The sequence below is a fragment of the Oculina patagonica genome, chromosome 10, assembly GCF_052425735.1.
Source record: "Oculina patagonica isolate OP01 chromosome 10, crgOcupat, whole genome shotgun sequence".
In the NCBI taxonomy this organism is placed as follows: Eukaryota; Metazoa; Cnidaria; class Anthozoa; order Scleractinia; family Oculinidae; genus Oculina; species Oculina patagonica.
The window spans coordinates 16,614,516-16,675,981 of record NC_135767.1 but is presented as its reverse complement, the minus strand read 5'-3'; the positions used below and the strand labels follow the sequence as shown (position 1 = coordinate 16,675,981).

Sequence of the window (61,466 nt, the reverse complement as noted above, 5' to 3'; positions counted from 1 at the left end):
TAGATGACGCTGCCCTTCAATATTCTGTGTGGTGTTTCTGATTGGCTGTCGCTCTGTTTAGAATTTTGACGCGCAAGTTACAGCCAATCAAAGACAGTATACTGAGTATACGGATCTCTCCTTGACTGAGAGTTACTCTCACTCTTTATTTCTTCAGGGTCGTAACCAGGTATATTTTTTCATCGCTGATCATCCCAAATTTTAGCTCTAAATTTTGATTCCTGATTCCCAAAATGTGGCAACATTTGATCCCTGATTCCATTCTAATCCCATCTGTTTGGCCGATCCGGATCCCATGACATGTTTTGACTTGTGATCTGGGATCCCGGGTCCATGATCCCGATCCCGCGGCTGTGATCCCTGATCCCATATACCTGGTTACAACCCTGATTTCTTGGTAGTTGTGTTCTGTCCCGCGGAGTAATTTTTTATGTAATTCCTTATGTGAATACTGCAGTAAAGCGTGGAATTTTTATTAGCTCGAATCGTGCTTGGAGGAAAATTAAACGCGCGTAGAGACGACTTTTTTCCTTATCACAGTCACCAACATTCTAAAATCAAATATTATGGGACTTGATACAATAAGAATTTTCAAATTATCATGGACATTCAGATTCTGTATTCTTGTTTTGCAATTTATGTAGCCTGTTAGTCTCATTGTCCCCCCCCCCCTGAATAAAGCCCCCTTGGAATGAAAGACAGTAAAAAGGCTTGCATTTTATGTTATATATGGTGAACGTTAGAAATAAAAGTAATGTTAGCGACTAGACATCGGTATTTTATGCGCGTCACCAGCACAGATAAACCTGGGAAACCTGGGAACAAGATTGCTCACTTCGAGCAAAAAGAAGGTCGTCCTGCGGTTTTCAAAACACCTCAGTTAGACATCGTATAACTAAAGTTAAATGTCCCGCTTGGCTGCTCAGTTCTCCGATTACAAAAAGATCAACCATTGGAATTCAGATTGTGGGCAGTTTTAATGACTTGAAATGGTAACCGGCTGACTTGAAACTAACTCAGTGTTTCTTTTATTTTACCTGACTCATTTCTGATATTCTTTTAGGCGGAGAATTGTGAAAATGGCGAGGCCGAACACGGTTTGTCGTGGACAGTGAAAGTGCTAGACGCGAGCAAAGATGGCGAAGTGGTGAAATTCACCATTCAAACAAACATTGTAAGTAGATCTCCTATTACTTTGATTATTTTAATATACATACTAATATCTTTGAGCAATGCTGCAGTGTCACCTAAAATTACAACCTCTTTTTAGATGTTTTAAGGATATACATTTGTCTGTGTTTTGCCGAAGCTCCCATGAGCTCTAGCTATATCTGCAAAAGTTCAGGGGGGAGTTTCGATCGAGAAAATGAAATCCGCTGGCGATTCCCTTTTTTCAAACTCCGTTCGGCCCTTTAAGGTCAGGCACTCTTCACACAGGGGTATAAATGGGTACTGGTGAATATTTTTGGGAAACCAAACAAAAAAATGTGGGGTTAAGTATAATTGCGATCAATGTTCCTGTAACCCCCGGCGTGCCCAATCGATGAAATTCGATAATCGATAAAATCGATTGTAATCGATAATAATCGATAGCAATTAATCGATTGATATCGGAAATCGATGAAAATCGATGACCCAAAGAGTTGTGAGTATCGATTTTCATCGATTTTTATCGATTATATTGATTGTCATTGCAATCGTTTGATAATGATTTCAGATATGTTTGCGCTACGCATTGAGTCTTACCTATTGCATTTTTTTCTCAAGGGAAAAAGACTCGCCTGTCTTTACTGAAAATGGGCACTCGTGGTAGCCCTTCACATAATAGCCTGTATTATTATTACGTTCATTTCGTTCTTTTGCTTGACTCGCAGAACTTCGACTAGACAAACTTAGTAAAAGGATGCGTAACGTATCGCCTTACAAATGTTGCAAGAAATGATAAATGGTTCATTTATTATAACCGATAATAATCGATAAAATCGATACAATTAGGAGGATGTGAATTGTGAGTATCGATTTTCATCGATTAATGAAACTAATCGATATTAATCGATTGATTTTTATCGATTATATTGATTATATCGATTGGTTTCCGATGATCGATTTTCATCGATTGGGCACGCCGGGTGTAACCCCTGGCAGACCTCTCAACCTCAAAGAATTGGAAATCTAGAGATCGAGGTAAAAAAATGGGGAGATTTCAGTTAAACCCGGGAGATTCATCAACTTATGGACACAAATGACTAAAACCAGGTCTTAATCAAGTGAAAGTGTTTGATTTCTGTTTATGAATCACTTAAAATGCAATGTGTAGTTCCAGAATTTCCAGAGGGGTGGGGGAGGGGTTTAGGAAAAACCCTTCTGTGGGGGAGGTATGGATAATTTATGTAACAATGTGACTTAAGCAACATAAAAATTAAATTTATTGTTATGGCTTGCATCGTCTATTATATGCATGGCCATGGAGTGTGTGTCTAGTGAACAAACTAATGAAATACCTTTACTAACACACAGAATTGGCACAAGACAATTGGCTTAACAAACCAAATATGACACTAAAAAAGGAATTGTATCCTTAGAGCTTGTGACTCTGTTTACCGTGAGATTTTTTTTTTCTCATCGTGAGTTTTATGGCAAAATCCTGAGACTTGACAGGTCTGCCCCTGGTAAGCTGTGTTATCTTCAAGAAAAACTTTTAACCCTTAACTTTATTTTTGATGTTAGGGTAATGAAAGCGAAGAAGAAAAAGGAGTGATAGTTCTCCGTCAATATGAAGATTTAGAATGGCTGTATCACTGTTTAATAGCACACAATAATGTGGATGGAGTTGTTGTAAGTTGTTTTGTAAATTGTACTTTATTTTGTTTTGTTGTTTTGATTTTGACACTTTGCAGATTTTTGCAAGAGGTGTAAATGCCAAATTATTAATGTGCAAAAAAAAAATAATGGAGTGCCCACCTTAGGAGGGGGCTGTTTTGATTTTTTATCTTCACACTAACTAAAGAATTGATAATAGAAGTTACATAGGCAGCAATGAGGATGACACAGGCACTGGAGCAGGGGGGGGGGGGCAGTTGGGCTGTGCCCCTAAACAAAAACTTGGGAGGGCTCAGCCCCCCACATTTCAGTGCCAAAAAGTATTTCTAGCACAACATTAAATTGGTTTCTCAAGACAATAATAAGATAATAATAATAATAATAATTATTATTATTAATTATTATTAATAATTATTAATAATAATAATTATTATTATAATATAATAATAATAATAATATAATAATATAATAACAACAATTAATATTGTTTTATCAAGATCGTGCTTGACGGGATAATAATTATGGTGTAGGACTATCGACAGAACTCACTTCCAAAACACTACTAGGAGAGGTCCACAATCTGTTGAGATTGTTATTTTGACGAAAATCTGTGGCATCGGCGACTTCTGAGCGTACATTTTCTGCCCGCCTATGTCTAAAGAATAACCCCAAAAAGCACTATAAAGCAGGATCTGATCTGCCTACTTAGTTACATGTATGCGTTGTTACAAAACAATTAGGGACACACCGGACACTGTTAAAGACATTTTGGAGAAATTTTAGTAGGGGATGTGCCTCTCAAGAGGAGCTTGTATAATAGCCCCCTCCCCCTCCCCCCAATGTTTCAAAATGCTCTGCTACTTTTTTAACAAATATAAATTTTGGAACATCTGCACATAATGATATTAAAAACATAAACATTCGATCTCTGGCTAAAGTAAATTCCATATTTCTCAGATACCACCACTACCTCCAAAGCCTGTTACTACAGTTAGTGCTGCTGAGGCCAAGTCTAAAAAACAGTTAGGTGAGTAATCAAGGGAAGATACAATGTGACGACATGAAAAAATATTTGACCTCAGTTTGAGCAATTTACAAATTACCGGTATCCATTCTCTCATTTACTACTAGGAAAAGAGGCCAAGAATATGGTGGCGGATGAATTTTCAAGAGATTGCCGTAACATGGAGAAGTAAGTTCTGGTAAAAATCATCATGGCAATAAGAAAGAAAGGATTAATTTTATAACAAGTTATAAGTATATTTTAGTTTTGGTTAAAATGATTAAGTTAGAGGCAAACAGGGGGCAAATAAACATGCATACTTATTACTATGTAGTTGATTCGATGATATTATTAGTATGCCTACATTGTAACCTTAAACCTGTTAATGACCACCAAAAGGTTTGCATCCTGTAGCAGGGCCTGAAAAAAATGCCTTCTAGAAATGGGAAGTTTTCCTTGGCAAGTAGGTAACCTTTTGTGGTCACTCCCCTGATAAGCAAGGGCCCAGGCAAGGTATCTGCCAACTACATTAAATTTTATAATTACAGAAAAGTAAAGTGAAGTAACCTAAACAAGCATGCAACAGCTCTTGGCATGCAAAATTTGAGAGTTGCTTACAAGTCTGAAGGGCAAGCTGAAATTCATTATTTTTCATTCAAGCCCTAATGAAGTTGTTTTTGTTTTTCTTTTTGAATAGAATAGAATTGGAAATGTAATGTTATGTTATGTTATGTGAATCTCATAAAAGAGACTGATCTTTTCAAATTATAAGCGTGTTGTCTCATTATATGATCTTCCAGGTTTCTTCAACTTGTTGTTGCTCACCCTGCCTTCTCAAAGGATGAAGAGTTGCAAAAATTCCTCAAAGAGGAAAATGTAAGTAATTGAAGATGAGATGTTTCTCTAGCATTATGTCAGACTGCATTACAAGGGGTTAGTTTACAGTCAACTCTCTCTTAACGGACACCTCTGTAAGACGGACACCTCCATAAGACGGACACCTGGTCATGGTCCCTGCCGTTTTTCAGTCATTTTCCTTTAAGAAAACTCTCTGTAAGACGGACATCTCTCTAAGACGGACAACGGACACTTTGAAACCTCCAACGGACACGCACAAAAAGTTATTTTTTAGTGAACAATACTTTAAAAATTGTTATCGACATATAGCATAGTACGTCAGCGCCTTTAGAATACCAAACTTACCAAAAACAATCCGCTAAAACGCATTACTTCCCTGCTTAGGCGTATGGGCACCAAAGATTTAGTTTTCTACTTACAGTATTACTGTTTGTGATTAACAAACAAGTCGAATTTCTGATATTATTTTTGTTCCACTTTATATGTTTTGCTAACGTAAGCGACTCAAAACAGACGTGTATTCGTTGTGCATAGCCGTTTACCTTTATCGTCTCAAAATTTCTGGTGTTAGGTTACTTCGACTCTCTATAAGGCGGACACCTCTCTAAGACGGACAGTTGGGGCCGGTCCCGACGGTGTCCGTCTTAGAGAGAGTTGACTGTAAATCAACTAGTTGGCTTAGGCCAAGAGATGCACTGTGTCAAGTGTAAAGTGAACCCAAAAATACCATGCAAACATCTTACACATTGATGTTATAGTAACTGAAAGCCTCTTAAACAGAGTGGCTCACCAGCTTCATCTGTGTTGAGAGAAGCATTGTAAGAGTTAAGTGTCTTGCCCAAGGACACAACACAGTGAACAATTACATAGATGCATTCCAACTACCGTAAAGATCCATGTATAAGCTGCACCTTTTTCCTCTAAATTCAAGTCAAAAATCGGGGGTGCGGCTCATCTACGGAAACATTGCGGGTTGGAGTTCTAAAAGGCCTAATTAATATTCATAAAAGAAACTTCTCAAGACGTCACTAAACAAATATATAACAACCTGAAAACTTTGTTGTTGTTCACTGTTTTTTGGTTCCTCTGCAAAGTCGTTTGCAAGACGAGTATTACAGTCATAACAAGTGTTCAGGAGTGTTTAGAAGTGATAATCTCGAAAAAATGATATCAAGAGAGCATTCAAGTTTAAGATATTGTGAACTCAAACTAAAAAAGAGGTATGACAAGTGAAATTTCGCTTTCGTAAGACTTAATTTGTAGTAAACATTGCAACAACCACCGTCGCAGTGTTTTGAAACCTTGCTTGTTTGCCCTTGTTTGTGTTCCAGTAGAACTTCACTTGAATTTCAAACTTTATTGTCTGTATATTTTTTCCCCAAAATTTGAGCATCCAAATCGGGGGTGCGGCTTATCTACGGGTGCGGCTTATACACGGAACTTTAGGGTACTTTACATCCAGGGCCGGGTTGTTCGGAAGACGATTAACGCTAACCCAGGATTAAAAGATGATCAAGATTTTAATTTCTCTTGTTTTAAAGGGTTTCCCAAAGCTAATATTTTGTTAAGTTTGAGATTGGTCCATGTCAAAACTGTGGGACAGAAAATATTAACAGAAAACCTCAACGGAATTATGTAAAATTGAAATCAAATTTCATGCTAATCCTGGATTAGCTTAATCGTGCTTTGAACAACCGGGCCCAGCACTTTATAAGCCCAGGAACTGGTGGTCAAGTGACTGTGCACATCATTCACGTCTTGTGTATGTGATGGAGCCTAAAATAACTCCATGGTGCTCTTGCTTTGATTGGACCTCAACTTAGTGGCCATCAAAAAAGTTTACAGCTGTCCACAACAATATTAAATCCTGAATGTGCTTAATGGCTCGTGATCACTAAATTTATCTTGGGTTTCAAGTAACTATGCTGTGTGTCTTAGGACAGTACAGTTAACTCTCTCTAAGACAGACACCATCAGGACTGGCTCTGACTGTCTGTCTTAGAGAAGTGGCCATCTTATAGGGAGTTTAGTTATAATAAAATAACCTAAAAAGGGCAGGGATGGGACCAATGCCAGGTGTCCATCTTATAGAGGTGTCCATTGAGAGAATTGACTGTACAGAGCATTGCAGCTCTGGATGTTTCTTTTGTTGATTTTTAAAAACTTTTTATTTTAATTTTTTTTAGCCACCGGTAAGGACCAAAGTTAAAAAAGGAATGATGGAGAGTTTATCCCGAGCAGTGGGTGACTTTAGACATCATAACCACAAGGTAGATATGATCAGCTTATTTTACTTAATGAAAGGGCCTCGGGAAAATATTTCGCTTCAGAGTAAAGTTGGTTTTTTTGCTCGCTAAAAATGGGGAGTGCAAAGGGAGGGGGACCATGTCCCTGGGTAATAAATCTGTTATTGACCTGGGCTCAGTTGTTCAAAGGTGGTTAATGCTATAAGTTAGAGAAATACTACTCTGAGCATAGTGTAGTATGTTTTGTTGGCATTTTGTTTAGCCATTTATCCAGGGGATAGTGTTATAAATCCTCTCTTCAAACAACTGGCCCCTGAATGATTGGAGTACTTGTGTAGTAATTCAGGTTACTAGAAATTTGGATGTCAGTTCACGAGTATTTAAAAAAAAATTGAACATAGTTGCACTGAAACTGAAATGATATTTAAAATAATAACATTTGAGGCAATTTTAGCTTCGATAAAATGGCAGGATTTTTTTGTTATCAGAAGGATTTACCCAATTCTAGCAGTTGTTGTTGACAGAACACAGCAAAACTGAGCATGCCACAATAACATTGCTAAATAACAAACTAAGTCAGTTTGCAATTATATTTTGTTGATCATTTCAATTTCCTTGCTGTTCTTATAGGATCTTGATGAAGAATTCCAAAAGAAGAGGGATTTTGTAGAGCAGTACACACCACTTACTAAGGAAACCTATTTGGTAAGAGATGCAAACTAACAAATAGTTTCATTTATTCTGTCATTTACTCCTTCACGGGGAATATAGAACCCACTAAAATGACCTGGCTTCCAATGTGCGGCTTTAAAGCTCAGTTGGTAGAGCATCACATGGGTATCACAGGTTCAAACCCCGTTGAAGCTCTAAATTTTTTTCAGGCTTCTTTATCCCAGTTGCTTCATTTGGTGTGTTCAGGGTGAGGATCCTGTCAGTGCTTGAAATGTTTTACTCCTACATCACATCTTTTGGTGTTTTCTGTAGCAATGTAAAATGAAAAGCAAGCTGTTAAAAACGGGGCTTGTGATGAGAAGAAGCTAAATCTAAATACCCTTGTGGTACTGTAATTTACCGTACCCAAATTCGCAAGTAGCCAATCAGAAGCGCGATCTACTGTCCTGATATCCTACGATATCAAGTCACTGACCTGATATGCCCCCATATCACGGTCACTTTGAAGTAAAGTAGTGTTACTGTGTGATGAATTGAAAAGACGTTTTACCAATAGAACAGAACTTCGTAATTTAAATTTAGCGGTGTTAAGCGGTCGTAAAAAGAGAAAAACTTTCCCGCCAAAACTAAACTTGAGCGCGCTCGCCAATTGCGCGATGTTTGCCGAAGAGTACTGAGACATTCAGAGTGAAAAAATTGGAGTCGGAATTTCCAAGTTTTTCGCTAAATTTTAATTTTGAAATGTAGAGAATGAAACTCTAAACAAACGAGTGGAAAAGGCAGAAGAGGAACTTGGTAAAAGTGTCGAAGACCAAGTCATCACAATTTACAGTACGTACCTTGCAAGCATGGCTTCAACAGAGCGAGAAATATAACCGGATTTTTTGCTGAATTTGGGTACGGTAAATACCTAATCGTACCTTTTTGGTACGCTTCGGCTGCATATCAGGCTCGTTTGGTCTCGCCATGGGTATTTTGGCTCGACTGCGTCTCGCCAAAATACGAACCATGGCTCGACCAAACTCGCCTGATATGCAGCCGAAGCGTACCAAAAAGGTACGATTAGGTATAAATACTGTGGAAGGCTCATTATGAAAAAGATTTTTTCTTTTGATATTTTGGGGTGGGGAGGGGGGTGCAGGTTGAGTTATCATGTAATTTCATGGTATCTTATTATTATTTAATATTTTAGTTTATAGTATTGCAATTTATTCTAAATTGTAGAACTGTTCCCTACAGCTTGATTTCAGAATTTTCTTACAAATTTTTTACTTTTCTTACAGAACTTCACAAAAATGGTTCACAGCCAACAGCGTAAGTGATATGACTCTTGAATATGACTCAAGTTTTGGGGATGTACTTCATTTAACATAGACTGTGCACACGGACAGATTTCTGGCTGTTGTTTTACAGCAGCATAAAACAACATTGGGACATCTGTTTGCAGGCTACTTAAACAAGAGACCTATGTGTATTCTTGTGCACACCAGTGTTGAAACCTTAAGTTAGTGTTGAAACCTTATAGGGCCTCTATTGATAGCAGTAATTTTGTAATTTATAATTACTGAAAGAGCAACCCTGTTTAAATAAAGGCACTCTTCTTCTTCTTGTGCCTGCTGTGAAGGCTGTTACAGGTCCTCAAACTTCTTATTTGTGCCTTCAAAGTATGCAGACTTGTTTAAGTCAACACCTTTTGTGTGCTGATTTTTCTTTTTGTGGCAGGTTAAAAAAAATGTTTTGCTAAGTCTATCTTCTACGGAGAACATGCTTTGAGTAAAATAATGTAATTTAAGGGTCTGTAAATTGCTACATTGCAGGATTTTTTTAAATTTTTTTTTGTCTCAGTTTACTTTTTTACTATTTAGTTAGCAGATGACTTGCATTAAGCAAGTGAGAATGAAAAGTTACTTGCCTGGCAAGAGAATATACTTGTCCTGGACGATCGGATGGCTATTTTTTGAGGCCTAAAATAAGTTTTCAAATTAGGATTCACCTCTCTCTTGCACACTGTATCAAGTCAATGAGCAACAGAATATCAGGAACTTCTTTGGGGAGCAGGGAAGGCACAGTGTTAGGAGCACGTACCTCCCACCAGTGTGGTGCATGGTTTTAATCCTGGACCCGGCGTCATGCGGGTTGAGATTCTTGTTGGTTCTTGTCCTTGCTCTGACAGTTTTTCTCTAGGTTCTCCATTTTTCCTCCCACCACAAATACCAGCACTTCTAAATTCTAATTTGATTGGGAAAACATGGCCCCAACAATCTTCTAGCTAAAAAACATGTATATTAAATAAAGGTACCAGTAATTTATTTTTTGGGAGTTTTTTTTTTTGGGGGGGGGGGGTGGGGGGGGGGAGGAGGTACTGTTTCTGTGTGTGTTTCCATGGTGATGGTGTCTTGTATTGCAGGTGCTGCATTAGCAGTAAATGATTTCAGTTCTACCCTCATGACAGCTGCTACTAATGATGATAACAGCACCAAGGCATTGAAAGGGTTTGTCAGCATTAAACTTCTCCCTACAATATCAATACATAATCAAGTAGATGTGTTGTAAGAATATAGAAAGCAATCAAGAAGTTTTGTTTCGACGGTTTCGGTTCGGTGTCACATCATCAGTGTTGAAACCTTGGACCACTAGATGAAGAGTCCAACTTGGTGATGAAGCCTCAGTGCCTCCTACTCATTGGAGTGAACTATTTTCCCCTCTATTTTATTTAATTCTTTCTTCCTTGTCTTTCAGGAATTTTGTAACTTTTTCTAGTGCACTAAATGGTGTCAAGGTAAAAAGCTGTGGCATTTATAACATATTTTTATTTTAATAATACATTTTGTTAATTGTTTATTACTTATGTTGTTTAATTGCTTACTAAAGTTGCTGTGTTGTATTTCAGGAATCACTTGATGTAATGTCCACAAATGATGACAACACCTTAGGATTTACGTTAGAACTTTACTCTAGATACATGGAAGCAGCAAAGGTGTGTGAAATGCCTGTAAACTTAAAAAAAATGCCTTCCATAAGTATCATAAAATTACATAAAAAAGCCCTGAAGTTATTTTTGTCACAAAAGCCTTTCTGGTGAGGTTTGAGTTCTTTTCCAATGTGAGGTGTATGTATAAAAATAATAAGGTCAGCCTCGAGCCAAAGTGGCGCATACTGCCGGAGCTTATCCCGGTTTCCTTAGCATTAAGCAGCTAGGAGTATTTCTACTCCCCCCTGGATGGGATGCTAGTCCATCGCAGGGAACCCCCCAGCATTATTTCACCGGTACCCATTTAAACACCTGGGTGGAGAGAGGCACTATGAGAGTAAAGTGTCTTGCCCAAGAACACAACACAGTGACCCCCGCTAGGGCTCGAACCCGGAACGCTCGCTCCGGAGTCCGGCGCGCTAACCATTAGGCCACCGCGCCTCCCTGTGAGGTGTATGTATGAGATTATTATTATATGGAAAGGAATGTGGGTTTCAAACATCGCTGGGCTTAAATTTTAAAGAGATTTTACATCTTAAACACACTAGCGGGATGTAAGAATGCAATTCGGTAAATGGTTTTTAACTGACTAAACATAACTACAAGAACACACAATACAACGTCTATACAGTCTTCAAAACAGCATACTGTATATCAGTAGTGTAGCAGCTCTCGTAAGCTTGTAATTCTACTGGTCCTCTAGTGTAGCAGTTGCTATAATTGTTTCTGGGGCTAGGGGCATTGTTCCTGTTGTTTTTTCTATTGTTCTCTCGAAGGATAGCGAGCCATTCATGTAATGCACCTATCAATGTTAAGCCCGAGGGGGGGGGGGGGTCGGGCAAGGGGTGGGGATTTTGACATTTTCTATAAAAAAAAAAGTCAAATTCCCCACCCCCGGGACAAAATAATTGGTCAAAATCCCCACCCGGGAGCAATGAAAGGTTGTCAGATGTCCTTCAAACCTTGTTGCAGGGGATCATATACGATCAAAATCCCTACCCTGGGGCAATCACGTACGATCAAAATCCCTACCCTGGGGACCGAACGATCAAAATCCCGTGGTTAGCGCGACCCCCCCCCCCCCCCCCCCTCGGGCTTAACATTGATAGGTGCATGAGACCTTGTGAGAGCTGCTGCAAGAGGCGACCTGTATAAGGCAAAATAAGCCCTACAAAAGACCCGGCGTATCCAATCGAACAAAATCGAACCAAAAACCAATCGAACCCAATCGAACACCAATCGTTCGATTGGGTTCGATAATCGAACAAAATCGAACATTTATTTTGCTGTGAGTTCGATTTTTGAACCAATCGAACCAATAGAACACAATCGAACACAGTCGAACACAATCGAACACAATCGAACGCAATCGAACTCAATCCGATTCGATTTTGTTCGGAATACGTCTCTTTATAAGTAAATCAGGCAAGACTCATCAGGAGGCCGGTGCACCGCACAAAATGTCCGCAATATAAACAAACAGGAGTTCGGTAATCGAACGTTCGACCGAGTACGAATGTCGACTGTTAGGTAATCGAACGTTCTATTTTGTTCGATTGTCGACTGTTCGGTAATCGAACGTTCAATTTCGTTCGATTGACCAAATTTTATTGTGAGTTCGATTATGTTCGATTACCGAACCCAATCGAACGATTGTTGTTTGATTGGGTTCGATTACCGAACGTTCGATTGGATACGCCGGGAAAAGAGGGCCTTTAATCAGAGCGATTGGCTCTCAGTACAACCCATACTTATGATTAGGGGTATTTTTTAGGACGTTTTCTGCCGGGCGGAGCTGCATTTTTGCCGGTTTTAGGGTCCATTGTAGGGGACTGGGGGCTTATATTCTATTTCCGCCCGGTGGAGCTTAGTTTATGTTGGTTTTAGGGCTCATTTTGGGGGTCTGGGGGCTTATATTCTTTTCTGCCGGGTGGAGCTTAGTTTATGTTGGTTTTAGGGCTCATTTTGGGGGTCTGGGGGCTTATATTCTTTCCTGCCGGGTGGAGCTTAGTTTATGTTGGTTTTAGGGCTCATTTTGGGGGTCTGGGGGCTTATATTCTTTCCTGCCGGGTGGAGCTTAGTTTTTGCCGGTTTTAGGGTCCATTGTGGGGGACTGGGGGCTTATATTCTATTTCCGCCCGGTGGAGCTTAGTTTTTGCTGGTTTTAGGGCTCATTTTGGGGGTCTGGGGGCTTATTCTTATTCTGAAGGTTCTGTACCCAGAAAGATGACAAACTCTGCTTGACAGCGCACTGTTCCAAACCATTTACAATGGTATCTGTTCTCACTATCTTTTTATAGGAGATGCTCTTCCGTCGAACATGTAAGCTGGTGGAGTTTGAGAACGCTACAAAAGCATTGGAAAAAGCTAAACCCAAGAACCAAGAAGCGGTAAGCTTTTAGTGAATCAATATTTTCACGAAGGCAAGCATGTTGCATATTTAACACTGATCAGTTGGCCCCCGTTTCAATACTTTATTGAACGTGGAAGAACCCTTAGCTACACTCAGTCGGGGGAACAAGTGCCAGTTGATGGCGACATCACTTCTCCGAGAAGTGACTGAGCCCGCGGTTCTCGTCCCAGAAGTTGCTAAGCAACATGGCGTATTTGTACGCGCGATTGCTTTTGGAGTACTCGTGAACGCTCGTGCTAGTTTTTGATTGGATGAAATAATTCGGGAATTCTTCTAAAAAGAGACCGAAAGAAGTTCGAATTAGCGGGGTGGGAGGAGGGGGTCTTGTTATCAAGGGTTCGTGTTATCGCTTTTCAACTGGTAGTTTTCACATACTGCACAACAAAAAAGGATCGATCGGTATCATCATAGAAATTCATTTCATATAATCATAGTAATTCATTTTACATTTATCAACAATTGTCTGCACCAGTATTTTTAGATTACTGTTGTTGCACAAGCCAAGCAAAAAGCCTCTAGTCCCTGGTGTTCTATATTCGGAGAGGCGTATACCATAAAGTAATAACGATAATATTTCCTAAGCTTATTTCGTTCAAAAGGTGTTGCGGTGGGTTTACTATAAAGTGAGCTTATATTCGGAGAGGCTTCTTATCGTGAGAAATCTTTCGTTTTAGAAATGGTCGAGCTTGGATTTGGAAGGGACTTAGGTACACGTAAGAATAGCGCGTGGTAAATCTTTTTAAACGTAACTGTGTGAAATGCAAAACATGTTCTACAGTGATCAAATGAGCACTGAAAATTAAAACAGTCTTGATTTACTACCTTTTTCAGCTTCAAAAAGCGAAAGAAGATGCAGAAGAAGCTTACAATAAAATTTCAGAAGTTGCAAAGAAAGAGGTGAGCGGTTACAATCTATTTATCTTTTGTGTCCTGTGACGTATAATTGAGGTTTCGTAAAGTCTCTACAGGAAGTTGTGTTACAGTGCTCCCCAGTCTCTTTTGCAGTTTTTGCTCGAGACGTCACGCAACGCTTTTCTTCAACGCGACCACAATGATCCTAAGTACGGCCAGGCGTAACACAACACACGAGTTCAGTAGGCGAGAGTGTAAAACGAACTCTTCCTTCTTATTGTTTCGCCTCCTAGTTTTGCCTTTGTCTCCCCCCCTCCCCCCTCCCGATTACGCACAGTGACGTTTACCACGTGCAAATTTGGCAACAGACAGTGCGATATTTAATTTCGCCTTGTGCAGTTCTCTGCATACAAATGTTTTATATTTACGTAAGCAATTCCTTGTTTAGTCATAGACAATCTTTTCTCTGTTTGCCCTCAAATACAGCCTTATTAAATGCTACGAACACTTTTTCGTCGTTCTTTTTGATAGATTATTCGTTACAACGAGCAAAGGGTGTTGAGCCTGCAGTCAAGTCTTATCCAGTACGCTGAGTCGCGGTTAAAGAACGGAAGAGATACGTACGCCATATTAGCCAAACTATTGAATGACTTCAAAAAATCTTCTTGAATAAAATAAATAGTAGGCCCGAATGATGTGGCCAGCTATACTTTTTTTAATATTCCTTTTATAATGAAATGTTAATTTTGGGATAATGCGATTGGTACGAAAATTCATTCTAAGTTGGAGCTCGTTTATCTAAAGGCATTAAATGAATGTGAAAATGAAATTTGAGGAGATTGACATCTCGTGTATTGAGAGTGCCTTCTCCGCAACAATCATTTAGTAGTGTTGAGTAATAGTAATTTTAAGGAATTTTGCATAAACGCAAGAAATATTAGAATATTGCAATATAAAAACCTTGAATTAATCAAGGTTAAATTACAATTGAAACAAATAGTCTTTTATTCAAATTCAAAAATGTCCATGTACTGTGTGATAAAGTAAAATTTCCACGTAATGCTTTGTTGTACTGACTGCATGCAATCTTAAAAGAGACTATGTCACGGGGATTTGACCAGATTTTTGAACAGCGAAAATTTTTATTTGTGTCGCAGGAAACCAAAAATAATAGTCCATTTTTATTAAAAAATGCTATATTATGGCACTGAAACTGTTAACGAGCATGTTTGGCTTCAGATGGCTAGGATGGAAATGGATTGCAACTTGAAAAATTAAGGCTTACTTTTTCAAGTTGTTTTTGCGCGTCTTCAAAGAATCGATATTTTAAGCGGGGGCTTTCTATCCGCAAATTTAGGTTATATCTTACTTAAGGTGTTCAAAGATTATGTTTTTATGGCTTAAGTTGCCTATCACTAATTTCAAAACAGTTTAGACCAAAAATCTGTAAAATCCCCGCGACATAGCTCCTTTAATCAAGGTTAAAGTGCAATTAAAACAAATAGTATTTTATTCAAATTAAAAAAAGGCCATCTAATGTATGATATAGTGAAATGTTTCCGTGATGCTTTGTTGTACTGATTGCATACAAACTTTAATTAAGTTAGATTATCCGTTAGAATCTTCCCCTGAGAAAATACGTTTGCACAAATTAGAAATGAATTTCATTTATACTACCTTTTCCTCACAAGTCCAGTTAGCAAAATGACTGTATGCAATGTTTTGTCAAATTGAATGTTGACTATAATTACAGTTCATTGATTCAAAATGTTTGAGGATATTGTACCTTTCATTTTGAAAGAAAATTAAACCATTTATTGACAACTTGTTTGTGTGCATCTTGTTTAATTTAAAGATGAATTCCAGTCCGTACTGCGCAATCTCGGCTGCAATGTTTATGTGAGCCCACACGAAGGGAATGTTTACAAGCAAAACTAAAAATTCCGCGACAAACTTACCTTTTTCTTCATTGTTAACGCCAGATATCCTTGCAGAACAAATAATAACGAGTAGAAGAACCTTGATGCTATTTCAAACCGACGTTTTAGCTCATCGGAACTTCTTGAACGAAACGAACTGTAATGGCGGACTATAAAACGTCATGTATGCTGTCACCGAAGTGTAACGTTTCAACGAATTCAAAACAAAAACGTAAACAAACCCCGAGTCTGCGCAGTACGGACTGGAAATCATCTTTAATAACCCATGAGTTGGCTCACAATGATTACAAATCTGTGTAGGTTTTCCAATAAATAAAGTGGCTTTAAAGTTATTTGCTATGTGTTTCCATGGCAACACTTACACGGTAAAAGTGTTCCTTTAATATACAGTAGAACCCCTATCTATTAAGCGGCCACCCTCGGAGAAATGGCAACTGGCCGATTAATAGGGGTTCGTTAACATAAGGCCTTTTAGAAAGGTGACGTTATTTCAACACTGAATAGCGCGAAAACGAATCACGGAATCACATAACACAACAATAATCCCGTGTTTAAATGATGTTATCAGCCATCAAGCCAAAAATTGTATATTACAACCTTGCTGGCCGCTAAATAGGGGCAAAAGCTCATCGGGACGGCAAAAAGGTGGCCGCGGCCGCTTAATAGGGGTGGCCGTTTAAAAGGAGTTTTATTTCCAGTATTAAACCGACAACAGTTTCGGAACTTAAATAACTGGCCGCGTAATAGGGGTGGCCGCTTTGACTGTATTCTCGTCAAATTGACAAAATAACATTTCTACATTTCTACATCAAAAAAATTATCTGATTTTACTAGCTCGTTTAACGAACTTCGCCTTGAGTTAAAGGATTCAAAGCCACCTTAAATGTTTCTGATGCAAAACTGCACTCGGTCACATCACCTGCCTCGTCCCCAGGCGTCCTCGTCCTTGGTCGTGCACGGTTCGCTTGGTGTTGTGGGACTGACGTGCACGGTTCGCTTGGCGTTCTGGGCAACATCCGGCCAATCGGCGCCTGGGGACGAGGCAGACTTTGTATGATTGACAAGGTCATGTGACTAAACACATTACCTAAACATTTAATACGTGAGTAGCTTGACTCGGTTCCCGAAACAGAGTATGCTAAACCTCCGACCAGGCGTTCTTTTTTCACGGCAGAGAGACGGGTAAAAAAAGAGAACGCCTGATCGCAGGTTAGAGCATACTAGCTTCTGTAACTTGCCTGAATATAACTGAAAACCTGGCTACAACTTGTTTTATTATATTTCGGCTGGCCAAATACTTCTGGGCTTTTTTCAGGTTTATTTAAAAGTGGAAATGTCCAAATGTTACAAGGTTTTTAAAAGGAAGTAATAAAAGAGATTGCACAATAGGTGACGTTCATACATATTTAAGTTACATTCATGCAGGCGGAGAGTTTACAAAGTTTAAACAACATGACAGCACATGTGATGAAAGTCCATCTCATCTGCAAGGGTTATAGAAACTTTATAAAGTACAGTTTAAAAAATTATCTGATTTTACTAGCTCGTTTAACGAACTTCGCCGTGCTATCCTCAGAAATGCGCAAATTTTGGATAAAATTGAGAAAAACATTCTAATTTTCGACAGGGCAGGTGTTACATGACATACATTGCGTCAACATTCTAAACATGGTTGGCAGTGTTTGACAAAAGTGTTAACATAGTGCGTTGACTTTGGATTAAGTTCAGGGAAGTCTGCTAATAAATGAATGCAAATTATAAAGTTCAGTCTATGTTTACTTATATAAAGGCATAATCGATAAGGTAAAGGTCGGAACAAAATTCGTTTTTCAGAAAATTACCTAGCTAAGTTTTACTTATTATTTTTTGTTCGTTAGGGACGGACCATTTTATTCTTGGAGGGGGGGGGGGGGGGGATGAAAGTTTAATCTGCTAACTTTTTTTTAGTTTATGCACCTCTGCAAACCTTTTTTTTGCGAAATTCCACCTATGTTTTGTGATACATATCGTGTTTGCAAACAATATATTTTGTCTTTCTAGGCCCTGCAAACAATTTGTTCAATATTTTTCATACACTCCGTGGTCCGTCCCTAAGAGATGAAGTTTTGGAAGAGACTATCTACATATCAGGCTATATAGGATCAGTAGAAAGGTTTCCTAATGGTGTTTTGGAAAGTTTAAATAATTATGTAAACCCGGTAGAACCAGTTTTTTTTCAGTGTGATAACCTGAACTGACAGGTAGCTGACATCAGAGAAATTAACATAACATTCATTTTAAACAAGACAAGTTGGATACATTCGTGAAGAGGAACACCTTTCAAAATAAATGACCCTTTCCAGCTCAGAGAAATTTTGAGCAAACTTGGTAAAAGCTAAAAAACCGTCTTACAAGCTTCTTTTCAACGGGAAATTGGTTTAGCTAAAGATGAGTGAGTATTAAAAGTCTTAATTTATTCTTTCACTGTTGATTGTAATCACCAGCCGTCCAGAGAGCATGAATCAACTTATACGACGGTAACCTTGTATTTCAACGACTGTAATTTTTCGTATGAAGGCAGAGGCCTCTAATAAAATACAATCTTTGCAAAATTTATAACAAAACTGCACTCAATTATTAGCTACTTTTATTTGGTTGGTAAAAATATCCGTAAAATTATTTAATGTGATTTTATTCATCATCACTGTCCTCAACCTTTTAGCCACAAACTGTTTCATTTTTTTTATTTTTAGCTTGGCATGTAGCTCGTTCTCCAAGGCACAGTTTATTTATCGCTGCTCTTGCCTTCATCATTTTATGCACTAATGTCGGTGAGTATCACTTATAAAGAATTGTTCTGTGAGGATATGGCGGCCTTGAAATCAGGTGTTCAAATAAAATAACAAAAAGCTGGCGAAACCGTTCTTATCAATTTACATTATTGGCAACATCCAGCATGATCTATAGCGGAACTTTAGTACATTACGAGCCTCTATATAACGAAGTCCTTGGTAAAAAAAAATACGGAAAAAATATTTGGAAACGAACCCCGATATAGACGACATTATTTTGCCAGTTCCTTAACCTTTCGTTATATCGAGCCTCTCCAGTGCAATGATTAGCAGGTTGCTGACGCCATTTCGCTTTGGAGCCATACATCAGGGCATTTACCGAACATCCCAGGATTAAACAAAAAAGTTTTTTTTAACAAATTTGTCCTGTTATTATTGGTCTAAGATACAGCGATTAGATCTTGGATACGATAACTCGAATACTTTGAGAATACACAAAAAGTTGTGATGGAAATATACAAATTATCTCGGATAACAAGATATCTGGCAGACTGGTAGTGAATTTGTGGAGATTCATAAATCATCACAGCTACTAGAAGTAGTGTGTGTTGTCAATAAAGTGTTAGAATAAAAAGTGTTATAAAAGAATAAAAAGACACAAACAAACAAAATAAATCGACACAGTTTAGTCAGTTTTTTACATAGCCAGAAATAGCTAAGTGAGAATATAAATATTCAAATTTTAACTCTTAAGTAATCGTCATCTCTTGAATCACAGTCTCGGTCCTAGGGTTGTCCTTCTTTCTTAACTCGGTTGCGCAAGCAAGAGCCTGAGCACTAATCAACGAAATAATCGGTGTTACTAAAGACAAAATCAAATGTTAAGTGAACAGAAAGGATAGATCATTTCCTCTGTAGCTTTTACAGTGTAAGCTGATCCGTCAAAATGAAAAAAACAACAACAAATGATTGAAGAAATAAGCTAAAAGCAAGGCTTGTTAAAAATAATTCATTCCATATTAGAATAGGGAAGCATATTATCTGATGTTGGGTCATCCATTCTTACCAAGAAGTCAAGTTACATTTACCGTAATGATTCGATTTAGCGCCCTCGTTCCAATAAGCGCCCCCTTCCGAATAAACGCCCCCCTTCGAATGTGTTTTTGTAAATAACCCATTCTAATTAGCGTCCCCGTTCTTATAAGCACCCGTTTTCTAATAAGTGCCCCTATTGTGAAAAACTGCCCATACTGAAGTCATTGACGTTAACTAGATAAACTCCTGACCGTTCACCGTACAATTCATGTATATATTTACTGCTAAAATGAACAATTATTTTAAAAGTAACTGAACTTTAAACAATTTCTAACTGTTACAGTTTCTGTTATTGTTAGATACATTTGGTTTTTTCTCAAGAAATTAAATAAGCGCCCTGTCCCGAATAAGCGCCCTGTCTCGAATAAGCGCCCTCCCTTGAGGTGTCAAAAGTAAATAAGCGCCCCGGGCGCTAAATCGAATCATTACGGTAAAGGAGCTATGTGAAGGGGATTTCGTTAATTTTTGGTCTTTATTTTTGGTCTTTACCCATAAAAAAAACATTATCTATGTACATATAAAAAAAGATATAACCTTAATTTGCGGAGAAAAAACAAGTTTCGGCTATAAATATCGGTTTTTTTTTAAGACGCGCAGAAACAACTTGAAAAGTTAAACCTTAATTTTTCAAATTGCAATCCATTTCCACCCTAGCCATCCGCAACCAAACACGCTTGTTAGCAGTATGAGCGCTCTAATATAGCAATTTGTAACACTGAAAAGTGGACCATTATTTGGAGGTTTCCTACGACACAAATCTAAATTTTGGCTGTTCAAAAACTGGCAATATCCAAAATTTGGTCATGAAATTTTATATCGCTATATTTGGAGTTCTATGCTTGTGTTATACGGAGTAAGTCACCACTGCATCAATTAAAAAAACTTTCAATTTGTTGCCGTGTCTATTTTTCAGTTTCCTCTGAAGATTGTGAAAAACCAGACGGAGAGAACATCTTCCAGAAATCGAATTGCACGGGTTACCAGATTGCAGTGCACTCTGTTTGGACTGAGATTCAGTGTCTGGATAATTGTTTTCGTCATCCTCATTGCGACAAGTACATTTTCGATGGACAAGGAGACCAGAACTGCAAGCTAGTGGCCAAGCTAGTGAATGGTGGAAAAAACCCCGCAAACTTACAAATGATAACTGGCGCATGCGCACCGCAGAATATAACAGTAAGTGTATTACATACACAGTCTTTTTTCAGAGCCCGCTATTCTTTTGCTCAGCACTAATATCGCGGTCTCTTCTGGCCAAGTTCGATATTTTGGTCATGCGCAGATGGCTCATTATCGAATGTCAGCCAATCACCTATAAGCGGGATAAACTCGGAGCATGCGCACAACGACTGGAAGTCCGTAAATAGCGAAATTTCAAATTGTTATTGGCCAGAGTAAGCGTTCTTGCTTTGGTAGCTGAGCAAACAAAATCGGGCTGTGGCGACAAACTTTCAATAAAGGCTACATTTCTGATAAGCGGACAATCCCTAAACGTCCCGATGTTCTCTGTGAGAACTAGAGTCTTTATTGAATTGCTTCATTAAACCTTAAGGTGCTTCTTAGAATGAGCGGTTAAATGCATGTATTCTTACAAAACATTTTTCCAGACCGCTCCCTAAAAATTGTTTAGTCGTTTACTTACTCCAGAAATTTCTATTTGCATTTAACAATTCAGTTTATACCTACAATGCAATAAATGTTCATGATACAAGTTTTTGCTAATTTTGTAAAACAAAAACAAGGCAATCAACGATCGAGTGGTAATTTTACCTTTTTAGATGACGACTTCATCTAAAAAAGCATTGACAAATTAAAGTATAAAATGTTTAAAATATATCTGTAGCAGTTATTAGATTAGCATAAGATATTTTTCATCTCATTTCTCACAGCTTCCTCGTTACCTCATCTATAATAAATAGCCTTTCTTTACATACATTTTTCGTGTGAAAAATCCCATTGCCGCACACCTCTCATTTGCTGGCATAGACATTTTTCGTCTCTGTCCGCCTTACCCCTAAACTTCTTGCTTTCAAAATTTGAAAATGACTTATGAAGCTTGTATATCGTTATTAATACATAAGAGTTTTCGGCATTAATCTAGGACCTCTTTCTCGGTGGAAGTTGAAAGCGCGAGACGAGAAATGGTGTGATTTCACATGCTGTAGTAGAATTTTCCACTGTGGGCTTGCAAAGTACTCGATTTGTATTTTGTTTTTTTTTTCCGTTAACCTGGGGTATTGCTTGAATTTCAGGTTTTGCGAGAGTTTGTTCTAGGAACTAATAGCTGCTCTGAAGATTAGAACAATGGCAAAGCTGAAATGGAGAAATTTAAAAATCCAGGGTCGACGTCCCAGCAAGTTGCGATCTATACACTAGCCCAGACTCCTACCCAGTCGCTTCTCTTATTCGCGACTTGGTAACTTTTATCAGACTTATCAGATCCTTCTGCACTGAGCCAGAAATTCGGACCTCTGGGCTAATCTGAAAGCCCGGCACAAAGGCGATCGAATATGATTGGCTGTTGATAACTTGTTCCTTTCAACACCATCTGCGGCGCACGCGCACAATAAAACCGGAACCAGGATCTCTTGGTTCTGGTTTGGATTAGACCAGAGTTGTCGAGTTTCCAGACCACTGGTCAAAGGGAACGCAGGACCTGGGAACGAGATTGTAGATCTCTCAATCTCAACTTCGTCCCCACGATCAATTCCGCTTTCAAGATGGTGGCTGGACGCGGAGAAGCCGCCATTTTGAAAACTCGTGGTCGAAAAGACCCTGGGGACGAGGTTGTGTTTGACGACTGGGTACGAGTAACGACTGGGTTCAAGTCTGGATCACGAGTCTGGAGAGTTGTTGACAACCTGTAAATAGCAAATAACGACCTCTGTTGCCAAGACAACAACCTCAAGCAGTGGTGTTCTACAATGGACAAAAGAGACATTAAGTTCTGTGTACCACGTTTTTTTCTTTAATGAATTAATAATTAACTTGTATTGCACAATTATCAATTTAGGAATTCTTAATTGCGCATTACAATATCATTAGGAAAAAAAAGCTGAAAGTAAAAAATTAAAATTCACAAGATAAAAAAGTTCATAAACACTCTTGTTTCTTGGTCATTTCAATTTCAAAAGAAATAGAATACAAATAGCGGTAACAAACGCCAGCATCAATTTTCCCGCCAAAAGGCATTCAGATATGTCCAGGATTGAACGCAAGTACAGTTCAAAAAATTATCTGATTTTACTAGCTCGTTTAACGAACTTCGCCGTGCTATCCTCTGAAATACGCACATTTCGGATAAAATTGAGAAAATCATTCTAATTTTCGACAGAGCAGGTGTTACACGATATACATTGCGTCAACATTCTAAACGTAGTTGGCAGTGTTTGACAAAAGTGTTAACATAGTGCGTTGACTTTGGATTAAGTTCAGGGAAGACTGCTAATAAATGAATGCAAATTATAAAGTTGAGTCTATGTGTACTTACATAAAGGCATAATCGATAAGGTAAAGGTCGGAACAAAATTCGTTTTTCAGAAAATTACCTAGCTAAGTTTTACTTATTATTTTTTGTTCGTTAGGGACGGACCATTTTATTCTTGGAGGGGGGGGGGGGGATGAAAGTTTAATCTGCTAACTTTTTTTTAGTTTAAGCACCTTTGCAAACATTTTTTTTTTCGAAATTCCACCTATGTTTTGTTGTAGATATCGTGTTTGCAAACAATATATTTTGTCTTTCTAGGCCCTGCAAACAATTTGTTCAATATTTTTCATACACTCCGTGGTCCGTCCCTAAGAGATGAAGTTTTGGAAGAGACTATCTACATATCAGGCTATATAGGATCAGTAGAAAGGTTTCCTAATGGTGTTTTGGAAAGTTTGAATAATTATGTAAACCCGGCAGAACCAGTTTTTTTCAGTGTGATAACCTGAACTGACAGGTAGCTGACATCAGAGAAATTAACATAACATTCATTTTAAACAAGACAAGTTGGATACATTCGTGAAGAGGAACACCTTTCAAAATAAATGACCCTTTCCAGCTCAGAGAAATTTTGAGCAAACTTGGTAAAAGCTATAAAACCGTCTTACAAGCTTCTCTTCAACGGGAAATTGGTTCAGCCAAAAATGAGTAAGTATTAAAAGTCTTAATTTATTCTTTCACTGTTGATTGTAATCACCAGCCGTCCAGAGAGCATGAATCAACTTATACGACGGTAACCTTGTATTTCAACGACTTTAATTTTTCGTTTGAAGGCAGAGGCCTCTAATAAAATACAATCTTTGCAAAATTTATAACAAAACTGCACTCAATTATTAGCTACTTTTCTTTGGTTGGTAAAAATATCCGTAAAATTATTTAATGTGATTTTATTCATCATCACTGTCCTCAACCTTTTAACCACAAACTGTTTCATTTTTTTATTTTTAGCTTGCCTTCATCATTTTATGCACTAATGTCGGTGAGTATCACTTATAAAGAATTGTTCTGTGAGGATATGGCGGCCTTGAAATCAGGTGTTCAAATAAAATAACAAAAAGCTGGCGAAACCGTTCTTTTCAATTTAAATTATTGGCAACATCCAGCATGATCTATAGCGGAACCTTAGTACATTACGAGCCTCTATATAACAAAGTCCTGGTAAAAATATACGGAAAACTATTTTGGGAACGAACCCCGATATAGCCGACATTATTTTGCCAGTTCCTTAACCTTTCGTTAAGGCGGCGAAATACGAGACACAAAAACCCTCAACTTGCCGCGCAAAATTGTTGCGTTGCCAGTTGAAAGAGTTGTTGCCCGTATTTCTACCGCGCGCTCAACTTGTCTCGCAACAAATTTCGGTGTTACAAGTTGAAAAAAATTGTTGCAAAAAGTAGAACTCGGTTCTACTTTGTGCAACATATTGCCGCTATTCGGAGCACTGATATTTGTTGCGCGACAAGTTGCGCGCGCGGTGAAATACGGGCAACAACTTGTTCAACGCAACAATGTTGCGCGACAAGTTGAGGGTTTTTGTGTCTCGTATTTCGCCGCCTTTATATCGAGCCTCTCCAGTGCGATGATTAGCAGGTTGCTGACCCCATTTCGCTTTGGAACCATACATCAGGGCATTTAAAACTTTTTTAATTATACCGAACATCCCAGGATTAAACAAAAAAGTTTTTTTAACAAATTTGTCCTGTTATTATTGGTCTAAGATACAGCGATTAGATCTTGGATACGATAACTCGAATACTTTGAGAATACACAAAAAGTTGTGATGGAAATATACAAATTATCTCGGATAACAAGATATCTGGCTGACTGGCAGTGAATTTGTGGAGATTCATAAATCATCACAGCTACTAGAAGTAGTGTGTGTTGTCAATAAAGTGTTAGAATAAAAAGTGTTATAAAAGAATAAAAAGACACAAACAAACAAAATAAATCGACACAGTTTAGTCAGTTTTTTACATAGCCAGAAATAGCTAAGTGAGAATATAAATATTCAAATTTTAACTCTTAAGTAATCGTCATCTCTTGAATCACAGTCTCGGTCCTAGGGTCGTCCTTCTTTCTTAACTCGGTTGCGCAAGCAAGAGCCTGAACACTAGCTAATCAACGAAATAATCGGTGTTACTAAAGACAAAATCAAATCAGAGATTCCAACCCTTTTTGAAGGAAAAAAGGGAGTATTTTTAGCGCTGAAGGTGTGCGCATCTAGGGGGGTTTAGAAGCATGTTCCACCGGGAAATTTTGCAAATTTAGGTTCTCTCAAGTGCCATTTCCGGCATTTTGACATCATTTCTGAGTTATTCTATAAGGTCTTTATTCTTTTCACAAACATTTTTGGTACTTTTCTCTACTTTTGCTACACTCAGACCGCAAAAAGTACTAAAAATTAGCAATTTTTCTCTTGTTTTCAGAATTTCATGATAAATCGGGAGAATCTGATATAAATCGGGAGAGCGGGAGGCAACGCATCAAATCGGGAGACTCTCGATCAAATCAGGAGGGTTGGAATCTCTGTCAAATGTTAAGTGAACAGAAAGGATAGATCATTTCCTCTGTAGCTTTTACAGTGTAAGCTGATCCGTCAAAATGAAAAAAACAACAACAAATGATTGAAGAAATAAGCTAAAAGCAAGGCTTGTTAAAAATAATTCATTCCATATTAGAATAGGGAAGCATATTATCTGATGTTGGGTCATCCATTCTTACCAAGAAGTCAAGTTACATTTACCGTAATGATTCGATTTAGCGCCCTCCTTCCAATAAGCGCCCCCTTCCGAATAAACGCCCCCCTTCGAATGTGTTTTTGTAAATAAGCGCCCATATTCCAATAAGCGCCCCCATTCTAATTAGCGCCCCCATTCTTATAAGCACCCCTATTCTAATAAGTGCCCCTATTGTGAAAAACTGCCAATACTGAAGTCATTGACGTCAACTAGATAAACTCCTGACCGTTCGCCGTACAGTTCATGTATATATTTACTGCTAAAATGAACAATTATTTTAAAAGTAACTGAACTTTAAACAATTTCTAACTGTTACAGTTTCTGTTATTGTTAGATACATTTGGTTTTTCTCAAGAAATTAAATAAGCGCCCTTTCCCGAATAAGCGCCCTGTCTCGAATAAGCGCCCTCCCTTGAGGTGCCAAAAGTAAATAAGCGCCCCGGGCGCTAAATCGAATCATTACGGTAAAGGAGCTATGTGAAGGGGATTTCGTTAATTTTTGGTCTTTATTTTTGGTCTTTATTTTTGGTCTTTATTTTTGGTCTTTATTTTTGGTCTTTATTTTTGGTCTTTATTTTTGGTCTTTATTTTTGGTCTTTATTTTTGGTCTTTATTTTTGGTCTTTATTTTTGGTCTTAATCCATAAAAAAACATTATCTATGTACATATAAAAAAAGATATAACCTTAATTTGCGGCTATAAATATCGATTTTTTTTAAGACGCGCTGAAACAACTTGAAAAGTTAAGCCTTAATTTTTCAAATTGCAATCCATTTCCACCCTAGCCATCCGCAGCCAAAGACGCTTGTTAACAGTATGAGCTAACAATGGGCTCTAATATAACAATTTTAAATAATGAAAAGTGGACCATTAGGATTCCTAAGAAACAAATCTAAATTTTGGCTGTTAAAAAAACTGGCAATATCCAAAATTTGGTCATGAAATTTTATATCGCTATATTTGGAGTTCTATGCTTGTGTCATACGGAGTAAGTCACCACTGCATCAATTAAAAAAACTTTCAATTTGTTGCCGTGTCTATTTTTCAGTTTCCTCTGAAGATTGTGAAAAACCAGACGGAGAGAACATCTTCCAGAAATCGAATTGCACGGGTTACCAGATTGCAGTGCACTCTGTTTGGACTGAGATTCAGTGTCTGGATAATTGTTTTCGTCATCCTCATTGCGACAAGTACATTTTCGATGGACAAGGAGACCAGAACTGCAAGCTAGTGGCCAAGCTAGTGAATGGTGGAAAAAACCCCGCAAACTTACAAATGATAACTGGCGCATGCGCACCGCAGAATATAACAGTAAGTGTATTACATACACAGTCTTTTTCAGAGCCCGCTATTCTTTTGGTCAGCACTAATATCGCGGTCTCTGGCAAAGTTCGATATTTTGGTCATGCGCAGATGGCTCATTATTGAATGTTAGCCAATCACCTATAAGCGGGATAAACTTGGAGCATGCGCACAACGACTGGAAGTTCGTAAATAGCGAAATTTCAAATTATTATTGGCCAGAGTAAGCGTTCTTGCTTTGGTAGCTGAGCAAACAGAATCGGGCTGTGTCGACAAACTTCCACTAAAGGCTAGATTTCTGATAAGCGGACAATCCCTAAACGTCTAGGCCTTTTTCGATTATGCTAGTAAAACTGGCACTTAATGCTACTAGAAATTCTCGCATAAAGCCAAAAAAATGCTAAAATAATGCCTGATTTCTTTAAAAAATGCCACTTGAATTCCAAAGAATGCTTTGTTTTATTTCAAACAAAACGTACAAACTCTTACATTATATGCTCATATCAACAACAGGTGATACTTAATAATTGTTTGTTTATAAAAAAAAAATAATAAAATTTTTTAAAAAAATTATTAAAAAAAATTTAAAAAATATATTTTTAAAAAAATTAAAAAAACACACACACAAGTAACACAACACAAGTAAATAAGTAACACAACGCACAAACAGTCGAAACAGACAGAAAACAATCAAATTAAGTAATCAAAATGGTGAAACTTTAGGATTATTTATCCTTCTGAGTGCTGAAGTCTGGATCACAGCCATGAAAAATGACAGAAAATGCTAGCAATTCTTTTTTAAGAAAAAACGAAAAAAAATGCTCGTTTTCCCAAAAAATGCCGAAAAAAATGCTAGCATAATCGAGAAAGGCCTATAAACGTCCCGATGTTCTCTGTGAGAACTATAATCTTTATTGAATTGCTTCATTAAACCTTGAGCAGTTTCAATTGAGTGTCGTAAAACCAAAACCAAAGTAATTACTCTGGCCAACCACAAAGGACCCAGACAACCCAGTGAACCAATCAAAACTCGAAGCAAATACATATAGCTGTCACGAAGCGTGGGAAAACGTGCGCGAGTCACGATTGGTTTTGGTTTTAGTTCTGATTGGCTGAGAAAGTGGCGCGAGATTTTTAAGCCAATCACTAAGCATAGTAATGCAAAACCAAAGCAAACGCAATTAACTTTCGACACTCAAGTGAAAACCGTTCTAAGGCGCTTCTTAGAATAAGCGGTTAAATGCATGTATTCTTACAAAACATTTTTCCAGACCGCCCCCTAAAAATTGTTTAGTCGTTTACTTACTCCAGAAATTTCTGTTTGCATATAACAATTCAGTTTATACCTACAATGCAATAAACGTTCATGATACAAGTTTTTGCTAATTTTGTAAAACAAGGCAATCAACGATCGAGTGGTAATTTTACCTTTTTAGATGACGACTTCATCTAAAAAAGCATTGACAAATTAAAGTATAAAATGTTTAAAATATATCTGTAGCAGTTATTAGACTAGCATAAGATATTTTTCATCTCATTTCTCACAGCTTCCTCGTTACCTCATCTATATTAAATAGCCTCTCTTAACATACGTTTTTCGTGTGAAAAATCCCATTGGCGCACACCTCTCATTTGCTGGCATAGACATTTTTCGTCTCTGTCCGCCTTACCCCTAAACTTCTTGCTTTCAAAATTTGAAAATGACTTATGAAGCTTGTATATCGTTATTAATACATAAGAGTTTTCGGCATTAATCTAGGGCCTCTTTCTCGGTGGGATTTGAAAGCGCAAGACGAGAAATGGTGTGATTTCACATGCTGTAGTAGAATTTTCCACTGTGGGCTTGCAAAGTACTCGATTTGTATTTTGTTTTTTTTTTTCGTTAACCTGGGGTATTGCTTGAATTTCAGGTTTTGCGAGAGTTTGTTCTAGGAACTAAAAGCTGCTCTGAAGATTAGAACAATGGCAAAGCTGAAATGGAGAAATTTAAAAATCCAGGGTCGACGTCCCAGCAAGTTGCGATCTATACACTAGCCCAGACTCGTACCCAGTCGCTTCTCTTATTCGCGACTTGGTAACTTTTATCAGACTTATCAGATCCTTCTGGACTGAGCCAGAAATTCGGACCTCTGGGCTAATCTGAAAGCCCGGCAAAAAGGCGATCGAATATGATTGGCTGTTGATAACTTGTTCCTTTCAACACCATCTGCGGCGCACGCGCACAATAAAACCGGAACCAGGATCTCTTGGTTCTGGTTTGGATTAGACCAGAGTTGTCGAGTTTCCAGCCCGCTGGTCAAAGGGAACGCAGGCCCTGGGAACGAGATTGTAGATCTCTCAATCTCAACTTCGTCCCCATGATCAATTCCGCTTTCAAGATGGTGGCTGGACGCGGAGAAGCCGCCATTTTGAAAACTCGTGGTCGAAAAGACCCTGGGGACGAGGTTGTGTTTGACGACTGGGTACGAGTAGACAAGTAGACGAGTAGACTGGAGAGTTGTTGACAACCTGTAAATAGCAAATAACGACCTCTGTTGCCAAGACAACAACCTCAAGCAGTGGTGTTCTACAATGGACAAAAGAGACATTAAGTTCTGTGTACCACGTTTTTTCTTTAATGAATTAATAATTAACTTGTATTGCACAATTATCAATTTAAGAATTCTCAATTGCGCATTACAATATCATTAGGGAAAAAAAAGCTGAAAGTAAAAAATTAAAATTCACAAGATAAAAAAGTTCATAAACACTCTTGTTTCTTGGTCATTTCAATTTCAAAAGAAATAGAATACAAATAGCGGTAACAAACATAGCACACGGAGTACGCAAAGGCATAAGATGTACACATTTCCTCGCGAAGCGAGGCCGAAGGCCGAGCGTAGCGGGGTGTATAATTTTGTCCCTCAAAGGGCTCAGGCGGGATGAAATCTCGTGTGGAGTTTACGGTCATGTATATATATATATATATTAAAAGACGGTCTGATCAACTGAAGATACGACTTGGCATTTTATTACTAACTAGTTTCGTACCGCACAACATGTACGGCACTCATCAGATAAAATTGCCTAATGTAAAGATTATATATATATATATTTGTGAGCTTGGTGTCTGGCGGAAATGACGTCGCACGGCCGCCGCGCGCTGGTGGCCTAATGGTAAGGCGTCGAACTTGAAATCAGATCTTCGGGACTGAGGGCGCGGGTTCGAATCCGGCTAGGGTTTTTTTTTTTTTTCCTTATTTTTTTTGTGGGATCGAATCCTGAGCCTTTCATTTTTATCGTTTTTCTTTTCGGATTAAAATAACACTGATTTCCACATAATACTCCCTCAACGCCTATTCAGGCTATAAACCTTTCATCGCCATCAGGGGCGCGCGGGCGGAGGGTTCGAATCCTCCTGCCGTTCGTTCTTCTTTTTTTTAATGCCCTCAAATAAATGTCCAAACTGCGACTATCCAATAATTTGTCGATGATTTTGAAAATAGCCTGCGCTTCCCAACGCTTTATACCTCTTTACGAACCTGAAAGAGCCGCCATCTTCAAAGCGGAGTAGACCCTGGGAACGAGGGTGTCGCGGCCATATGCCCGTTACTAATTTTTAACAAATATATCTTCCTGCCTACTGTGGAAAATTGAATATGTACAATGTTCAACTTCAAATAATCCACTCCTTATTTATAACACCACCCCCCCCCCCCCCCCCGCCTCCCCAACCCAGAGCTTCGCGAGGTCCTGCGAGTCACGTATTACTAGTTAAAATAAAATGTATAATTAAAAAAAAGGCTTGATAGCTTTCTTGTTTTCTTCTGTTTTTGGTGTAAGTGCCTCGTCAAATTTCTATCAACACCGGACGCCAGCATCAATTTTCCCGCCAAAAGGCATTCAGATCACAGGTAGCCCAAGCTCCTAAAGGAGCCGTCAACATATAGACCACATACGACATTGCGTAATAACGTTATTATAAGGGTTTGTATGGGAATATAACGATCGTAAAAAATAATTCAAAATAGAGGAAAAATATCCAATAAAATTCACTTAACTATCCTCTTCTGTCTATATCTTGTGTTTCTATGCCGTTTGGAGGCGATTTGAAGCCATTTCAGTAGGTTTTAGGTTCGCTGGTTTCCTATCATTTAAGGGTTTGTATGGGAACAACGATCGTAAAAAAATAATTAAAAATAAAGGGAAAATATCCGACAAAATCGACTTACCTATCCTCTTCTATGTAAATCTTGTGTTTCTATGCCGTTTGGGGGCGTTTTGAAGCGATTCCAGTGGGTTTTAGGTTCGCTGGTTTCCTCTCTATATATAATTCCTATATATAATTATATATAGAGAGGAAACCAGCGAACCTAAAACCCACTGAAATGGCTTCAAATCGCCTCCAAACGGCATAGAAACACAAGATATAGACAGAAGAGGATAGTTAAGTGAATTTTATTGGATATTTTTCCTCTATTTTGAATTATTTTTTACGATCGTTATATTCCCATACAAACCCTTATAATAACGTTATTACGCAATGTCGTATGTGGTCTATATGTTGACGGCTCCTTTAGGAGCTTGGGCTACCTGTGTTCAGATATGTCCAGGATTGAACGCCAATGAGATGCATGTTCCTCATGACAGGCATCACAAAGTGTCCTCATTAATAAAAGTTCACCAAGACACACCAAAATCTGTCAAATATGAAGTAATATGGAAATGTCAAATAACACAGTCAGTACTCATTAAACTATACTTGTGTTCAGTCCTGGACATAAGTGAAGGCATGCTGGAAGCGTATTACAATTAATTAACGTACTAACGAAATGAAACTTTTTAAAATGTTTCTTTTAAACGTTCCTGAGACCAGTGAAAGTCTACAAACGCTTTTTCAAAGGGGGGGGGGGGGGGAAGGGGGCTTAGCCCCCCCACATTTTGGTGCCGAAATTATCGCGAGCGCAGCGTAAAATAGATATTTTTTTACGTAAGTGAGATCATACATCTTCGTAACTTCCTTGGAAGTCTTCAGGAAACTTCGTTTATCTTCGGAAAAGTTCGAAAAGCGATTGGAAACGTTCGGTTGCCTTACTAACAACAATCGGAAAATCTTCGGTCTAGAAAGTGCTCAGAGATCAAAAAGTTGCTAGAAGGGGAAATAAAGGTTGTTCCAAATACAAAAACCTGTCGAGTATTTTTGGGACGGTCTTAGCCCCTCACGTTTCAAAACGCTTTGCCGCCCCTGAAATTAACTGGACTGTTTAACAAACATAAGCACTTTGACTTGGATGATGGAATTCAGGCTACTGCTGTTAAAATTATGCTAAGACTTTTAATAAATCTAAACGGTTTTTAATCTTCTCGCAAAAAAAAATTGCACGCAGTCTGTGATGAAACTAATGAGGTACGCGCGCAAATAAATTCCATGTGACGTGTTTTACGTCATAAAAGAAAAGCTCTCTGACAGTGGACAGCTTCTTGTTAGGAAGTTAGTTAGAAGAGCCCGTTGACAAAATCAACGTTGATTAACGGATAGAAACTCAAAATCAGTTCGCGAATAATGGAACGTCAAGATAAAGGTTAGTAAGAAATATTTTGCGCAATATTAGATATCCTTGTTCCGGCCTGATCACAATAATTCTGTTTAGATCTATTTTCAGGCGGGAGATTTGCGCGCTGAACGCTTGCAAAGCAGAAAGAAGCTCAAAACAATTGCAGCTAAAGAAATCATCATGAAAACATTATTTTAACTGTAATAACAACAAAAGGAAATTTTTATCATCTTTAACCGGGACCTTATTCTACTAGGCTGCTGACACATTCCGGAGCAGTTCTCGCAGAACACGATTTTATTTTTCCCGTGGACCACGCACCGAGCCTTAGCAACACGTGTCCGCATAGCAACACGAAATAACGCGTGTCGCGTGAGAACCTGAAATAAGAATATGTTGTTTTCTCTTTGATTACAGGTGACTCAAAGCCAAAAAAGAACAAAGATGAACCAAAAATTAAGGTATTTAACGTGAATCACCTTAAAAAAAATCGCCTGACTTGAATGACTTCGAGGTGTTGTCCGTCCTGCGACAGAATGAGATACACCTCAAAAGGGCATCCTTGCCGAAACGTCTTCGTGTTTCGTATCCTTTGGGCACGTTTTCTTGCTTCTCCGCCAAACTTGCAAACTAACTTAAGGGAATAGTATTTTAAAGATGATTTTGCAATTGAGACACGTTTAGGAACACGCCTTGCAGCAGCTTCTAAAGTGCGTACATCCCTTTTCCATAGCTCGCAGAAATGAAACTCTTCATACTTCGCTTTCCGATTTTCAAGCTGATCTAAATCGGGGAATGTTTGTCCTACAAAAAATAATCGTTCATCTTCGTTTTCGTCGGTTCCTGAATGGGAATTATTTTCTTCATTCCCGTCCTCTGGCAAACTCTCGCTCTTCTCTGAGGTGAGACCCTTGTACCTATCATCGATCTGGCCTGATCCTGGTGATATATCATTGCCTTTATCTGTCTCTCTTCCCCTGTCATGGACACCACCGTCTTTTTCATCGCCTTCTCCGTCACCTCCAACTTGCCCGTCATTTACGTTTTCGCAGCTCCCGTAATCAGACTCCATAATCTCTACTGCGTCTCTGTCCTCGACATGCACATCACTACCTTCTCCATCGCCTTTCACCTGACTGTTTTCTTTATCGCCTTCTCCGTCACCTCCAACTTGCCCGTCATTTACGTTTTTGCAGCACCCGTCATCAGACTCCACAATCTCTACTGCGTCTGTGTCTTCGACATGCACATCACTACCTTCTCCATCGCCTTTCACCTGACTGTTTTCTTTATCGCCTTCTTCGTCACCTCCAACTTGCCCGTCATTTACGTTTTTGCAGCTCCCGTCATCAGACTCCACAATCTCTACTGCGTCTGTGTCTTCGACATGCACATCACTACCTTCTCCATCGCCTTTCACCTGACTGTTTTCTTTATCGCCTTCTCCGTCACCTCCAACTTGCCCGTCATTTACGTTTTTGCAGCACCCGTCATCAGACTCCGTAATCTCTACTGCGTCTGTGTCTTCGACATTAATAACACTACCTTTTCCATGGCCTTTCACTTGACTGTTTTCTTTATCGCCTTCTCCGTCACCTCCAACTTGCCCGTCATTTACGTTTTTGCAGCACCCGTCATCAGACTCCGTAATCTCTACTGCGTCTGTGTCTTCTACATTAATAACACTACCTTTTCCATGGCCTTTCACTTGACTGTTTTCTTTTCGGTTACCTTTAACCCGCCCGCCACTCACGTTTTCGCAGCTCCCGTCATCGGACTCCACAATCTCATCTGCGTCCATCCCCTCGACATGCACATCACTGCCTTCGTCGTCTTTCATCTCTTCCATTTTTCCCTCCTCGATATGCTCCTCGGGTACCCCGATCACAGAAATATCAACTGATCCCGTTATGAGCCATGAAATAAGAGTGATTCTTATAAAGTCGGAATGGGCAGTTGGTGACATCAGCCATTCTAGGGAATCTGGGATAACTCCTTTTCGCTTCAGGAAAACGTCTTTCCACAGTCTAGGTGCTTTTACAGCAATGGCCGCCAGTATCGCAACTGCTGCCCCACAAACGCTCATGCATGTTTGCACAGGGATGTTTCTCAGGCATGTTGTTGAGCAAGTGTGGACTGTGGAACTTGTAGAACCACTGGTTTCAACATGGCCTTCGACTATTCCAGCGAAAGACTTGAGAACCGTGGGAACTACTTGATGGATGGCCGTGACCACGGGCGAAACCGCTCCCCTCAAGTCCGATGGTGATCCCCAGCAAAGGGTATCGCAATAATACCACTTGTTGGACATCAAGTCGATATAAAGTAATGTCCAGTGGCAACCAGGTCGATCTGGGGAGCTGATGTAAACTTCGTTGGATTTTGTTTTTCCAACATTCACCACAAAAACTATTCTGGTAGTTGCTCTTGACAATTTTCCTGAAAGGTACCTCTGCAGGTCATCATTGCCAATCATCAAAACGTCATTCAACATGAGCACTGAGGTATGGGTCGTGTTCATCTGTATGATGTCTGAAACCCCATTCAAAATGGCATGGCTGATCCAGGATTTTCGAGCTACGGTAGCTAAATCGGATGCAAGGATATAACGGTTGTTACTCAACACGCTGCGCCCATCAGGATTATTAAAAATTAGGTTTGCGTACTCAGCCAAATCATCTTCAGAGTAAGAACAGCTTGGATTAGGTAGGGTTTTTCTGGTCTCAACCCACAGTTCTTCTCCCTGCACGCGAGATTTGATGTCGCGGAGCTTGTGGATGTTTAGAATTATTCGTGCCGACTCTTCCGTGAATGTTCCTACATGACAAGACATAGCGCTGTAATTTCCACCGTTGAAGAAATCGATCATTTGCTCGCATGTGGATTGCGGTGGTATACCCTTCAGTGATAACACATCCGTGACCCTATTTGGCTTCCGAGAAATCAAAGTAAGCCCACTAGCCGGCTTGATAGGTGGATAGTTTATCGTGGCCGCTTGGTATCGGTTTGTTTCATGGAAAGTGTTGTTCTTGATTATTTCCTGTAATAATCAATATTCTTTGTCAAAAAATAATGTATGGGCGATAACAACTATGCAAGGTCAGATATTCTTGGTCATCAATTGCATTACTTAGCTTCCATATTTTCGTTGACTAAGTTTACACAAATTAAGCCGTTTAAATTAAAAAAAGTCCTCTTTGATGCATGTACTAGAAAAACAAAATAAAATTCTTTAGAATAGAATACTTAATTTATTAACGTGAAATATTCTTAAATGGCGCATTTTGCGGGTGCAAAAAGAATGCGTTTCTGAGCGTGTATTATTTAAGTGAAAACCACTAACCTGTAACACTGGGTCCATCGTATAACCTGGAAACAAAGATGCAGATCATAGAATTGTTTAAATTAATTACAAATCACTGAGCATACAAATCCAACGTAAATTACAGAAAAACTGAAACAACAGCTATGAAGAAGACTAAATGGCCGTGTTTTCACTGGGACGAGCTAAACTAATAAAACCAATTCACTTCGGAAATTTTACGAAAACTCATTGTTTCGAGTTAAAAGCTAGTTTAAAGTGCAAACTATTTTCATGATTAAAGGGATTATCGTGCCATTGACGCCGGAAGTGCGTGATGGTATATTACATTGTCCGGGTAAACATTGCGGCCAATAACAAAACGCGGAGCAATTATTGATTTTAGAAAATCCCTGACGGATTCGACAGCTCTTCTCGCCTTCTTTAAATATATACAGCGAGGATGAATAATAGACAAGACCAGTAAGAAGCGCTACTTCTTATGAAATTGGAATTTGTGGGCTTTGTGAAAACACGACAAGGGGCTGCTGTCTGATAAATCTAAGACAGTAAGAGCAAAAGGTACTTTACTAAAGGTTAACAGATAAATAATAAGAACCGACTTACCTGTTTGAGTCGCCCTTCGCTTCATTTTAAACGAACAGATTTTCAATAAACAACAGTACACAAGGAAGCAACAGCTAAAGCAGCTAGCAGACGAGAACACGAAGCGAGAATCGATCGTAAGCCAGTGACCTTCGAAAGTCTTCAAACCTGCACATCACGTGCTGCAAATTTCCCGCCAAGAACGAGCGTCACGCATGACCGGAAGTTGCCATGGTGTCACGAACTCAGCTTCGAAATCTATTATGTCTACAGTACTACATTAGTTTCGTTTCAGCGTAAACCAACCGTAAGATTAGAGATCTTTAAAACTTTTCAGGATCGCCTAGCACTTCTTAATGGCATATGATAGTTTGGGGGTGACATTTCTGACTGCCGGGCATTTAGCGCATTTGACACCGTGCCCGGCAGTCTGATCACAGATCTTCTAAGTGTGGTGAAACGAGTGATTTCATGGTATGTGCAAGCTCGAAAAATTCGTCCACTACAAAACCAAAATAAATTTTAGAATCGCTTGGCATTTTTTAACAAACATCGAATACTCTCATTAGGTTTGAATGGGGCTTTCTGCCGAAATTTAGTGAGTATTTCTGACTGCCGGGCATCTAGCGCATTTGACACCGTGCCCGGCAGTCTGATAACAGATCTTCTAAGTGTGGAGAAACAAGCGGTTTTATGGTATGTACAAGCTCGGAAAATTCGTCCACTACAAAACCAAAATAATTTTTAGAATCGCTTGGCATTTCTAAACAAACATCGAATACTCTCGTTAGGTTTGAATGGGGCTTTCTGCGGGAATTTGGTGGATATTTCTGAATGCCGGACTGAGCCGAAAATTTTCTAAGTGTCGAGAACACGGCGATTTTATGGTATGCCCAAGTTCAGATATTTCGTCAACTAGAAAACCAACATGGTTTTTGTAATCGCTTGACATTTCTAAAAACCCATCTAATACTCTCACGAAGTCTAAAAGAACCTTTTAGTGGAAATTCTATAAAGTTTTTTGACTGCCGGGCATTTAGTCTATTTAAGACCGTGCCCGGCTGCCGGGCATATAGCCACAGCGTAAAAAAATCGCCTTCCATTCAAACAGTTTTGTAACTTTTTTGGGTTTTAAAATACTTGACCCCAGGACTTTCAGAGCATAAAATCCAACATGGCGGACTGAAGTTGATGTTTAAAAGTCGTCTGAGTTTTGGACACAAACAAACGAACAAATTTATAAGATCCTAGTGTTGATACAGCTTATAATTTTTTCAGCTAAGCAGGCTAAGTTAACATGAATTCGTCTGAAATAGCTAGACTTTGCAAAAAGTGTAAAACGCATCAACGAGAATGTGAAGTGTTTTACGAGTGCTTATAAGCTTTTTAAATTGTGACGGCAGTTAAAAGGTGAGTTTTAAATTAGAATTCTAAATGATTTACTAAAAGTTTTCTTCTTCTCATTTTGTTATCCAGGAATCGGACGCCCAGAAGGCCAATGATGTGTAAGTAAGTACAGGCAATTTCCTTTAATTCTACCACGGTCTGACAAAATTAAATTTTTTGTGGATGATTTTACAAAAAAACGTTGAACGTAAAAATTTTGATTGGTTATAATGGCAAATTTCAGGCTTTCCCTTGAAGAATTGACGAAGGAAAACTCTGAGTTAAAGAACAAAAATAAAGCGCTGGAAAAGACCATTCAACAGCAAAAAAGCAAGATCAATGTAAGTATTACCGGTAATTTTGTGAATTGTGCATCAGCATTTGAATATAATATATAATTAAAGCTGATTTCCAGTCCGTACTGCGCAGACTCGGGATTTGTTTTCGTTTTTGTTCATCCTCGTACCCAGGGTCGCTTCTCGGGCTAATATTTGTTTTAAGAACATCAAATTTCTGCGGCGCAACTATCAGCCGTTAGCATAACCACACTGACCTACTATTGGTAATCGCGCAATCTGATTGGCTACACAGGTGCCTACTATTGATCCGTAGAAGGCTCTCGGAGCGCGCGCTTAGTTTTCGCTTAATTTTATCAATCAAAACCTTCAATAAATCAATTCTAGCGATATTCTGAGTTTAATAGATCATTCAGTGGGTTATGCTAACACAATTAGACGGCTCGCTCTCGGTTTCTACCTGCTTTTGATAGTTGACTCGGGGCTTCGCCCCTCGCCAACTATCAGCCGGTAGAAACCTCAAGCTCGCCGTCTAATTGTTAAATAGTTCCTCGACAGAAACACTCTATTGTTAAAATAGTGCCCTCCGGCGGATGAACACTATGGCGTCACATGATCAATTTAAACCAATCAGAATCAGAGAAAATTTAGTGGTGAACTATAAGGGCTGATAGTGCCCTCAGAGGATGAACACTTTCACGCCACATGATCAATTTAAACCAATCAGAATCAGAGAAAATTTAGCGGTGAACTATAAAACTGGAATAGTACTAATTAAAAGAGTACAGTCAACTCTCTCTAAAATATACACTGTTGGGACAGGCTCTAACTTCTTTGATAAGAGGGGTGTCCATCATATAGGAAGTGTAGGTACAGCAAAATAACTGAAAACAGAAGGGATGGAACCAACCCCAGGTGTCTGTCTTAAAGAGGTGTCCATATTATTGAGGTGTCAGTCAAGAGAGAGTTGACTCTAACCCTTTCATAGGCTCTGAAAAGGATTGAATCATCTAAAATAAATAAATTTGAAATGTCACTTCAAATTAATCTTCTCTTACTTGCTATGTTTATAAAAAACTAGGACTTACGAGTAAAGACTTGGAAAGCTGGCGATGACCTGGTGAGAGTTGAAAGAAAGGCATCCAGGTATCCTTCTTTAATACTTACAATGTTGAATGGCTATAACTTTAATAAGATGCTCCTTCATGTAAAGTGAAATGGCAACTTGGATAAAGTGAATGTAAATGAACTTGAGAACGCTTCTTCATTTACTTTCATGCTCCTTTATTATATTATATTTGTGTCTCAGGGTTCACAGTGCCAGCAAGGGCATGAAGCTAGACTGCGTAATCTGTAGACAGTGTACTAACCACTGCATACCCTTTACTTATACTGAGTAGTTACAAGAGTTGAAAATAAAATGCCCTAGCAGCAGGATAAAGTATTTCAAAAAATTTAAAGAGTTTTTAGGTGTTTGGACATTCACTAAAAAATCTTCTAACATTGCAATTTTTTTTAAACTGATGATGAGCCACCTACTATCATAATGACTTTATAGATTTCTCAATAAACAATTAACTCAATCAAAGCAAGGGATAAACCCGGCGGTCTGTAGGGACACTTACAATTCTCTTAGTCTGCAGTCTGCAAATGTCAGACATGTTTAATTAGTGACATTAATCACCCTTTCAAGTCTGAAGTACAAAGAAGTTCTGTGCTCCAAGAAGAAGTTCTGTGTTCTGTGCTCCAAAATTAATCGTCATCATCATAAACTTAATTTAAGTGTCAAAATCTTGTTGCATGTTTAAACAGAGGGGGGGTACTTGGAGTATACCTGACGGGGGGGGGGAGGGGGGGTCCGACGGAGCTTTATATTGCGAACCCAAAAAAATACATGAGCCTGAAATTTTACACCCAAAAAAATACCTGACATCAACATTTTCTACCCCAAAAAGTACAAGACCTAGCACCTCTATACTGATTTATTCAATAAAACAGACTTTAAGACCTAAAAAAATATATGACAGATCTCTTGACCCAAAAAAATACAGAGGGTGTAAATTTTCAACCGAAAAAAATACGTTGGACCTCCCCGTCATGTAAAATTAGCTATAATTACAATATCAATGATATTCATATTTATCGCCCGTCAATCACTGATTTGTGTCTCTTTTTGTGCAGAACATCAAGTACTCAATTACGTAACAAGAAGGTAGCCAAGGTATATTCTGATCTATCATGAAGACATTAATCAATATTACATTCCATTGATATTATTTAATTATTGATTAGTAATATTTGCTGGCCAGTAATCATCAATTAATTAGTCAGAAACGAGAATAGCACCACATATTACTTTTTGTACTCTCACAGGGTGCACAGAAATTCAATTTTCCAGTTTCTTTTTCGGGCAAGCTGAAGCCAGGTTTATCTAGCTCAAAGGTCATTTTACTTATTGAACTAGCCCAAAAAACCACCTTAAAAAAAAACCACCACTACCTTATTGTTACTTATTTCCGCGGGACTTAATATTCGCGATTTTCGCGATTTTAAAAAAATCGCGAAATTGAAGACCAGCTAAAAAAAGTTCTCGCGAAAAATAAAAACGCGAATTATAATACCCTTCTACATAATTCGTTATGATTAATCAACGTTGCCATCAGTTTACTACATAATTATCTTGGTACAGTCGTCCAAATAGCTCTACTTTCATTGTTACAAAAAAGGGACATGCGGCCAAACTGTTTTAAATTTCGTTTTGTTATATGGTTTTGTTCAGTGTCATTGGAAACGACTGATGTGGAAAATTAAAATCAGTTGTGTCAATTTCGAGACTTAGACTTGTATTTTGACAATTTTCGCGAAATTTAGTTCCTTTAAACATATTTTTTTGGCCAAATAACGAAATTTAAGTCCTGCGAAATATGGCCGTGTCAAATTCGCGAAATTAAGTTCCCGCGAAAATAAGTAACAATAAGGTATGAAGGGTGGTGAATGGTCCTTCAAAAAATGCGTGTCTCGCAAAATTTTAGTCAAATTTCAAGTGTCTCGTTTTTTCAATTTCTTTTGCAAGGCTAAAAAGCTCTCGAAAGGTCTCGGGCCCGTAAAAAAGATATGTTCAGTCTCGCTGTCTCGCAAAAGTCTCGCATTTACCATTCGACACCCCTGCTATGAGCGTGATTAATTTTCCCTCAAATATTCTACATGAAAACTTTCACTTTCCTGTCGGGCAAGTGAAAGATAAATCCACCAGACTGGCTGCAAAATCCACTACCCCCTAGCCTGTTCCAGGCTCCAGGCTCTCGTTAGTTGAAGGAGAAAGCTAAACGAAATCGCGGCGAGCAAGGAGAAAACGAGGGGGGCGAAGGTGAGTGAAGGAAAGAGAGCCTGTAACAATATCTTTAACAACCCTCTGTCTGTATATATAGCAGGAACTGCTATACCCTCTGATTGGCTGATTTTGACAGTAATGTCAACGCCTCGAAACAAGCGTGAACCAAGCTTAAGTGTGATAAAGAAGTTTTCTCTATTTTGACATATCTGATATCGGGAAAAGTTTAATCTCTTACCACGATGACGACTGCATTGAGCGGAAGTCAATCATATAGTGGCATATCTAACAGGTAAAACAAGGAACAGGCTTGTGCGTGAGATTTCAAATCTACATTTAAATCATGTGGTGCCAGTCTCTAGATACAATCAGGAAACCATGCGACACAGACCTTTGGCCTAGCCGGGGAAATAGGAGAACATCTCTAGCTAATTGACAGAATGTCATTTTTACTTCTCGACACCTCATTATCTGAAAAGTGGGCGGAAAAGGGTGGTTAATATTAAGGTCATTGCCCTGAAATAGAACTGAACACAATTTTTTAACCAAACTTTGCCTACTGGTTTATTACTAAGGGAACTTAAATTTTCAAATAAAAAGGGGGGTCACCAGATTCGTTTAGGAACAGGAAGACCTTGTATATTCCATATAATTCCTTTAAAATTCCTCTGCGAGTACTAGCAAAGTACACGTTTTTAGCGATAATTTATTTTTCAAACACAAGAATTGATCTCTTTTCATTTTACAGAAAGAATTTGATCGCTACACCCAAAATATGAGAAAAAATTGATAGGTCACCAGACTCGTTTACGAAGAAAGCGACAATTTACTTCTCTCGCGGACTAAGCCACATAGAAAAAAGCCGCCATTTTGTTTATGTGCGTGCGCTCACGCGTGCTTATTACATGTAAAATTCTGTGCAGTTAAGATGCGCAATGCAACACAGGGCAATGACCTTAATTAAGTAATTCTTACAGGCTCTCCTTTCTTCGCTCGCCTTCCTTCCGCCTCATTTTATCCTCCCTCAACCGGGCTATTCGCTCTCCCATAACTTCCGAGAACCTGGAACAGGCTAACTAGCCTCCTGCTATCTGACATAAATAGATAGGTAGATCAATTTGAAAACATTAGCCAACGTTTTGTTTCCGTTCTTTTCCAAATTGTTTCTGGCGTGCCATCAACAAATTGATATTTATAGCCAAAGTCTGATTTATATCCCCAAATAAAGGTTATATTGTCAGTAAAATGTTCAAAGACAATGTAATTCATGAGTAAAGTTGCCTACCACTTATATCAGAACAGTTAAAAAAATGGTGAAAAAAATGGGGCAGGCACAGATTCCTTGGGCCCAGGCTACTCCTATGGCAAACTGGCTGAGGGACGGGAAATCTGTACAACAATACTTAAATAAAATGCAGAATATACAGTCATGTACTATGTAATTTTAAATTATGTTCAACTTAACTTTATTTAAGCCAAAATGTTCACAATATAAATTAATATTTGCTCCCATTCAGATCGTTATTACTGAAAGGGAACTGCATCTAGCATGGTATGTATCAGTTGTTCTTATTAATAACATACAGTATTAGATTATTGATTCTTCACTTTCATGAATTTTAATGTTTTTAGCGCAATAAAGTTCCTGAGTCAACTGCCCCACAGGGGGAGGACTCTTATATGTAAGGGGCATGCAGGGATGTTCGTTGAAATTTTGAAAGGAGCCCCTTAAAGGTGGAGGGGGACAGGGGGCGGGAGCCCGGGAGAAAAGGGGCGGGAAGCGGGAGGAGAGAGGCCGGGAAGCGGGATTCTTAAGGTGGCGGGAACCGGGAGAAAACGAGTTAAATTTCGTAACATTTCATTATATTTCGCAATAGACATGGAACAAACAGGAGAGAAAAGCTACGGAAAGGGCGGGAGGCGGGAGTAAAGGGTACGGGAAGCGGGAGTAAAAGGTACGGGAGGCGGGAGGTTCAGACCCCCCTTTCCCCCCCCCCCCCCTTAAAGAGGCTTTGTCACAGATTTTACCAGAGTTTTGAACAGCCCGAATTTATATTTGTGTCGTAGGAAACCTAAAAATAATGGTCCATTTTTAGTAAAAATTGCCATTATTAGAGCACTGAAACTGTTAACAAGCATCTTTGGCTGCCGATGGTAGGGATGAAAATGAATTGCAATTTGAAAAATTAACCTTGGCTTAACTTTTCAAGTTGTTTCCGCATATCTTCAAAAAAATGATATTAATTTTATAAGCCGTAGATTGATTTCTATCCACAAATTAAGGTCATAATTATTTGCCTTTAGATGTTCAAAGATAATGTTTTTATGGGTTACGTTGCAGGCTACCACTAATGTCAGAACAGTTTGAGACCTTTATAGCTAAAAATATTATTGGAACACCCTATAGCAAATAAAGCTAGCTGACCAAAACTCCAAAATTTACACCCCTTATGCGAGTTTCCCCCAGGCCAACTACAGTGGTATCAACGTTTTAATTTATGCATGTACAACGTTTGTTTTGTGATACTTGTTTTGAATAACTTTTTGAGGCAATTGTACAAATCTTATAGGATCCATGCTACATTGTACATGTACACAATATGCTCAGTGCTTCAAAACTGTGACCCTCCATGGGAAAACATGGCTTATCGATAAAAGCGTTTTTTTTTTTTGGGTGGGGGGGGGGGGGTTGAGGTCACTTAGAAACCCTTTGGAAACCCATTTGAAACCCTTTGGAAACCCTTTGAAGCCCTTTTGAAACCCTTTTGAAACCCGTTTGAAACCCTTTGGAAACCCATTTGAAACCCTTTGGAAACCCATTTGAAACCCTTTGGAAACCCTTTTGAAACCCGTTTGAAACCCTTTGAAGCCCTTTGGAAACCGGGTTTTGGGGGGGGGGGGGGGGTTGAAACCCTTTGAAACCCTTTTGGAACCCGGTTTCACTAATTTACAATGTTCGATAAGATGAGTTTGTCTCAGTCTATAATTACCTTTTTTACAGTGAGTTAGAAGAGTCAAAAAAACAAATCACCGCTCTGAAGGTAATGGAAGTACCATAATTTTATTACTTATTAATAATAATTATATTTGTCATTGTTATTTAATTGTAGTTTTTGCTTTTAATTAGGCTGGGTGACTTAACTATACTGTACAGTAGACCTTAATTTGGGAGAAAACAAAAATGAGACATTTCAAATTTGTGGAAGCAAGGCAACAGTATTAAGACAGTTGTTTTTTTGTTAAAAATTATAATGTTGAGAGTTGTACTGTTTATAAGTAGCTGGGGCATTTCAAGTTGAAAAAACCTTCCTTGACAAATATTAGCTCCAAAATTGCAGTCCAGGGCCGGGTTGTTCGAAAGGCAATTAACGCTAACCCAGGATTAAAAGATGATCGAGGTTTTAATTTCTCTTGTTTTAAAGGGTTTTCCATAGCTAATGTTTTGTGAAGTTTGAGATTGGTCCACGTTAAAAACTGGGGGACAGAAAATATTAGTTAACAGAAAACCTCAACGAAATGTTATAAAATTGAAATCAAATTTCACGCTAATCCTGGATTAGCTTAATCGTGCTTTGAACAACTGGGCCCAGGGCTGCAAATAATTCTTTTCACTTGAAAGGACATATGTACCTGTCCTACTGACATACCATCTTGGTTGGACAAAACAAAAGTGTGGTCGGACAGACTTTTATTCGTTGTTGTCGTTAAATGATTAATACATGTATGATCAAAAAATTGTCTGGACATCATGTCTGACCACAATTCGGATTTCGTCGGACATGAGCAAATTTTGGTCAGCCAGTGTATGATCACGGTGGGCACAAAGTGACCCAAAAACGCTCACCTTCATTCATCTTTTTCGTTTTTGATACTGGTTACCTGAAATTTTGCATAAATATAGAACTCGTCATTCTGAAAAATTGTATGTTTTTTGTTTTTCGAATTTCGAATTTTTTGGCGGGAAAATTACATCACAAAGTTGGCCTCAACTTTGTGATTTCAGGTAGCCAGTATCAAAAACGAACAAGATGAATGAAGGTGAGCGTTTTTGGGTCACTTTGTGCCCTGACCACACTGTTATTTGCAGCCCTGCAGTCCCTTTCCAATGTAAAGCTGGACAAATAGAAAATGATGGACAGTGAACAAAAAGAAATAAGTTGAACAGGGAATTAAAATTAATGTCCTTTATGTGACATCTTTTTCATCATACAGACCCTTGACAGGCAGAAGGATGAAATCATCAACAGACATAACAAGAAAAACAATGTAAGTATATATTATAAATGATAGTCATCTTAATGATTTTTTAGTCAGCGACACAGTTAAACTCAGACAAAATTAAAGGACTTGATGTAATTCAGGGCCAGCAGCAAGTTTTGGCAAAAAATGAACATTGTTAAACTATAAACGCTACTCAAAATTTTGCATTTCAAAATTTTCTTTGTAAACATGTATTTAATTAAAGGGGCTATGTCACAGTATTTTAGGTACCGGTAATTCTATTTATTTCATAAATTAAAAGCTCTAAACTTCGGATGATCCTCTGTTAAGTGGATATTGATTTTTCTGGTAAACGGCACTAGCCACCCTTTGAACAGATGGGGCCAGGGCTAAAACAATAACATGTAAGGTAAAGTCTGTCTCCTAGCCATGAGGCCCATACAGCCGGAGCTTATCCCGGTTTCCGTAGCATTAAGCGACTAGGAGTATTGCTACTCCCCCCTGGATGGGATGCTAGTCCATCGCAGGGTTACCCCCCAGCAGTAAATTCGCCGGTACCCATTTATACACCTGGGTGGAGAGAGGCACTGTGAGAGTAAAGTGTCTTGCCCAAGAACACAACGCAGCGCCCCGGCCAGGCCTCGAACCCAGGTTGTTCGACTCGGAGTCGAGTGCGCTAACCATTAGGCCACCGCGCCTCCCACATAACATGCACACCACAAAAAGTCTTTAATTGGCAAAAGTAAAACTGTAGCTGTAAAACGGCCAAACATTTAGCCGCTAAGCATAGAAATTGGAAAATTTTATTAACTGTTAGCTGTAAAATAATTTATGTTAACCGTAAAAAATTGGTGCGTAATTATAAATAAAACAGACTAGATCACTTCATTGTCCCAGAAAGGTGATAGGTATATAAGACCTACAATATGCTTTTCAATAATGGAAATTAATTTTTAACTTTTAAAAACAATGAAAACTAATATTTAACTTCTGTTAACCGTAGTGAAAATAAACATTAATAAATAAATTTAAAAAATCTAACCGTTAACTGTAAAAGCCACCACCCCATTTGTCCCATTTTGTTTTTAAAATACATGAAATTTTGCAAAATGTTCACAATTTCTCTCATTTCCTGTCACCACCCTCTCGTCTCCCGCCTCCCACCCCTTTTCTTCCAAGCTTATGCCCTCCTGTAGTCCCCTAGGTTTTCACGTCCACGTCTATGTTATTAATTAGTTTGCTTTGCTCAGGAGCTGAGAACAAAGCTATGGAGAAAGAGTGATGCCCTACATCAAAGCCTGAAAGACCTGAAGGTACGTTTTATAAAAACTGCTTTCACTGTTGTCAGCAGTAAAGGAATTACTTTAAATTTCTGTGAAAAGAAAAATATCTTTACATAGAAACTAACCAATCAAAAACAAGGCACTTTTCCTGAAAGGTTCTCAACAAACGTTATTGACTGTAAATTTTGTTGTAAATCTATTGATTGCATTTATCGATAGCAATTGGTCCATTGCTAAAAATTTTGCCATCCTTTTTTCTCAATTAATGTTGTTGTGATTGGTTAAAACTTTGTTCCAACTGGCCAGAATTGAATTTTTGTAAAAGATATTTGCCATCGGATTCCCATACAAACACTGTAATTTCTACCCTTTTTTTCCTACTCGTCAAGATGACGTCGAAAACCGTGATAAGACCTATTCAACGATAATCTTGTTATTAAGAATAAGTAAAAAATTTTTAAATAAATAATAATGGATTGATGTGTGGAGAGAAAGAACTCAGAAAAAAATTCTGAGTTCACAGATGGGACTCGAACCCACGACCTTCCGTACACTAGTCGGACGCTCTAATCACTGAGCTACTGAGAACTCTAATATTGAGCAGTGGTCATTTGTGGGTGACACAACGACTGCATCGCGCAAATCACGTTATGTCAATGAACACACACATTTAACTGAATCATGCAGTCACGTAGTACTCTCAGAGTAAATAAATAATAATGGATTAATGTGTGGAGAGAAAGAACTCAGAAAAAAATTCTGAGTTCACAGATGGGACTCGAACCCACGACCTTCCGTACACTAGTCGGACGCTCTAACCACTGAGCTACTGAGAACTCTAATAGTGAGCAGTGGTCATTTGTGGGTGACACAACGACTGCATCACGCAGTCACGTAGTACTCTCAGAATAAATAAATAAATAATAATGGATTGATGTGTGGAGAGAAAGAACTCAGAAAAAATTCTGCGTTCACAGATGGGACTCGAACCCACGACCTTCCGTACACTAGTCGGACGCTCTAACCACTGAGCTACTGAGAACTCTAATGGTGAGCAGTGGTCATTTGTGGGTGACACAACGACAAATTTTTGAATTCGATTCACCAAGTTCAGGAGCAGTCAATTTATTACCCACTTGTACCCACTTGTTTACTTAAATTTATAATAAAAATTGTCTGATAACAAGATTTGCATGCTGTGCATACACATGCTCTTTATAATAAATTTGGCTCTGTATTGTGACTGTATAAATAGTGTTTTGAGGTCATTGTCCTGTATTGCATTACGCGTCCTTACTGCACAGAATTTTAAGAGTCATTAGCACGTGCACACAAACAAAATGGTGGCTTTTTCCTATGCAGCCTAGTCTAGATCTGCGAGAAAAATAAATTGCCTCTTTCTTGTAAACGAGTATGGTGACCTATCATTTTCTTTCTGTGAAAAATAAATTATCACTGGAAATGTGTTCTTTGCCAGTACTCGCAAGGGAGGGTAAATATAAGGAATTATGTGGTACATGTATATACAAGTTCTTCGTGCTCCTAAAGGAATATGGGGACCCCACTTTATTATTTCAAAATTTAAGTCCCCTTTGGGTAATCAACAAGTGGGAAAGGTTTGGTTGAAAATCTATATTCAGTTCTATTATGGGGATATGACGTTAACTTAAGGTGGTATGTACAAGCTAAAAACAGTTTGTGATTTTTATTCAAACAGATGGCGAACAGCAATAACGAAGAGCTTGCAAGGTATGTAACATATGTATGCATTCCCAAACTTATTTTAAGGTGGCCTCGTAATAGGGGTTCGACTGTATATCTTACAAGTTTGTGGACATCTTTTTTTTTCCTTAGGCAACTCATGAATGCAAATGATAATCTGAAGGTAATTATAAATTAAATAATCTCAATTTAAGGTTATTAATGGTATTTATCATAAATAATAGGCCTCATTACGGTTTTTGACGCCATTATATTCAGTTCTATTTTGGGGCAATGACCTTAACTTAAGGTGGTACAATCTAAAAACAGTTTGTGATTTTTATTCAAACAGATGGCGAACAGCAATAACGAAGAGCTTGCAAGGTATGTAACATATGTATGTATGATTATTTTCTGCTGTTTGTTTTGCATCTTTAAAATATGCCTATTTCATGAATCACACATCTAATGTTGTTAAAGCTGATGTTAGCATCATATACTGGACTAGACACTGAAAATACCTACCCTATCCCAAACGTGCCTTTCTTAGAACTGTACGTATCACATTGGTGTATTTTGATGGAAAACTGGCTGCATATACAGTGTATACAACATGGTTGCGATGATTTTATTTACATTTAGGAAAGCCTCTTCTTCGTCTGTGTTTCGGTATTCCTATTCTGAATCTCATTCTATGGTAATAAGTTTCTGAGCACATGATATCCTATTCTAGACCAAAACTCTCTGATTTCTATACCCAGTACTCCAGACTAAACTGCTTAAAAGCCATACCCTTCACAGTCGCACATACCTATATAGCTCATATGTGGAGTAACCCCCCACTCCACCTCCTCACATACCTATATAGCTCATATGTGGAGTAACCCCCCCACTCCACCTCCTCACATACCTATATAGCTCATATGTGGAGTAACCCCCCACTCCACCTCCTCACATACCTAATATTTAGCTCATATGTGGAGTAACCCCCCACTCCACCTCCTCACATACCTATATAGCTCATATGTGGAGTAACCCCCCACTCCACCTCCTCACATACCTAATATTTAGCTCATATGTGGAGTAACCCCCCACTCCACCTCCTCACATACCTATATAGCTCATATGTGGAGTAACCCCCCACTCCACCTCCTCACATACCTATATAGCTCATATGTGGAGTAACCCCCCACTCCACCTCCTCACATACCTATATAGCTCATATGTGGAGTAACCCCCCACTCCACCTTCTCACATACCTATATAGCTCATATGTGGAGCTAGCCACCCACTCCACCTCCTCACATACCTATATAGCTCATATGTGGAGTAACCCCCCACTCCACCTCCTCACATACCTATATAGCTCATATGTGGAGCTAGCCACCCACTCCACCTCCTCACATACCTATATAGCTCATATGTGGAGTAACCCCCCACTCCACCTCCTCACATACCTATATAGCTCATATGTGGAGTAACCCCCCACTCCACCTCCTCACATACCTATATAGCTCATATGTGGAGTAACCCCCCACTCCACCTCCTCACATACCTATATAGCTCATATGTGGAGTAACCCCCCACTCCACCTCCTCACATACCTATATAGCTCATATGTGGAGCTAGCCACCCACTCCACCTCCTCACATACCTATATAGCTCATATGTGGAGTAACCCCCCACTCCACCTTCTCACATACCTATATAGCTCATATGTGGAGTAACCCCCCACTCCACCTCCTCACATACCTATATAGCTCATATGTGGAGCTAGCCACCCACTCCACCTCCTCACATACCTATATAGCTCATATGTGGAGTAACCCCCCACTCCACCTTCTCACATACCTATATAGCTCATATGTGGAGTAACCCCCCACTCCACCTCCTCACATACCTATATAGCTCATATGTGGAGTAACCCCCCACTCCACCTTCTCACATACCTATATAGCTCATATGTGGAGTAACCCCCCACTCCACCTCCTCACATACCTATATAGCTCATATGTGGAGTAACCCCCCACTCCACCTTCTCACATACCTATATAGCTCATATGTGGAGTAACCCCCCACTCCACCTCCTCACATACCTATATAGCTCATATGTGGAGCTAACCCCCCACTCCACCTCCTCACATACCTATATAGCTCATATGTGGAGTAACCCCCCACTCCACCTTCTCACATACCTATATAGCTCATATGTGGAGTAACCCCCCACTCCACCTCCTCACATACCTATATAGCTCATATGTGGAGTAACCCCCCACTCCACCTTCTCACATACCTATATAGCTCATATGTGGAGTAACCCCCCACTCCACCTCCTCACATACCTATATAGCTCATATGTGGAGTAACCCCCCACTCCACCTCCTCACATACCTATATAGCTCATATGTGGAGTAACCCCCCACTCCACCTTCTCACATACCTATATAGCTCATATGTGGAGTAACCCCCCACTCCACCTTCTCACATACCTATATAGCTCATATGTGGAGTAACCCCCCACTCCACCTCCTCACATACCTAATATTTAGCTCATATGTGGAGTAACCCCCCACTCCACCTCCTCACATACCTATATAGCTCATATGTGGAGTAACCCCCCACTCCACCTCCTCACATACCTATATAGCTCATATGTGGAGTAACCCCCCACTCCACCTTCTCACATACCTATATAGCTCATATGTGGAGTAACCCCCCACTCCACCTTCTCACATACCTATATAGCTCATATGTGGAGTAACCCCCCACTCCACCTCCTCACATACCTATATAGCTCATATGTGGAGTAACCCCCCACTCCACCTTCTCACATACCTATATAGCTCATATGTGGAGTAACCCCCCACTCCACCTCCTCACATACCTATATAGCTCATATGTGGAGTAACCACCCACTCCACCTCCTCACATACCTATATAGCTCATATGTGGAGTAACCCCCCACTCCACCTCCTCACATACCTATATAGCTCATATGTGGAGTAACCCCCCACTCCACCTTCTCACATACCTATATAGCTCATATGTGGAGTAACCCCCCACTCCACCTTCTCACATACCTATATAGCTCATATGTGGAGTAACCCCCCACTCCACCTCCTCACGTACCTAATATTTAGCTCATATGTGGAGTAACCCCCCACTCCACCTCCTCACATACCTATATAGCTCATATGTGGAGCTAACCCCCCACTCCACCTCCTCACATACCTATATAGCTCATATGTGGAGTAACCCCCCACTCCACCTTCTCACATACCTATATAGCTCATATGTGGAGTAACCCCCCACTCCACCTCCTCACATACCTATATAGCTCATATGTGGAGTAACCCCCCACTCCACCTTCTCACATACCTATATAGCTCATATGTGGAGTAACCCCCCACTCCACCTCCTCACATACCTATATAGCTCATATGTGGAGCTAGCCACCCACTCCACCTCCTCACATACCTATATAGCTCATATGTGGAGTAACCCCCCACTCCACCTTCTCACATACCTATATAGCTCATATGTGGAGTAACCCCCCACTCCACCTTCTCACATACCTATATAGCTCATATGTGGAGTAACCCCCCACTCCACCTCCTCACATACCTATATAGCTCATATGTGGAGCTAGCCACCCACTCCACCTCCTCACATACCTATATAGCTCATATGTGGAGTAACCCCCCACTCCACCTTCTCACATACCTATATAGCTCATATGTGGAGTAACCCCCCACTCCACCTTCTCACATACCTATATAGCTCATATGTGGAGTAACCCCCCACTCCACCTCCTCACATACCTATATAGCTCATATGTGGAGCTAGCCACCCACTCCACCTCCTCACATACCTATATAGCTCATATGTGGAGTAACCCCCCACTCCACCTCCTCACATACCTATATAGCTCATATGTGGAGTAACCCCCCACTCCACCTTCTCACATACCTATATAGCTCATATGTGGAGTAACCCCCCACTCCACCTCCTCACATACCTATATAGCTCATATGTGGAGTAACCCCCCACTCCACCTCCTCACATACCTATATAGCTCATATGTGGAGTAACCCCCCACTCCACCTTCTCACATACCTATATAGCTCATATGTGGAGTAACCCCCCACTCCACCTCCTCACATACCTATATAGCTCATATGTGGAGTAACCCCCCACTCCACCTCCTCACATACCTAATATTTAGCTCATATGTGGAGTAACCCCCCACTCCACCTCCTCACATACCTATATAGCTCATATGTGGAGTAACCCCCCACTCCACCTCCTCACATACCTATATAGCTCATATGTGGAGTAACCCCCCACTCCACCTCCTCACATACCTATATAGCTCATATGTGGAGTAACCCCCCACTCCACCTCCTCACATACCTATATAGCTCATATGTGGAGTAACCCCCCACTCCACCTCCTCACATACCTATATAGCTCATATGTGGAGTAACCCCCCACTCCACCTCCTCACATACCTATATAGCTCATATGTGGAGCTAACCCCCCACTCCACCTCCTCACATACCTATATAGCTCATATGTGGAGTAACCCCCCACTCCACCTCCTCACATACCTATATAGCTCATATGTGGAGCTAACCCCCCACTCCACCTCCTCACATACCTATATAGCTCATATGTGGAGTAACCCCCCACTCCACCTCCTCACATACCTATATAGCTCATATGTGGAGTAACCCCCCACTCCACCTCCTCACATACCTATATAGCTCATATGTGGAGTAACCCCCCACTCCACCTTCTCACATACCTATATAGCTCATATGTGGAGTAACCCCCCACTCCACCTCCTCACATACCTATATAGCTCATATGTGGAGTAACCCCCCACTCCACCTCCTCACATACCTATATAGCTCATATGTGGAGTAACCCCCCACTCCACCTTCTCACATACCTATATAGCTCATATGTGGAGTAACCCCCCACTCCACCTCCTCACATACCTATATAGCTCATATGTGGAGTAACCCCCCACTCCACCTTCTCACATACCTATATAGCTCATATGTGGAGTAACCCCCCACTCCACCTCCTCACATACCTATATAGCTCATATGTGGAGCTAGCCACCCACTCCACCTCCTCACATACCTATATAGCTCATATGTGGAGTAACCCCCCACTCCACCTCCTCACATACCTATATAGCTCATATGTGGAGTAACCCCCCACTCCACCTCCTCACATACCTATATAGCTCATATGTGGAGTAACCCCCCACTCCACCTCCTCACATACCTATATAGCTCATATGTGGAGTAACCCCCCACTCCACCTTCTCACATACCTATATAGCTCATATGTGGAGTAACCCCCCACTCCACCTCCTCACATACCTATATAGCTCATATGTGGAGCTAACCCCCCACTCCACCTCCTCACATACCTATGTCGAGTTGCTGATGCTGAGTCAGCAGTGGAATCAAGGCTTTTTGTATGAAACATGCGACACGGCATGTTCTGTGCACCAGAACTTTGTTTTGTTACTTTACCTCATCAGTTCGTGTCTCTCTCTTTTTAACAGTGAACTAGAAACCACAAAGACTGCTCTGGAAGTTGAGAAGGTGTGTGACCTGATGACGAGTAGACTTAATGTCAGTTGTTATTGGCTAAACTACAGATAACCTGTAGGGTTAATTTTGACAGGGTGGTAAAGAGGTAAAATGCGTGATGCGTGATTCGGGCCGGAATAAGTGCGTCACACGTGAAAACAGCTCAAATTTAGCCGTGAATCGCCAGCCTAGTGGAACGCGTGATCTGCTTATTTGAGGAACGTGAAAATAAATGAAAACCAAAAATAAATAACGTACTCATAAATCAATATACGGTTACCACAGTAAAGCAAATTTAATTAACAAAAAATCGATAGGAATCATGAAGCCAAAGACTTATTTTATGTGATGGACATGTTTCATTGGCTCGATTTATAAGCTTTTGGACTTGTCTCACCCCTAGAACTCTTCTGAGATATCAAGACTTGCTACTAGGCTCTTCCAGGCAAATTTCAAGCTCATTTTTTGCGATAATGTATGCTAAATACGGGAATGCGTGAAATAGTAAAAAAAATTTCCGTGATACGTGATTTAAAGGAAATAGGTTCGTGATTCGTGATTGGGACCCCCCTTTTTACCACCCTGTTAAGTGTTTTAAAGACCCTTGTTTGGCTTCGGGTAGCCACTACTGCCTTACACTTATCATAAAAAGTCGGGCATGAATAAAGTTACCAGTGTCGTGGTCTGGCCTTTGCCTGATAAAATGCCAAGGTTGGGGTTGGAATGCTTCGAGACATCATGTTGATTAAGCTAGTGTGTAAAATATTGGAGGGTGAAATAAAGCTTTCAGTAACTATGAGTGAACTTAATATATTAGCAAACAAGCCACTTATTATATGGGCAACTTTGTGCACATAACAATACTTTCTTATTATTATTATTATTATTATTATTATTATTATTATTATTATGATTCGTATTCTTCTTCTTCTTCTTCTTATTATTATTATTATTATTATTATTATTATTATGATTTGTATTCTTCTTCTTCTTCTTATTATTATTATTAGTATTATTATTATTATTATTATTATTAAAAGGACTATTGCCTAGTACAAACATATAATAACACTTTATTACAAGTAACTTTAATACAGTCGAAGCTCTCGTAAGCGGACACCCTCGGGACACGACAAAAGTGTCCGTAACTGGAGCTGGCCGCTTACGAGAACCATTCTCGTAAGCGGCCACTAGAGGGGCAGGGGATAGATGGCCTCTTACGGGGGCTTGTCCAGCTAACAGTAACTGGACGGAAGTGGATCACGACAAAGCAAACACTGAAATATGGTACCGTAATTACTGTGAAATCAATATGACGAACGGCTATGTAAAGCTTATTGATAAAAACAAGATTCAGAGGTTGTTAAAAGGATTTTCTTTGAGGGTGTCCGCCTACGGGAGCTTAAAAACAAAGAAAAAAATCCAAGTCGTAATCTCCGAAAGTGTCTGCGGCCGCTGACGGGAATGTCCGCTTACGGGAATGTAAAAATACAGAGTTTGTATGGGAGCGTAAAACAGGGTTTCAAACAAGGCGGCCGTAAGTAGAGCTGTCCGCTTACGAGAGTGTCCGTTAAGAGAGCTTCGACTGTATCTTATTCTAACGGTATATCACTTTCTTTTTGTTTAGAACACCAGTTTCTTGCAGAAGAGATTTAAAGAAATTTATGACCATCTTACTTTCCGAAACATCGTTTACTCATTTCTGACTCTTCAGTATTAATAACAATTTTTGCTTTATCCTACTTATTTTATTTTTTGAACAACAATTGCTGACTAAAAACTACGTTTATGTATACTTAATCTGAAAAATATTTCCTGAAAAAATCGTTCATACTTTATTACTACAATTTACATGTATTTGTTAAACTTTCAAAGTTCAATTGATTAATTTCAAATTAAATATTTTAAATTAACAAGACCAGCTATGCATTAACTGTTATTTCTTCAGAACAAATTTTAAGTTCTTTCGTTTACATTTTGTCAATTTATGATTTTTGTTTTGGCAAATCATTTTTCTTCTTTATTTGTATTCATTTGATGATATTTTTTATTTATTCATTCTTGGGCCTTGATGCCATTGTTTACATTTTCAAAGCTTGTAAAAATGAAATTAACAAGACCAGCTTTATACAAGTTAATATTACTTTTTTATTTTTGCATTCCATTTTTTTTTTCTGTCAAAGGCTGCAAGCGACAGCCGAAAGGTCAATATTTTTAATATTTTAAGCCAGTAAACGTTTTACTGTAGTTTTTATTTCATTTCTTTTAAATGGTTTTGTTTTTATTATTGTTTCCTAAATAACTTAACCTTCATGAAAATATTCAAGCCTCGAAATTGTTATTATGGACCATCATTTTGGAATATACTACCTGCTTTAAAGTTTTTCTATCTTTTCATCATTTTTCTCTTGCAGCTTAAGCAATTTAAGGCTAATCAGTTCTTTCTTGTATGAGACAGGGGTGAGATAAGAAAATTCCTTACTACATTGTAAATCCTAACCCAAGCTCCTTGGAGTCCCTTACCTGAACCACAACTCTAGGCTATCCTAAACCTATATCCCAGCACTAACTCCTGATATTTACTCTTCTCTACACCTTACTGTACTGGGTCCTCTACTCGTTTTTTTTGTCCCTTTCCCTATCCCTTGCCCCTCATCTATTGGTATTTCTCCCTTTCCCATCCCTTGCCATTAACCCCTTGTCCTAACCCCCTAGGGTGTTAGGCAAGGAGTCAAAGCAAGGGTCCCCATTCATTAGTTTTTCTCCCTTTCCCATCCCTTGGCTTTATCCCCTTGTTAGGTTAGGGTCTCCCATGTATTGGTATTTCTCCCTTTCCCATCCCTTGCCTTTAACCCCTTGTCCTAACCCCCTAGGGTGTTAGGCAAGGAGTTAAGGCAAGGGTCCCCTACTCATTGTTCTTTCTCCCTTGTACTAAACCTTCCTTCCCAAATAATTACCCACACCCCCCTCCCCCTAGGTAGTGTTATGGTTTGCAGGTGTGAGAAGAGGTTGGCTGGGGCTAGGGGTGGGGGTACAGTTAGGTTAGGGTAGAATAAAGCTTAGGAGTTGGTGTTAGGATTGAGGTACTGGATTGCTTAGGGATGTGGTTGGGGGTAGGGATTTCAAAGTGCTTGGGTTAGGGTTTACAGTTTGAGTAAGGGGTTTTCTCATCTTATCCATTTCTCATATATGGAAGAACTGATTGGTGTGGAATTCCTTTAATTGTTAGGAATCATGGTGCAGGGATAGAAAACACCAGGTAACGTGATTAAAAATCTGGTTTGAAAAAAAAGTTGTTTTCTAATTTATTTTCTAATTGTTTTACTCTTTCATTGACATAACGCATGTTTGATTTTACTTAAATTGCATAAGCTGGTCTTGTATATTTTGTTATTTTATATATATAAAGAAACAAAATGGAAAAGCAAAGTATAAAAACAAATAAAAAACACACAAAAAAAACACAAAACATAAAAATAACCAAAAAAAAACAAGTGTAATTAAACACAAGTGTAAATTTTGATGTACACTTGTGTTTAATTACACTTGTTTTTTACATTTGCATTTGTTGCATAATTGCTTTCTTCAAGTCAATTTTTGCTATTAAAAAAAATACCCCCTTGCATACTCTATCTCCCAAAAATGTACAAAGAAAAGCAAAGAAGGCAATGCAACTTGCAAAGGTAATTTCAATTTATCATTATTTATCACAGTATTTAAAAAAAATTGCAGATAATTTTGCGTTATTTTTTTGCTACAAATCAAATTGTTTTCAAGTTCCTGGAAACAAATTAAGTGTATTTTAGCAATTAAGAATAATATCAAGTCACTCAATATGCATAGTCACAAAGAAATGAAAAGCAAAATATTGATGACATGCTATTTCGTAGTGATGAAAATTAAAGCAATGGCTGTTGGACAATCAATATATTTGTGAATATGTGTAACGACATTTTTACTTAAGATATGATAGCTGGTCTATTCAAATTTTGAAAAAAAATTCAGGAAAACAAGTCTGCTTGTAAAATTAGTGATTGTGTATAAATTAGGTCGCACAAAGATATATGTACTAGTACTTAGTACTCTCTTTTTGTAATGTAATTAAAATTAAAACAGTGAAATGAGTGTATAATTTGATGTAATATTGTTGAACTTAAGTGAACCAACAATATTGTACAGAATTGTGGTGTGGTATAAAGTGTATTGAAAAATCTAATGAAAAATCATAAAAATCAGAAATATGCGATATGAAATATGTAATATTCATTGTAAAGAATTTGTAAGAGAGGTTTATATTAAACGTGAGACAATCTTGTATGTATTTTGTTTATGTTATTACCAGAAATGGTAGCAGTCTTTTGTGAGCGTCTAGCTTGCGTGACAAAAACAGATGTCTTGTCACGCATTCTTTACCTTTCCCTCATGATTCGTGTGGTAAAATTCCATATGCAAACACGATTTTATGTTGTCTACCTTATAATAAAAAGCCGGAAATCGTGATTGTAGTGTGGAGTGGTGTGAGAATGAAGAATTGACGTCACAAACCGATATTGCTTGTGCGTATCAAGTGTTAGTCCGAAACAGAGCGTAAGAATGAGAAAAACTATCCAATAGCACAAATCAGGGCATAAATAAATTTCGTTAAAAATTGGATGCATAAAAAGATTCGCCATGAAGAATTCAACAAAAGCACGAAGTTGTGTGGAGATCTGACAGATCTCGTTGAAATATAAAATTAGTAATGAGCTACAAGACTGAAGCTGTTCTTTGCTGTTAAAGGGATGTTGTGTTTAAAGGTGGCTAAATATGCACTTGTAGGTAGAAAAAGCGTGTTTGTTGACGGATGCTGACGCTATATTGATTTTAAAGCAATTTTACCGAAGAGTCTACTCGAAAAGAATAGTTAAAAAGTAAGTGTGCAATAATTGATCACCTAAGAGAGCTTAAAAGAGGCAGACTGCACGGGCAATTTGTCGATATCCCGCGTTACCTGCGGGAAGTGAACACTGAAGATCCCGAGATTTCAGAATATTCTTGACTCCTTTTCAGATCGGAAACAGATGAATGAGTCTTAGTAACAGTCGGTTAACGATCGGTTAACTTTTTATATTGAACACAACAGAAGCAAAAAATGTTGGTTTTATACAACGGTTTACAGAAACCATAAAAGATCACCAGAGTTCTTTTATAAATAGCTATGAAACGTGGTAAACCGTTTGTAAACCGTTAAATAATCACAAATCCTCTTGTTAACACAGTTAACAGTTCAAAATCAAAGTATTTACAGTTGTTTAACGTCCTAGCAAGGAAATCGGCAGCACGGATTCCATTGGGAACAAAAAACTGATATCGAAACCGTTTGCAATAGTTAGTCACGAGTTATTTGATTTATTGTCACGCTTTGGACGTTTAAACCACACAAAACTTGTAGAAATGAGTTCCCTATTTGTGAGTTTCCTAGTGGTGAGTTCCTTAGTAGTGAGGGAACTTAGTTCCTTAGTAGTGAGTTCAGTATTAAGTTCCCTAGTGAATTCCTTAATTAGTGGTGAGTTCCCTAGTATTGAGTTTCCTAGTGATGAGTAGTGAGTTCCCTAGTAGTGAGTTTCCTAGTGGCGAGCAGTGAGTTCCCTAGTAGTGAGTTCCCTAGTAGTGAGTTTCCTAGTGATGAGTAGTGAGTTCCCTAGTAGTGAGTTCCCTGGTAATGAGTTCCCTAGTATTGAGTTTCCTAGTGATGAGTAGTGAGTTCCCTAGTAGTGAGTTTCCTAGTGGTGAGCAGTGAGTTCCCTAGTAGTGAGTTCCCTAGTGAGTTCCCTAGTAGTGAGTTCCCTAGTGAGTTCCCTAGTAGTGAGTTCCCTAGTATTGAGTTTCCTAGTGATGAGTAGTGAGTTCCCTAGTAGTGAGTTCCCTAGTAGTGAGTTTCCTAGTGGTGAGTAGTGAGTTCCCTAGTAGTGAGTTTCCTAGTGGTGAGCAGTGAGTTCCCTAGTAGTGAGTTCCCTAGTGAGTTCCATAGTAGTGAGTTCCCTAGTAGTGAGTTCCCTAGTAGTGAGTTTCCTAGTGGTGAGTAGTGAGTTCCCTAGTAGTGAGTTTCCTAGTGGTGAGCAGTGAGTTCCCTAGTAGTGAGTTCCCTAGTGAGTTCCCTAGTAGTGAGTTCCCTAGTGAGTTCCATAGTAGTGAGTTCCCTAGTAGTGAGTTCCCTAGTAGTGAGTTCCCTAGTAGTGAGTTCCCTAGTAGTGAGTTTCCTAGTAGTGAGTTCCCTAGTAGTGAGTTCCCTAGTAGTGAGTTTCCTAGTGGTGAGCAGTGAGTTCCCTAGTAGTGAGTTCCCTAGTGAGTTCCCTAGTGAGTTCCCTAGTAGTGAGTTCCATAGTAGTGAGTTCCCTAGTAGTGAGTTCCCTAGTAATGAGTTTCCTAGTAGTGAGTTTCCTAGTAGTGAGTTCCATAGTAGTGAGTTCCCTAGTAATGAGTTTCCTAGTAGTGAGTTCCCTAGTAGTGAGTTCCCTAGTAGTGAGTTCCCTAGTAGTGAGTTTCCTAGTAGTGAGTTCCCTAGTAGTGAGTTCCCTAGTAGTGAGTTCCCTAGTAGTGAGTTCCCTAGTAGTGAGTTTCCTAGTAGTGAGTTCCCTAGTAGTGAGTTCCCTAGTAGTGAGTTTCCTAGTGGTGAGCAGTGAGTTCCCTAGTAGTGAGTTCCCTAGTGAGTTCCCTAGTAGTGAGTTCCATAGTAGTGAGTTCCCTAGTAGTGAGTTCCCTAGTAGTGAGTTCCCTAGTAGTGAGTTCCCTAGTAATGAGTTTCCTAGTAGTGAGTTTCCTAGTAGTGAGTTCCATAGTAGTGAGTTCCATAGTAATGAGTTTCCTAGTAGTGAGTTCCCTAGTAGTGAGTTCCCTAGTAGTGAGTTCCATAGTAGTGAGTTCCCTAGTTGTGAGTTCCCTAGTAGTGAGTTCCATAGTAGTGAGTTCCATAGTAGTGAGTTCGCTAGTAATGAGTTTCCTAGTAGTGAGTTCCCTAGTAGTGAGTTCCATAGTAGTGAGTTCGCTA

At 39.1% G+C, this 61,466-nt stretch overlaps 4 protein-coding genes across 4 annotated transcripts; all 4 read left to right on the top strand.

Annotated features, from left to right (window-relative positions):
• Positions 1 to 860: 860 nt before the first annotated feature.
• Positions 861 to 15,659, top strand: LOC144629084 (sorting nexin-5-like). The gene is made up of 15 exons (XM_078487270.1): positions 861 to 992; positions 1,064 to 1,174; positions 2,728 to 2,835; positions 3,778 to 3,847; positions 3,952 to 4,012; positions 4,624 to 4,699; positions 6,868 to 6,951; positions 7,558 to 7,632; positions 8,883 to 8,913; positions 10,007 to 10,091; positions 10,339 to 10,378; positions 10,490 to 10,576; positions 12,871 to 12,960; positions 13,815 to 13,880; positions 14,367 to 15,659. The coding sequence occupies exons 1-15, from the start codon at positions 990 to 992 to the stop codon at positions 14,502 to 14,504; spliced, it is 1,125 nt and encodes a 374-aa protein (XP_078343396.1). The 5' UTR covers positions 861 to 989; the 3' UTR covers positions 14,505 to 15,659.
• Positions 15,660 to 17,756: 2,097 nt separating this feature from the next.
• On the top strand, positions 17,757 to 22,783 carry LOC144628441 (uncharacterized). Its single transcript, XM_078486530.1, has 4 exons — positions 17,757 to 18,206; positions 18,508 to 18,585; positions 20,555 to 20,817; positions 21,894 to 22,783. Exons 1-4 carry the CDS (start codon positions 18,203 to 18,205, stop codon positions 21,939 to 21,941), a joined length of 393 nt encoding a protein of 130 aa, XP_078342656.1. The 5' UTR covers positions 17,757 to 18,202; the 3' UTR covers positions 21,942 to 22,783.
• Positions 22,362 to 29,624, top strand: LOC144667304 (uncharacterized). Its single transcript, XM_078528695.1, has 4 exons — positions 22,362 to 22,445; positions 24,077 to 24,107; positions 26,915 to 27,177; positions 29,079 to 29,624. Exons 1-4 carry the CDS (start codon positions 22,362 to 22,364, stop codon positions 29,124 to 29,126), a joined length of 426 nt encoding a protein of 141 aa, XP_078384821.1. The 3' UTR covers positions 29,127 to 29,624.
• A 3,086-nt stretch (positions 29,625 to 32,710) lies between these two features.
• Positions 32,711 to 58,426, top strand: LOC144629260 (uncharacterized). The gene is made up of 15 exons (XM_078487489.1): positions 32,711 to 32,729; positions 33,120 to 33,163; positions 38,086 to 38,114; positions 38,240 to 38,336; positions 39,373 to 39,437; positions 40,473 to 40,512; positions 43,140 to 43,174; positions 44,624 to 44,663; positions 45,835 to 45,888; positions 47,094 to 47,156; positions 48,844 to 48,875; positions 48,981 to 49,011; positions 49,180 to 49,211; positions 54,412 to 54,451; positions 56,067 to 58,426. Exons 1-15 carry the CDS (start codon positions 32,711 to 32,713, stop codon positions 56,157 to 56,159), a joined length of 714 nt encoding a protein of 237 aa, XP_078343615.1. The 3' UTR covers positions 56,160 to 58,426.
• The last annotated feature ends 3,040 nt before the right edge of the window (positions 58,427 to 61,466 follow it).

Coding starts and splice junctions, on each gene's coding strand:
- LOC144629260 (XM_078487489.1), top strand. Junction 38,337..39,372: donor AGCAAAAAAGCAAGATCAAT/GTAAGTATTACC, acceptor ATAAAAAACTAG/GACTTACGAGTAAAGACTTG. Junction 54,452..56,066: donor CTGCTCTGGAAGTTGAGAAG/GTGTGTGACCTG, acceptor CTTTTTGTTTAG/AACACCAGTTTCTTGCAGAA.
- LOC144667304 (XM_078528695.1), top strand. CDS start 22,362: ATGGTGGCTGGACGCGGAGAAGCCGCCATTTTGAAAACTCGTGGTCGA. Junction 22,446..24,076: donor AGGTTGTGTTTGACGACTGG/GTACGAGTAACG, acceptor TTTTATTTTTAG/CTTGCCTTCATCATTTTATG. Junction 24,108..26,914: donor CATTTTATGCACTAATGTCG/GTGAGTATCACT, acceptor TCTATTTTTCAG/TTTCCTCTGAAGATTGTGAA.
- LOC144629084 (XM_078487270.1), top strand. Junction 3,848..3,951: donor CAAGTCTAAAAAACAGTTAG/GTGAGTAATCAA, acceptor ATTTACTACTAG/GAAAAGAGGCCAAGAATATG. Junction 4,700..6,867: donor AATTCCTCAAAGAGGAAAAT/GTAAGTAATTGA, acceptor AATTTTTTTTAG/CCACCGGTAAGGACCAAAGT.
- LOC144628441 (XM_078486530.1), top strand. Junction 18,586..20,554: donor CATTTTATGCACTAATGTCG/GTGAGTATCACT, acceptor TCTATTTTTCAG/TTTCCTCTGAAGATTGTGAA. Junction 20,818..21,893: donor GCGCACCGCAGAATATAACA/GTAAGTGTATTA, acceptor CTTGAATTTCAG/GTTTTGCGAGAGTTTGTTCT.